Source organism: Octopus sinensis, linkage group LG3, assembly GCF_006345805.1.
Source record: "Octopus sinensis linkage group LG3, ASM634580v1, whole genome shotgun sequence".
Lineage (NCBI taxonomy): Eukaryota > Metazoa > Mollusca > Cephalopoda > Octopoda > Octopodidae > Octopus > Octopus sinensis.
Genome location: NC_042999.1, coordinates 11,734,043 through 11,795,366, shown reverse-complemented (window position 1 = coordinate 11,795,366; position 61,324 = coordinate 11,734,043). Strand labels below are relative to the sequence as shown.

General features: G+C 37.9%; 1 protein-coding gene and 1 long non-coding RNA gene across 4 annotated transcripts; one reads left to right on the top strand and one right to left on the bottom strand.

Annotated features, from left to right (window-relative positions):
• Nucleotides 1-6,933: 6,933 nt before the first annotated feature.
• Nucleotides 6,934-20,849, bottom strand: LOC115209633. 3 transcript variants are annotated; one of them, XM_036500852.1, is made up of 4 exons: nt 20,402-20,526; nt 19,579-19,584; nt 13,414-13,505; nt 6,934-8,293 (listed from the first exon to the last, which is right to left on the bottom strand). In XM_036500852.1, the coding sequence occupies exons 3-4, from the start codon at nt 13,472-13,474 to the stop codon at nt 7,032-7,034; spliced, it is 1,323 nt and encodes a 440-aa protein (XP_036356745.1). In that variant the 5' UTR covers nt 13,475-13,505; nt 19,579-19,584; nt 20,402-20,526; the 3' UTR covers nt 6,934-7,031. The 3 variants fall into 3 exon arrangements, with proteins under 3 accessions (XP_036356745.1, XP_029633949.1, XP_029633948.1); XM_029778089.2 differs by lacking the exon at nt 19,579-19,584 and having other exon boundaries at nt 13,414-13,507; nt 20,402-20,520; XM_029778088.2 differs by lacking the exons at nt 13,414-13,505; nt 19,579-19,584 and having other exon boundaries at nt 20,402-20,849.
• A 9,422-nt stretch (nt 20,850-30,271) lies between these two features.
• Nucleotides 30,272-46,920, top strand: LOC118762399. Its single transcript, XR_004998141.1, has 3 exons — nt 30,272-30,285; nt 40,428-40,433; nt 46,643-46,920. It is a non-coding gene; the product is annotated as an uncharacterized LOC118762399 (long non-coding RNA).
• The last annotated feature ends 14,404 nt before the right edge of the window (nt 46,921-61,324 follow it).

The following is a 61,324-nucleotide window of genomic DNA, read 5'->3' as shown; positions in this document are numbered from 1 at the left end:
GTCAGCGAAGCATGATCTTCAAATGCTGGGCTTGACGAAGGCAATGAAGGTGACCGAGATCTTTTGCAATATGTCATGCTTGAGAAGACAAAGTGAAATTGTAGTTGCAGCTGATGCGGTCACATAAAAAGCACCTTTTATGCCCTTGGAGTAGTTGGTGTAAGGAAGGGCATCAAGCTGCAGAAACCAAACCAAATCAGACTGGAACGTGGTGCAGCTCCCCAGTTTATTAATTCCATTCAAACCATCAAACCCATGCCAGCATGGAAAGCAAACACTAAATGATGATGATGATTATGATGATATATATATATATATATATATATATATTCTTTTAGTCTTTTACTTGTTTCAGTTATTTGACTGTGGCCATGCTGGAGCACCACCTTTAGTCGAACAGATCAACTCCAGGACTTATTCCTTGTAAGCCTAGTACTTATTCTATTGGTCTCTTTTGCCAAACCACTAAGTTACAGGGATGCAAACACACCAACATTGGTCATCATGCAATGGGGGGGGGGGAAAACACAGACACACAAATACATACATATATATACAGTGAGAATTTACAAAAAAACAAAAGACAAAAACGGGTGCATAAACAACAGACAGATATATTAGTTCAACACTTGGGAAGTGAGAAAGTCTTTTACGTTTCGAGCCTATGCTCTTCGACAGAAAGGAACACAGAAATAAACAGAGAGAGAAAATAGAAAAAGGTTTAGTGGCTATCGATCTATCATGGCGAATGCCAGACAGAGGGGTCACACATATATATATATATAGTTGAAATTTACAGAAAAACAAAAGACGAATACTGGTGTGTGAACGACAAGCAGGTGTATTTGTTTGACACTCGGGAAAGTGAAAAAGTCTTTTACGTTTCGAGCCTACACTCTTCAACAGAAAGAAATAAGAGAAAATAAACAGAAAGAGAATAAAGAAACTTGTGGATGTAGCAGCCAAGCATGGCGACTGGTTGGGAAAAAAGATTTGACAGGAGAGGTTGAAAGAAGGGGAGATTATAAATACATGTATACATATATACAAAAACTGAAAAAAGCCTGTTGTGTACATACATATATATATATACACACACTATGAGTGTATATGGTTATGTACGTATGTTTAGCTCAAAACGACTCTGAAATGGTGTATCCTCAAGAAAAATGAATTTAATTTTCAAATTCTGCATCCCACAGACAATGTCATCTATAAATGGCAATAAAAAATATAAATTTTCTACAGAAATCGCCGCCCATTCTCAGTCATCATCAGTGTGTATCTCTTTGTATATATTTGCCAAACTCTTTGACACTCACTTTCTGTATGTACAGACTCTCATGCAATGTTTCCATTTTGTTTTAAACCTGGTCTCCTAATGTTTACTTTCATTATATCACAGCCACCATGTACAAAAAATGATGAAACATTTTTCTAAAACTTTTTCTGGAGTAAATGAATCTCAAACACAAATTCATTGTGAAAAAGCACATATTTGGCTGTTATTTCTAGCAGCTCTAGTCACACACAAAAGCTTCCTGTTGACTCATTGGTGCTATCTTTACACTGAAAATGAGATTCTCTAATCCTGCCGATTCCACTATCTCTAGCAGACTTGGAAGATTCACCAGAGAGGTTTCATTTTACCTACACTGCACTGTCTTCGATGCATCACTGCAAATTAAAATAAAGACTCTCCTTTATAATACAGATAATCTACTGTTTTTCATGGCTATCTCTACTGACCCTAAGGTGCATATTTACAGCTTGATGGACTGAGCTAGTAAAAGCTATAAACCTCTTCTGCAGCATCAGAGATGAAATATGAATCACTGATCATTTGTTTAGTAACTTAATATATATCATCATCATTTCTCGTCTGTTTTCCATGCTGGCATGGGTTGGACAGTTTGACAGGAGGTGGCAAGCCAGAGAATTGTACCAGGTTTCAATTGTTTGTTTTGGCAGGGTTTCTACAGCTTGATGCCCTCCCTAATCTAATGCCAACCACTTTACAGAGTGCTTTTTACATGGCACAGGCACAGGAGCCTTTTACGTGGTGCCATGACTAAGATATCAATTGTGAAGTTCAGTCGACAGGAATAAAATATCTTAAAATTAGGAAAAGCCTTAAAGTAGAAAATGAGAAATAGATATAAGAGGGATATCGTTGAAGTGATATAGTTAATGTTAAATAGAAACAGAATGATATCAAAGAGGAAAATATCACCTTATAATTTATTAAATAGTGTTGATGTTGTGCTTGTAGTTGTTTTTCCTTGAGGAAACAGCTTTTGGAAGTAAAATGCTTAAAGGCAATGGTGGGGGGGTGAGGTAAGGAAAGATAAACTGTTGTTTTACCGAAGAAGCATTAATTAGAAAATGTTTCGGTAAAAACATTAAGACTCAATCTGATAACTTTGTTCAAATGTTTTATTGAAATTCTTAGATTTTCACTTTCAGCTTTTGTTGTTGTTATCCAACATGAAAATACCATCACTTAGGACTCGATAATTCTCCTTGCAAAAACATGTGTCTAAACAAGGCAAAGGAAGACTTCGTAAGCTCGAGTTTTTATAGCCATTTCCCAATTTTACATTGAATGAATGTCTGCCTATAATTTTAAAGATTAGACAAGATATCAAGTGACCATTGTCCAACAAATGGATTGTGATTTCATGATTGAATTCTTTGACAATTTATTCCTTTATATTGTGTAATTAAAAGGAGGGATTTTAAATTAGACAAATTGGATCAGAACAGTTGTTATATTTGATGGAACAGTGGTGTGATCATGAGAGACATATACCTTGATGTTAGGGTGCATTATGGGTAGGAAGCCATCTTACATGTTTGTTCAGAGTTGTGGAATACATAAAAGACAAAAGAAATACACTCTGGAGGAGGATGTGACCCACATCCTTCTGGTAAAAACATGGAATGAAATTAGAATGGCTTTGAGTGAGTGCAGTTTTACCATGATTGGAATATGTCTGGCTGAGACATGTTATGAAATGGTTTCTAGCTAGCAACAATGTTGACAGGTGGAACTGTTGAAGGCTAACAGTGCTGTCTATGTTCATATGGGAGCCTGGGAGTATGGCAGTGGTTGCAGTGCGGGTGTCAAGTGCTATGGCCATCATCAGGCACAGAGTTTTTGAGAAGCAAAAATATCAATGGAGAACCAGCCTGGAAATCCTGAAAGACCAGAGGAGAACGATCAGAGGACACGTATGAGGTGCAGTACCATCAAAGGAAGATTAACCGAGAAGATAGCTTTTGTGTGTGGCAGATGCACAGGGGCAATAGACACCATTGATGCTCAGAAAACAGATTCCATTACACTCCTGGGGGAGAAACTAGAAGTAGTTGATAGTTTCCGCTACCTGGGTGACCAAGTTAGTAGTGGAGGTGGATGCTCAGAGAGTGTCACCACTAGAATAAGAATAGCTTGGGAAAAGTTCAGAAAGCTCCTACCCCTACTGGCGACAAAGGGTCTCTCGCTCAGAGTGAAAGGTAGATTGTACGATGCATGTGTGTGAACTGCCATGCTTCACGGTAGTGAAACATGGGCTGTGACTGCAAAGGACATGCGTAGGCTTGAAAGAAATGAAGCTAGCATGATCCGCTGGATGTGTAATGTCAGTATGCATACACGGCAGAGTGTAAGTGCCCTGAGAGAAATATTGAGCATAAGAAGCATCGGATGTGGCATGCAAGAGAGGCGTTTGCGCTGTTATGGTCATGTACTACGGATGGATGAGGAGAGATGTGTGAAGAAGTGCCACTCCCAAACAGTTGAAGGAATCCGGTGTAGAGGAAGACTCAGGAAGACATGGGATGAGGTGGTCAAGCATGACCTTCGAACGTTGGATCTCACAAAAGCAATGACAGAAGACCGAGATCTCTGGAGTTACGCTGTGACTGTAAAGACCCAACAAATAATGTGAGTTCATGGCTGTTTCCTGCACCAGCTTCACATAGAAGCCCCAGCCCTTCCAAAGTGCTTTGGATCGCAAGATGACCTGCTGTGCTTACCTTGGATCATAGGGTGATCTGCTGTGCTTGAGGAGACCTATTGAGTCAAGTACATCAGCATCAAAATAAAAATCAAATGGAAATTGTAGTTGTGATACCTGTGCCGGTGGCACGTAAAAAGCACCATCCAAACGTGGCCGATGCCAGCGCCACCTTGATTGGCTTCCGTGCTGATGGCATGTAAAAAGCACCAACCGTACATGGCCAATGCCAGCACCGCCTTGACTGGCTTCCGTGCCGAAAAGCACCAACTGATCATGACCGTTGCCAGCCTCCCCTGGCACGTAAAAAGCACCCTCTACATTCATGGAGTGGTTGGCATTAGGAAGGGCATCCAGCTGTAGAAACACTGCCAGATCAGACTGGAGCCTGGTGCAGCCTCCTGGCTTTCCAGACCCCAGTCGAGCCATCCAACCCATGCTAGCATGGAAAGCGGATGTTAAACGATGATGATGATGATGATGATCAATAAGCTAAGATATCCAAAGAGGCAAGAGAGAAGCTGAGCATGAAGTTCATAGAGTGGAATATCTTGTGAAAAAAGCCACTGATCCTTGCTTTGCTAGGATAGATCAAGCTCAGTTCAGAAACGGTTTAACTTGGCTCAATTGCAAAATAAAACACTGGTTCTGCATTCCTGTGTCAAGCCTTCTTCCATCTCTGTTGGACCTGGTGAAGCAGAAAATAGCATTGCAGTCAAGTCGAAAGAAATATGAGAGTATATGCTCTCAACAACCACCCATCTTAATGGTCAGAGGTCACTGAGACTATGGTGAACAAACACCAAGCACCATGATGCTTGGTGTTGCAGATGTGACTCAGGAGGCTGTAGGCAGAAACAGACACCATCTTATTCCTACAGACACATCCTGGGAGTGTCCTGGCCACAACAATACATACAGACACACGTTCCTCTCTCAGAAACCACAAATACTTCATCTAGAACAGACTTTCCGAAAGACTTATTGCTACACCCACCAGACTGGGATTAGTATGGCTACAAAAAAAAAGGGGCTTGAAATTTTTTAAAAAACACTGGTGGATGGCTGTGGTGGGAGATGGGTGTGGTGGTGGATGGCTGTGGTGGGAGATGGGTGTGGTGGTGGATGGCTGTGGTGGGAGATGTTACTGTTTAAAGAATCTAGAAATTCATTTTTGGTTCAGTGTTTGCAGAAAATTGTTTTGACAAAAAGAATTGCTTTGTGACAATTAGTCTCAAAGAAAAGATTTATGGTTTTAGCTTTGGTAAATCGTTGACTCAAAGTAAACAAAGAAACAATGTTGTATTTTATATTTTTGTTTAGCAGAAATAAGAAATGATACACGCAACAGGCTTGTAGTTTCTGTTGACCAAATTCACTCATTCTGATTGGCCTGGGGCTATAGTAAGAGGGCACTCTTCCAAAGTGCTAAGCAGGGGCATTGAAGCCAAAACCATGCAGCTGGGAAACAAACTTCTTAATCACACATCCACGCCTGCACTTGTAGTGGACATTAAACCAAAAATGATGATGATGATGATGATGATGATTTCTTCTGGAAGGTATAATGTAAATTAACAAAAGTCACATTAATTATCTAATGCTCCTGCTGCCAACAGCACTGACCTCTGCTTCCCATAAATACTTCCTTAAATTATTTTTCATTAAGACAGTTAAGCATAACTGCTAGAGATAGAAAATGTCTGCATTTAATTTAAAATAGATACCAGTAATATACTGGACTGATTTATTCAGTTCTATTTATCTACTCACTCACCCTGTTTATTCATCTTCCTGCAAATTAACCATCTGCCCAGACACGTCTTCAACACCACCCTTCTTCCTGTCCTGCTGAAGTAGCCATGTATCTCCTCTTCACTAAAACCCTTAAGTTAAAACTTTCCCTCAAAATTTCATGTTGATTAACGTTCCAAACACCAGCTGAATAATGACTGAAGTATTTTACTCAAGTTTTCATTATTTTCAAAATTAATTGAAACAAAATCACAGAAATATGGTAGTGAAAGATTAAACCTCTCATCAGTTGGTACAAAGCACCTCACTTGATGCCGCAACACCCATCCCCCCCCCAGAAAACAGACACTGAATGGTGATGATGATGATCATGATGATCTACAAACGTGACTGTGGCTACGAAAGTCATCGACTGACCAGGTCATTCAGCTGCAACCAGTGCAGCCTTCAAGTTATTCAACTGTAACATAACATCAGTGTACAGTTCACAGCTTATTCATCCATAACATGATTTGAATTTCGCATAGAAACTACTCAACCGTATCGTATTATTTCAGAATATTAACCAACCCATTCAAGCTTACCATATTATTCCAAGTGTAATTCTCAAGCCATTCAACAACAACAACAACAACAACACCATCTAAAATCTTAAGTATTATAAAAAGGCCATTGAACTGTGATGTATTATTTTAGCGCAATACAAACCTCAGCCAAGCATTTCAGTTCAATAATGTATATGGATACCAAAGGAGAGAGAAAGAGAAAAAAAAGAGAAATGTAGAGAATTAGTAAATGTGATAAGCAATTGTTAATTTGCTTAATAAGGAAAACATCATCATCATCATCGTCATCATGTTTTAACATCCACTTTTCCATGTTTTCATGGGTCAGACAGAATTTGCTGAGGCAGCTCTTCTGCAGCTGGATGCTCTTCCCATCACCAATCCTTACCTGTTTCCAAGCAACATAATATTTCTCCCTCTTGGCCCCAACACGTTATTCATAGAAAACTGAAAACAAAAACCATTGTTTACAACCATTACATGTGATTGGAAAACGTGTGAAACAAATTAAAATTTGAGAAATTTTAATCAATATAATTTTAATTAATATAATTTTAATTAATATAATTTTAATTAATATAATTTATATAACAGTTTTTTGTTTACAGATATAATAGTGAAACTCTTGGGTCGATGACCGGAAGGTTTTGATAAAGTGACTGAAATTGACCCCAACCAGTCATATTGCTTATTGTTTGGAAACGTGTCCAATAAGCGCCGAGAGGAGGGATTGGTTCATTTCTTCCTGCTTCAGATATTCTCTGTGATGTTGTTTTAATGTTGATATCAATTCTTTGTGTTCTCGCCGCCGTTCTTCATTCATTTGTTTTAACATATCCAGGGTATTGTTTGGTGTAAAGCTAGAGCGACGAAGACACTTCCGTCTTTGAGAATAATAATCCTGATTATTATTGGCTGCTGAAGAATTTGATAGAGTCAAGTTGTTATCATGGAACCGTTTACGAACCTGGGAAGAATTTGTGGATACATTTGGTACACTGGACAATTGGGATTGAGCAGGGGTTTTGAGAACATGCAAAGAATTGTTCGAGTTCTCTCTTACTTCTTGTTGATGTCTCATGTTACAAGTCTGTGGTTCTTGAGACGGAAGGCGAATATATTCATTATTTAATGGTTGAGGTGAATATTGCAGAATAATTGATGAGAGACTAGGCACCGGTTCTTCATTTACAAATGAAGACACTAATGGTAAAGACGAAGTTGGGGTAAAGTTTGTAATCTGTTGATTGGAATGAGATTGAGAAGTGGAAATGTTGGGTTGTTGATTTGATGCTGTTAATGGAGAAGGGGACATCAAGGAACATGCGGGGGGCTGCAACTCAACCGAATCTAAAACTTCCTGCTTAATTGAGGTTTGCACCAAATGTTCTGAAGAAGCATTTTGATTGTCCGAAACACAAATATTTGTTGGTAAATCACAGAAATATCCATTATTTGAATTGTTGACTGATGTGGTTACAGTATTAGTTGATGGAATGGCAGAAAGACCGTTCTGTAAATCTCTGGACACAGTTTGAGGTTGAGAAACAGAGTTGGACATATGATTGAGATAAGAAATAAAATTATTTTGTTTATCTTTCGGGTCATAAGGGTAGATTGCTGCCAATTCTTTAAAGTAGGGACATGTTTTGTGTATGTTACTGAAATAATTATGGTCAACTGTGTCTCTGTAGTTTTTAGTGATGTTCTTCCATTTCTGTTCACACTGACCACTGGTCACATTGAAACCTTTCGCCTGGAATTCATCTGCAATCATTGCCCAGACATCTTTCTTCTTGATTCCTGGTTTATTGAAAATTGGTTCTTTCTCAGAATGAAGTCGAATAAGCATCAACACATCTTCTCGTTCCCAATGGAACACTCCGGTAACATTGCGTTTTTCCTTCCCGGAAATGGCTGCCGTATTATAAGAATCGGTTGAATCAATTTCTGAAGAAAGAGAAAAGAAAATTTATTGACTGGAAAAACTAGACATTGCATACTGTTGAAAACTCTATTGGGGATGAGTGTCTGTCTTTAGAGACAGATATGGGTACGTAAATGATAAAGTAGTCTTGTGTGTGTGTGTATGTGTGACAAAACAAACGTTGGGGTCAGGGTATCGAATGAGATGAAACATATGAATAAACAAACAATTAAAATATATACAATTAAATGAGAATGAGTGAATAACAAAAAATGAAGCGGAGGACACGGTTGACCCCCACAAACCACAGACTCACACTGAAGACTTTGCTTTCTCCTTTTTTTACATTCTCGATTAAACAGGTTCTTTCCCTCGCAACATACTTGCTATAGACTTCCATCTTTTACGAAACACACTTTGCGACAGGCATTTCTTCTCCAGCCTTATTTTCCGTTTCATGTGGAAAACGAAAAAGTCAATTAGCTCGAGACTGGTGATAAATTCCTTTTACTCTTGTCTTCCACACTACTTCTTTCACCATAGCAACTACCGAAAGAAAACAGGCTCGCTCCTCCCTATTCAGGAAGGTCGGTGGAACTATCTTAATTACAGATTCGCTCGACAGTTGTACTCTTCTCGAATGCGACAGCAGGTGTTCGACATAAGCCCAGAGTTCAGTCACCTTGGGGCATTGCACAATCGCGTGCAGGACAGTTCCACTGTCCCTCTCGCATCTTGCACAAACCGGCGAAGGTGCACACCCATGTCTAAAGAGCTTATCTTGAACCGGTAAAGCTCCTCTGTAACATTGCCATGCCAGGGACTTTTGGTAATTATCCATAGGCCCTGGACCGAATGTTCTTTGGAACAGGCTGGCCAGTTGATTTTCGTCGAATCCTAGGGTTTCTCCCAGGAGGTCGTCACACTTAAACTCTACTAACCTTCTATAGAAGAATGAGGTAGTACCCCCATCATTGGCATTGCCCAACTAGGAGAGAAGCACAAGTGCCTGATGGCACTCTACATGCCACACGCCCAACCTCGGTCTACACTTGATCCATGGGTTCAGTATGGTAAACGATGTGAACTGTGGAAATAACAGCTTGACGAATGGAGACCACACCTGCTCACCGTCCAGGTAAAGCCAGAGGTGCCTAAGCCTGAGCGCATGTCTGTGCATTTTTAGCCACGGCCTCCCTAGCCCACCCTTCAGTGGCTTTTGGCAGCAAATAGAGCACCTTACAAGAGGTCTGCTGCCCCTCCACAAAAAGCGAAAGAGCATGCGTTCCATCTTGTTCAGCCATGAATCGGGGCAAGGCACAACGGTCAGGCAGTAAGTGATTACAGAGGCGATAAACACCTCTGCAACCTCTGCCCTCCCCTTCAAGGACAGCTTCCGCTCAGACCAGGTCTGAGTTAGGAGAGCCACGTTTCTCACCACCTCGCTCCAATTCTTCTCTATCTGGAGATATGGACCTAACCAAATTCCAAGCATTTTCACCGGCCCTTCCGTCCAACGTCCTATGACGCTGTCGGAAGACATCGACTTGCCCCTCCAAGTGCTGAGTTGCAAGCCAACCAATTTATCCCGGTTGACTTTCGCTCCTGCCACCGCTTCGTAGTCCCTTAAGGCCTCACCCACCCACTGTAGGTGCTCGACTCGGGATACGATGACGGTGATGTTGTCTACATACGCCGAAGCTGATTTTACGCACCCTAGATCTTGCGGAGTGCCCCTCATAGTTTCCAACCTCCTCAGCAATGGCTCAAGGGCCAAAACGTAGAGAAGCGGGAAGAGAGGACACCCTTGACATACTGAACATTCAATGCTGAACGGCTCCGAAAAGAAACCATTCACCCGAACTACCGATTCGATGTTGCTGTATAAAGTGTTGATCCATCCGTGGAAGGTCGGGCCGAAGCCAGCCACCGTGAGGACCGCCACCAGATACTGATGGTCCACCCTATCGAACGCTTTCGAGAGAGAAAGAGAAAGAGAGAGAGAGAGAGAGAGAGGAGAGAGAGAGGACGCGAAGAGAGAGAGAGAGAGAGAGAGAGAGAGAGAGAGAGAGAGAGAGAGAGAGAGACAAGAAGAGAGAGGAGAGGAGAGAGAGAGAGAGCGAGAGAGAGAGAGGAGAGAGGAGAGAGAGAGAGAGAGAGAGAGCGAGAGAGAAGAGAGAGAGAGAGAGAAGAGAGACGAGAGAAGAGAGAGAGAGAGAGAGAGAAGAAGAGAGAGAAGAGAAGAGAAGAGAGAGAGAAGAGGAGAGAGAGAGAGAGAAGAGAAGAGAGAAAGAGAAGAGAAGAGAGGAGAGAGAGGAAGAGAGAGAGAAGAAAGGAGAGAGAGAGCAGAGAGAAAGAAAGAGAGAGAGAGAGAGAAAGAGAAAGAGAGAGAGTGAGAGAGGAGAGAGAGTGAGAGAGAGAGAGAGAAAGAGAGAGAGAGAAAGAGAGAGAGAGAGAAAGAGAGCGAGAGAGAGTGGGGTTTGTCCATAAATGAATCCCCAACATCATAATTTCATGTCTCTCTTCAATGAATTGGAACAGTTCAACAATGGCCACTGGTTTCATCCAAATCTTCAACATAATGTCCATCCATGCGAGTTGTGAAAGAATCTTTAGAGAAGCAAACACCATGAATGGGAAAGAAGAAACTGTTGGTAGCCAAAGTAGCTTCAGACTGCCTTACAAAGAATCTCTGGCACACACACACACACACACGTTTTCCCCTTTCGCTATAACACAATGACAAATGCATATCAGGTCAACTGCAACAGAAGCTTCGTAACATGGGTAGAATCCGACATTCAGGGCACAAATAAGAGAAACGACACTTTTTGGTAAACAACAACACATTAGAAAACGAAGCAGTCAAAACTAAAAGCATGGAATGTAAATGCAATAAATAGATGCATGCCATCACCAGTCTCATTAAGCAGCAAATCCAGACTCACAGCTACATAAGTTGAATATACTCCAAAGCATCACAATTAGAAGAGACTTCAATCGCCACATCAATGCAGAGAAGAGGAGACAGACACAAGAGCATCACAACTGAACTCCTTTTACATCCTAAACATTTTACACCAACATAATTATTGGGTCATTCCATAAATAATGCATTTCTTTTATAATACTTTTATTTTTCAAAATTAAGAAAAACAAACTTCTTTTTTAATCTAAAATATACTCTCCTTCATTTCCTACAATGCTCTTCCACCTATCTGGTAGACTTGCAAGGCCCCTCTTCCAAAATTCCCTTGTCTGTGATGAAAAATACTCTTCCTGTACTGTTCTGACCTCGTCTACAGAATTCATACTTTTTCCGTCCAAATGATTTTGAAGACTGCGGAATAAATGATAATCAGATGGGTCAATATCCGGCAAATATTGTGGGTGGGGCATTGTTTCCCATTCAAACTGTTGCAGCCTTTGGAATCTCTTCCTTGCCGTATGTGGCCGAGCATTATCCTGGTGGAAGAATACCTTTCGTCTTAAAACCAAATATGGTCGTTTTTCTTCTAGCACTGACTTGAATGACTGGTTGAATGACCAAATCCAAGCTTCTCTGCTAGTTCCTCAATAGTTAAATGGGATTTTGTTCCACCACGGTTTGCAGGATGTCCTTGTTGAGTTCTACAGATCTTCTAGGATGAGGCTCGTCTTCTAGACTGTAGTTTCTGGCTAGGAATTTCTGGAACCACCAGAGACACTGGCTTATGCTTATTGTCTGATCCCTGTAATCATCATCATTGTTATCATTTAACGTCTGCTTTCCATGCTGGCATGGGTTGGACGGTTTGACTGAGAACTGGCAAGCCAGGAGGCTGCACCAGACTCCAATCTGATTTGACAAGGTTTCTACAGTTTCTACGCTCTTCCTATTGCCAACCACTCTGAGAGTGTAGTGGGTACTTTTTGCATGCCACCAGCATGGGAGCCAGTCAGGCAGCACTGGCATTGGCCATGCTCAAATGGTGCTTTTTACATGGCACCGGCATGGGTACCATGCATTAATATTCCTCGCACTTTCTGTTGCATTGTTGCCTTTAATTGAACTCATAAAGCAAAATATGCTCCTTTGTCACTTCCATTATAGCTTTGAAAAAATAACTGTTAAAATCAAACTCTTCAAAACTTGCACTAAGAATAAGGACAAGGTAAAATTCCTACCTGCTTTTATAGCAAGTTGATGCAGGTAGTTTATCCTGTCCCCACTCCAACTTTTAGTTCATACAATTGAAAAACCTGCATTATTTATGGGATGAGCCAATAGAATAATTCCTCACAAAAACCATGCCTGGTCAATATAAGCAACATCACCAACATCCAAACAATATCCCCATATATTCAGATCATTCTGTCTGAGTCTTCAGTTTCTCAACAACAAATTGCTTAGAAGAAAAAAGTGCATCAGGCGTCAGGACAAGTATAATCACAGCCTGATGTCCTTGATACTTCATAACTTTCTGAAAAATACCTTTTTTTAACGAAATTTTTCAGAGATACATTTCCAGGTATGTGGATTATGGCTGTGTCGTTCATTTCCCATCCACTTCTCCATGCTTGCGTGGGTCAGACAGAATTTGTCAAGGCACATTCTGAATGGCCGGCTACCTTTCCTGTCACCAACTCTCACCTACAACCTTAGTAAAAAAGAAAGGCACATAGGATGATGTAGTCCAAGAAACACATCACCATCATCCTTTAATGTCTGTTTCCCATGTACAAAGATGGGATGGTCATGGATGGAATGCAGTCATGAAACCTGCTAAAAATAGCTAAATTTCCCTGAAATTGCATCCTGCTGTCTCAAAAATGGATACATAAGATGATGTAGTCTGTGATACACTATGTCTTAAAAGTGATGGGAAGGTCACATCTGAATTGCAGGCACTTGACCTGCTAGAAACAGCAGCTACATCTCTCTCGTATACCTACCATCTTAAAAAAAGGTCACATTAGATAAAGTAGTCCAAGGTGCACTAGACGTGAAAAATAACGGGTCGGTTATGACTGACTTGAAGCTAAACAACAACAACAACGACAACAACAACAACAATAACAACAACAACAAACTACAAACAAGAGAAAAATTTCAACAAAATATAATCACAAGAGGAAGAATATTCTACTCAAAGAAATGTACCTTGTTTCTCCGCATCTGTAATGGAGATGTTGCAGATATTATCTTGAATATCAATGTACATGGTCTGTTTGGGTGTTAGTTAGCAGCTGACTGACTTTAAAGACATCAAGAACTGATTAGATTCCACAAAGAGAACACATATTCATTAAGGATGAACGAATGGGAAAGAAAAAGACAAAAACAAAAAACAGAAATTGTATCATTCACCTTTTTTTTAGGCCAATCCACCTGAGACCACCCCTACTGCTATGGTGCAAATTTCATGTTTAAAAGTGATTTAAATTAAGAGCCTTCCAACAAAATTTCATATTAACTTATTCATGCCAACTTAATGACATTTGACGAAGGTCTTCGTTATTTTCAAGATCAATTGAAACGAAAGCAATGTCTTTGAAAAGAAATATGGTAAATAAAGTGACCCAAGTTAAAGCCTTCCGTCAAAATTTCATCTTGGTTTCTGTTCCAAACTTAAAAATGACAAAGTTATTTCACTAAATTCCTTATTATTTTGAAAATCAATTGAAAGAAAGGCAGAATATTTCAACAGAAATATGAGAACAAAATGGTTGATGCCAGAGCTCTAAACAGCAGCTAAACTTCCCTTGTATCACATCCTATCATCTTTAGAAGACAAAAATGAAGCATGGTTCTAGATGTAGTCATCATCATCATCAACATCATTGTCATTTAACGCCTGTTTTCCAAGCTGTTATGGGTCGTCAGATGGTTTGACAGGAGCAGGCAAGCCGGTTCAGCTGCACCAGACTCCAATTGTCTGTTTTGGCAGGGTTTCTTTAGCTGGATGCCCTTCCCAATACCAGCCACTTTACAGAGTGTATCGAGTGGGTTTTATGTGGCACCAGCACAGAGACTTTTTACAGGGTATCAGTAAAGGTGCTGGAAAAAAAGATAGGAGGGTCACAGCTTGAATGCAGTCACTTGACCTGACAGAAATAGCAGCTAAATCTTGCTGCTGACTTCTCCCACTCTCCAAGGTACATCATCCAATTTTAGTGGACACAACAGGAATTTTGTATTTAAGCTCAATTCTGCTCTCTTCTCTTCAGCCATTTCCCTGGAAGCTTTTAACTAACAAAAATATGGAAATTATTGTAGAATCTATTCATGAACTGTTGCAAATTCAAAAGTTGGAATGGTTAAGCTGAAGTCAAAAGACAACGGGAATATGAGCAAATGCTCAGGTAATATGTTAATTTAATATGTTAATTTAATAACAGCTGATGTAAATGGTTGGGTGATTGCATTCTCCAGTGACAATTTACATTGTATAGATAGAGGGGGAGAAGGTAAAGGGTTAGGGTAAAGAGAAACTGAACATATGTGCACATATTAGGCTTTGTGGCAAGCAATGAGTAAGTGAATGCCTCCCCTACCTATCCCACCCTCACCCACACACACATACAAATTGAAAGAGGAATCATAGGGGAGGAGGTGAAAGTTTAGAGAGGCTGGGTTTCAATGGAGTAGATGTCTGATTGTGTTGTTAAAATTTTTAAAATACCACATTTATTGCAAATAAGTTAGGCTAGATGAGATGCAGCTTGGTTTTCTGCCAGGAAGAAGCATCACTGATGCCATATTTCTGGTAAGGCAGCTGCAGGAGAAATATCTAGCCAAAAATAAATTTCTGTACTTGGCTTTTGTTGACTTGGAGAAAGCCTTTGACAGGGTCTCCTGATCCCTTATCTGGTAGTCAATGCAGAAACTGGAGATAGATGAGTGGTTGGTAACAGCTGTACAAGCCCTGTACATGGATGCTATCAGAAAGGGGAGGGTTGGCAACGAGTATAGAGAAGAATTCCGGGTAGAAGTAGGGGTTCACCAAGGATCAGTCCTCAGCCCCCTTTTATTCATCATAGTCCTCTAGGCAATAACAGAGGAATTCAAGACAGGCTGCCCCTGGGAGCTCCTCTATGTGGAAGATGTACAGAAAGCAGATTCCATCATATGCCAGGGGAAAAAACTAAAAGTAGTTGATAGCTTCCACTACCTAGGTGACCAAGTCTGTAGTGGGGGTGGATGCTCTGAGAGTGTAGTAGCTAGATTAAGAATAGCCTGGGCAAAGTTCAGAGAAGTCCTACCTCTGCTGGCAACTAAGGGCTTCTCGCTCAGGATGAAAGGTAAACTGTATGATGCTTGTGTGCGAACAGCCATGCTACACGGCAGTGAACCATGGGCCTTGACTGCTGAGGAGATGCGTAGACTTGAAAGAAATGAAGCTAGTGTGTTCCGCTGGATGTGTAATGTCAGTGTGCATAAACGACAGAGTGTGAGCACCCTGAGAAAAAAGTTGCCAGTACCGCCTGACTGGCCATCGTGCTGGTGGCATGTAAAAGCACCCACAACCACTCTCGGAGTGGTTGGTGTTAGGAAAGGCATCCAGCTGTAGAAACTCTGCCAGATCAGATTGGAGCCTGGTGCAGCCATCTGGTTCGCCAGTCCTCAGTCAAATCATCTAACCCATGCTAGCATGGAAAGCGGATGCTAAATGATATATCATCATCATCATCATTTAACATCCGCTTTCCATGCTAGCATGGGTTGGACGATTTGACTGAGGACTGGCGAACCAGATGGCTGCACCAGGCTCCAATATATATATATATATATAAAACACTTTATTGAAATAAAAAAGTATCCCCGCAATTAAACATATACAAAGTGTATTTATAGCAACTCACACACACACACACATACGCACACATATATACATACAATTCACCATACACTTAAACAACCACATACCTCACACACACATTTTACCCAAACATGCCCATAAACACTTTCAAACATTCACATACACACATACATACATACAATTAACCCTTACACTAAAAGTGCAAGCAATTTTGGACGAATGAGTTTATTTTTTGGTATCTTGTGTCTCTAAAGTGTAGAATGAATGCTTTTTGAAAGAGCATTTTTATGTAGATTTTCTTAAACTTCAGGGAGACCACCTTCATGAAATGTCACAGTATAGGATGTGGTTTCCTTGAGTGCAGGGGCCAATTGGGAGCTGGCATGGTTCCAACAGAGTTGATTGAGACAAAGTTTCCATAGCGAGATGCCCTTCTACTTGCCAATATATATACATCGGCTTCTTTCAGTTTCCATCAACCAGATGCATTCACAAGGCTTTGGTCAGTCTAGGGCTACAGAAGAGGATATTTGCCCAAGTGCGACTGAATCTGAAGCCATGCGGTTGGGAAGGGAATGTAGCCATGCCTACACCATCAAATATGAAGGGGTTAATTAAAAAACTTACAATTAATTGTCTGATTTTTTAAGCGATGAAATTTGCAGAGAACCCAATTAATTAGGAATAGAATTAGACAAGATGAAATGCAGTTTGGCTTTGTCCCAAGGGAAGCACCACAGATGCTGTTTTCATAATCGGGCAATTTCAAGAGAAGCATTTAGATAAGAACAAGCCATTCTGTTGTGGTGGGCAGGTCTTCTCAACGACAACAATGTTAATCTAGAGAAAGTCTCTGACAGAGTCCTTTGCTCTGTGATGGGGTAGTCTCTGTGGAAGCTGGGGACGGATGGCTTGTACAGAAAGCAGTACAGGCCATGTACAGGGGTGCTGTTGATAAGGCAAGAGTTGGTCATGAGTACTGTGATGAATTTAGTGTGCAGGTAGGTGTGCACCAAGGGTCAGTCCTCAGCTCCCTCCTCTTCACCATTGTTCTCTAGGCCATTACAGAGGAATTCAAGATTGAAAGCCCGTGGGGACCATTATATGCTGATGATCTGGCCCTCACAACAGAATCTGTAACAGAAAAGAAAATAAATTCCAGGTGTGGAAGCAGAACCTGGAATCAAAGGGTCTTAAAGTAAATGTAGTAAAAACCAAGGTCCTACTAAGCAAGAAATCAGATAGGACCCTTCACCCTTCTGGTAAATGGCCCTACTCAATATGTAGGAAGGGTGTAGGTAGAAATTCCATTTAGTACACCCAGTGCAAGCTACGGAGACAAAGGGAGTGCAGTGGAATAAGGAAGGTTAACAGAGAAAGTAGTGTTTGTATGTAGAAGATGCATGGGAACCATAAAGACCACAGACACATAGGAAACTGGTCTCTTTAAATGTGCCAGTGGATCTCTGGAAGTTGTAGATGAATTTTGTAACTTAGGTGACCTAATTAGCAGTGGAGGAGGTTGTAGAAAAAGTGTAATTGCTAGATTAAAAATAGGATGGAGAAAATTCAGAAAGCTTTTGCCTCTGTTGACAACCAAACATCTCTCTCTCCGATTTAAGGGAAGATTGTATGATGCATGTGTATGATGCTGCATGGTAGTGAGACGTGGGCCCTAAATACAGAGGACATGCAAAGTCTGGAGAGGAATGAAGCTGGTATGTATGTGTGCTGTCAGTGTGCATTTGAGACAGAGTATTGGTGAATAGAGAGAGAAGGTGGGCCTAAGCAGAATTAGATGTCATATGCAAGAGAGGAGACTGCGCTGGTTTGGTCATGTGATGTGGATGGATGAGGACAGTTGCACAAAGCAGTGCTGTCCACTTAAAGTGGAGGGAAGCTGTGGAAGAGGGAGACCCAGGAAGAAGTGAGATGAAGTTTTGAAGGCCGATCTCAAAACGCTGAACTTTACGAAGGAGATGAAAGAGAACCGAAATACGTGGCAACACATTGTTGTAGTTGAGAAGACGTGCCCACCACAACAGAATGGAGAGCTTAAAACCAAGGTGCTACGTAAAACGCATTGGTGCTGGTGCCACATAAAAAGCACCAAGTACACTCTTTGGAGTGGCATTAGGAAGGGCATCCAGCTATAGAAACCAAGTCAAAACAATCAATGGAACCTTGTGCAGCCCTCCAGCCTTGCCAGATGCTATCAAGTCGTTCAACCCATGCCAGTATGGAAAACAGATGTTAAATGTTGATGATGATGATGATGACAAAATGGAATTTAGTTTTTGCCTTGATGATGTCCATTAAAAAAATTTCTCAATTACCATTATTCTGAGTGCCCATATCAACTGATGGTGTGATTCCATGTTCTAAATCTTTTCCCCAAAAAGCTATAATCATGCACATAAATTGAAATAAACCAAGCTATTTAAAAAAAAAAAACTCCACCCCACCCACTCCTGTAACTTTGTTCCTCCACAACTTTTTGATAAAATTAAGTAAAAATAAAATGTCGGAGGAGTTTTGTTGATTTTAATATCTCTAATTTCCGTAATTTTAGCAGTTTTCACTTTAAAAAAAATTGTATGAAACATCAACTATTTCTGGAAATGTATTTTAACCCTTTGGTGTTTAAGCCAGCCATAGCCGACCCAAATATGCTACATGTTTTACATTCAAACTGGCCATATCTAGCCTCTCACACCAACCTACATTGACATTCCATGAATAAACTATCACACCATTGAAACTTCAAAGCTGTAAGATAATGTATGATTAATTTTAAATAATCTGAGTGAAAAAGGTATTACACTTAACAGATTAATCTGAACACTAAAGGGTTGAAGAGCTATGGGAAAAAAAGTCTGAAGGGTGGAGAGAAAATGAGTGGAAAAATGTAATGTTATCAACATAATTGTAATCACCTTTTCAAGAATTATGAGGAAGCAAAGTCGGAGATGAAGGGGAGGAGAATAATCTGAAACTGCTTATTAAAAATTAAAGTAATCAACACAATCACATGTGGATCACATCAAAGGGTAAAACTTCATTAGAAACTAAACGTTTTCCAGAAAATTGTGAGGAAATAAAGTCGATGGGGGGGGGGACTAACTGTAATTATGTCCTTTTATAAAAATAAATAATTATTTTCTGTCACTCCCTTTGTGAATTAAATCATTTCTATTGTATTAAAAGATTCTAAATTTCTTCTTCTTCCGTCTGTTTTATTTGTTGTTTGGAAAAAAAAACTTTAGCCTTGAAAGCGAAACTTCCACGTGTCCACGAAATTCAAATATTATTTTCGTAAAAAGAGAAAAGGAAAAAAAAACAAATTTGTAACTTAAAAAAAAAGAGAGAAATATAATAAAATTATAAAATAAAAATTAATTGTAACATGATTAATGATTTTTATAATGCAAATAATAAGTTTGTTTATCTAAATACGAAACGATGGCGAACAATCTAAACCTTATAGAATAGGATTGAGAGAAAGTAGAAAACTGAATGTCAGAGTAAACTGGTTTGAACTGAAGAGTGTTCGGAATAACATGGAATCAACCTGCAGAATTCCAGAATACATTCTGTTATAAGAATAGTAAGACAACGAATGAGAAAATAAAATACAGATTGTAAAATGAACGTTCAAAGAATTGAAGAATTAGTTTTAGAATTAGAACGTAATAATGTGAGAAACGGTTTTATTAGTTTATAAAACCGATAATGGGAGATTTACTAATGCGAAGCTATTTTACAATTAAAAACATAATGATTAAGGTTAATTATTCTTTCTGATGCAAAGTAAAATACCAAGTTTATAGAACTTTTTTGTGTATATTTTCATTTTATTCGCTTGTTTTGCAATCGTTAATTTTTCTCTCTCTCCAAATAAAATTTAAATTTTGTCCTTGTGGTTACATTTTGTAGCCCAAGTCTACAGTATCCACCGATTAGGAATGAGGCAATGTTTTTCGTAGAATATAGAAGGGGGAATGGTTTGTAGAACTTATGTTGAACTGCGCGTGGTATATCTAAACTTGTAGAATAGAAATATCTACAGTGACACTGTAGACCTGATGAAGGACAATATGTGAAATATTGATTTCTAAAATAGAGAGATGGTTTCAATTTTACAGCTTTGAAGGCATTTTGTAATATCTTTGCGAGAACTTTATCAAGATATAGGCAAATTGTTACAAGTATTCGACTAACGCGTGTAGACTTAATGCATGTTTGAGTTAATGAAAAGAAAAAAATCAGGAAGTAGTTTAAATAATCAAAGATGAGTCGATCGTACTTTGTTATAAAAATATCACTTACCATGAATTTTATCCACTCTTTCTTTATCTACAAAAGTTGTTAAAGATCGTCCGTCTTTTAAATAAAATCCCTTGTTAGACTTTAGGTTTGATGGATGCATTAGTTAATACGATGTGACTAGACAGGTCCAAACTATGATCAGAGGTACAAAAATATAGAAATTTCTGATTATAAAATGAAAGAAGGAATCATAGCGAAATAACACAGTTTCTTCTTTTTTTCACTTCATTTATCAATTTGATCGTTTCTAAGACTCAAATAGATATTTTTGCCATATGGAATGAGATTTTGATATTTTAAAACCCACTGAATTTGGTTTTATGGTGTTGATATTGATTTCGTTTCGGCAGTTATTGTATAGTTTCTGCTGACGGTTTCTACACAGTTTGGCATATCGTGTCGAACCGGTTTTAATTTTTGTTTGTCCCATTGTATGACTAATGTGTGCTTCTGGGTCAACTGCTTAACGTTATTAGATATTAAAACGGCTGCTCTTGTTAGTTACGTTTTTTAATAATAATGTTTTTTATTGCTGTTCTTATCTTCTTAACATTTATTTTTTGTTTACTTTTAATAGTTATTTTTCAACCAAATACCCAGCCGTAATATAATTTACGCAACATTGATATTTGTTGTGATATAATTGTTTTGCTTTTTTTTTCAATTGTTTATATTAGAAAAACAGTTGATACTTCTTACTGGTAATATCATTTCTGTTCGAGTACAACTGGAGATATTTTTACTATACTCTTAAAAGAATTTAGAGGTAAAAATCAGGGTCTTATTTGCAGCGAATAGGGCACATCGAAAGATTCACTCTTCAGAAATGTTACATTGTAAATAATATCAATTTAAGTTGCTGATTCAAATTTATTGATACTTTATCAGATTTTCTCTCTACCTAGCCTCCAGTAAAACTAGGTTAACTTGACCTTTTAAACACCCCCCCTCTCTCTCTTTAATAGCCTGATTTACGATACTAACAACCATATTGTCTACTGCTTCTGTTTCAACCTCAGATCTAAGATGTCCATATCTATCTCTTTATGCTTATACATCTACTAAAGCTACGCTGAATTATCTTTCAGTTTCTCTTAAGTAAGGAATCTGCTCCTCTTTACTGTTCTCACTTTATTCTTTATTGCAAACGTTTGTTTTTAAATGAGAGAGTTCATTTCCCAATTGAGTATTCGGTGAAAATGAGTCACCAGAAATGTAACACAAGAGATAAGAAATTCTGATGATGTTCCTTACTGGAACAGTTTGTGAAGTAATACTGTTGCCCTCTGTAAAGACTTCATCAAAAGGGTTGTTAAGTGAAGATATACACAAGGGATTGTTTCCTTTGCTTTGAAAATTCCCGCATTATCATCATTTACAGAATTTTCTCCCCCCCCCCTCTCTTCTAAAAAGTACGACAGGGTAGGGAGTTATTGAGATGAGATGTAGACTTTCAGGGACAACAGACTGAAATTATTTAAAGATCATTGTTTGGTTTCTACCACAAATATTATTCTGGAGTCTCAGTGGGGTTGTTTATCTTCTGTTCTTCAATGGCACTTCACAATGTTCCGTAGTTCACGTGTGAAGACAATGACCTCTAAAATTTGAATTTGCAAATAGTTTAATAACCCAAATCATTTATATTTACAAATGCACATCCAATGAATTAATGGAACATCAGAACAGCCTGCTCATGAAATTAACAGGCAAGTGGCTGAGTACTCCTCAGACATGTCTACCATTAATGTAGTTCTCGGAGAGATTCAGCATGACACAGAATGTGACAAGGCCGATCCTTTGAATTACAGGTATGACTCATTTTGGCCAGGTGAGTGGACAGAAGCAAGGTGAAATAATGTGTCTTGCTCAAGGACACACACGTCACCAGGAATTGAACTCCTGACTTTATGATGTGAGCTGATTACCCTAATCACTAATTACGAAGCCACACACCTTCACACAGCATACAATTAGTGTGTGTTATGCAACACTGCAAGTTAAAGTTGGTGCCTTTTGTTGACCACAACATAAGCATGTTATATAAAAAAGTGAAGTGGGACGGAAAGCCAATTCATTGTAAACGTTGACATAGATTCCTCTCGACAGCTTTGTGACTCTCCAGCCTGAGATTGAAGTTGTCACTTTTTATAACAGTAAGCCGTCCTTCTAGAATCTTCAGCAAAATTGTTTGGTGGGAAAACTCTTCCACTCCCTCTCAAGTTTACCACTCTAATAAGTCAATTAGTGCTGATCGGTGAAACCACAGACGCACACCTTTTATGACAACACTCATCTTTTTATGGAGAAACATGTTTCTAGACTGGGAAAATCTAACAGTTTGACACAAATCCAAACAACATATTCTGTCCTTTCAGTTATTTAGGTAGTCAAACCACAGTCCTTGTGGCAGGACAACCCTTTTGATACGAACACACCATCCTTAGTTCTGTAATACAAACTTCTGGTTTTAAAGTGACCTAAATTAAAATTTTCCCTCAAAATTCTATGTTAATTCATATTCCTAACGCCAGCTTAATAATTTCAAATTCATTTTGCTAAACTCTTCATTATTTTCAAAACTAAGTGAAACAAATGTAGCTTATTCTAACAGGAATGTGGTTCATAAAATTATGAAATGTATTAATTTGGTTTCGTCACTTTTTCTGTCAAGCATCAAAATAAACCATGGTTGTATTAAATTTGAGACACTCTCCAGTTTGATGTTTGCCAACTTGATATGAAAGAACTTCAACCAAGTGAATGGAGTTCCTTTAATAAGTCTATCATGATTTAATAGCTTATAGAAGTGGTGTGTCAATTGGTGATGAAATAAAACAAATATTTAATGTCTGTGCAGAATGGCTATAAAACAATTTAAATTGCTCTCAATATCACAGCAATAGGTTTAGAGAACGAGTAAATCTAGTTTATTCGGGTGGCCAGGGATCAATCTCCCATTGCTGTCATCATCATCATCACCATTAATAACATTACAGTTGTCGTCATCATAAGTGGAGTGGAAGAAATGGTAGAGTGTTGAACTGAATAAATGTATTATGGTTATTCAGTTGCATCCGTTTGCCTTCTGAGTTTCAAATCTAACCAGTTCCTCAGCTGAAGTGCTTACCATGGGTTTTGCTTGATTCCCTGAATCAAGCAACAGGGACTCAACAATTACAACTGGGAGTGGGCTCTTGGTGGGGTTTGCAAGAGATAAAGATCTTCATATTTGAGCAGCTGCTGTAAGACGCTTTCACTGAACATCTAACTGCAGAAGAAGTACCTAGCTAAAGATAAACCCCTCTACATAGCTTTTGTGGACTTGGAGAAAGCCTTTGACAGCGTCCCCTGATCCCTTATCTGGTGGGAGAAACTAGAAGTAGTTGATAGTTTCCGCTACAGGATGACCAAGTTAGTAGTGGAGGTGGATGCTCAGAGAGTGTCACCACCAGAATACAAATAGCCTGGGCAAAGTTTAGAAAGCTCCTACCCCTACTGGCGACAAAGGGGCTCTCACTCAGAGTGAAAGGTAGATTGTATGATGCATGTGTGCGAACTGCTATGCTTCACGGTAGTGAAACATGGGCCGTGACTGCAGAGGACATGCGTAGACTTGAAAGAAATGAAGCTAGCATGATCCGCTGAATGTGTAATATCAGTGTGCGCGCATGACAGAGTGTAAGCACCCTGAGAGAAATGCTGGATATAAGAAGCATCAGATGTGGTGTGCAAGAGCGACGCTTGCGATGGTATGGTCATGTGCTGCGGATGGATGAGGAAAGATGTGTGAAGAAGTGCCGCTCCCAAACAGTTGAAGGTATCAGGGGGAGAGGTAGACCCAGGAAGACATGGGATGAGGTAGTCAAGCATGACCTCAGAGCGTTGGGCCTCACAGAGGCAATGGCGAAGGACCGAGATCTCTGGAGATGTGCTGTGACTGCAAAGACCTAGGCTGCTTCCTGCACCAGTTCCGCATAGCCCCTGCCCATTCAAAGTACCTTGGATTCCAGAACATCCCGCTGTGCTTGAGGAGACCTATTGAGTCAAGTACATGAACATCGAAATAAATATCAATGGAAATAGTAGTTGTGATACCTGTGCTGGTGGCACATAAAAAGCACCATCAGAACGTGGCCGATGCCAGCACCGCCATGACTGGCTTCCGTGCCGGTGGCACGTTAAAAGCACCAATCGATCATGGCTGATGCCAGACCCCCCCTGGCACCTGTGCAGGTGGCACGTAAAAAGCACCCACTACACTCGCGGAGTGGTTGGCGTTAGGAAGGGCATCCAGCTGTAGAAACACTCCCAGATCAGACTGGAGCCTGGTGCAGCCCCTGGCTTCCCAGACCCCAGTTGAACCGTCTAACCTGTGCTAGCATGGAAAACGGATGTTAAACGATGATGATGATGATATATATGTATCTATGTATGTATGTATGTGTGTGTATGTATATCATGCATATGTATACATTTCCATATATCTATGTGTATGTATCTATGTATGTGTGTGTATATATATCAGTATCATGTATGTGCTTATATTTACTTATGTTTATATACATTCATTACATTCGATTCTCGTTGTGCCTTATGGCACTTGAGGTGACAGCGAGATCATTCCACTTTCTAACACTGAAAGCATCCTTGACAGCTTGTTTCATTGTTAACCATCTGCTTTGAAGATCTTTTGTTATTGCTCTCCACTACGTTTCCTTTCGTCAGCTACCATCTTCTTTTGCCCCGTGGAACCCATTGCAAACCGATCCCTATATTTATACTTAAGTAAGCATCAACATCATGTATATATGTGTGTATTTAGATTCTTTTGTATAAATATATTGATATCATGTATGTATTTCCATGCTTGTATATCTGCATATACTTATGGCTTTCTACTAACATCACATTCATATGTACATTCACATATGTTTCTATGGTTTTATCTATATCATGTACATGTGTATATTTACATCTGTGTTTGTCTCCATAGCAACATCGTCTCCATTTGTATTTACATATGTTTATATGTTTATGTCTTTATAGAACATCTGTTAAACTGTGAAAACCCTATAAACTATCCTTTCACTAGGAAAGGGCTTTACAAAACATTTAGGGTGCTTGGAGAAAACACATCACAAGTAGTTTCTGACGAAAGGAAAGTTAAAGAAAGGATCCCAGAATGCAAAGCTGTAAGTACTAGCTAGAAGTAGATAATCTAATATAGCATTTAGAGTCCCCTAGGGGACCAATAAAAGGATAAGAGATGGTTTAGCAACTTATATATTAAGTTACAAATTATTGCAAGATCTTTAATAAAAATTGTACACTGCCAGTTTGTTTATTGGAATACATGTGTGTGTGTGAGAGAGAGAGAGGGGGAGAGAGAGAGAGAGCATGTATAACTATATATATTCACTTTCTTACTCAGTCGACACATTCATAATATATAAACATCATTAACTTTCTAAAATTTTCGTTGCGTCTTGCAACCTTTTCAATAGTTTTGACTATTGAATAGTCAAAACTATTGAAAAGGTTGCAAAATGTAATGAAAATTTTAGGAAAATAAAAATAAGAAATAAGTGGAAATTTTACCAGTGAGTGTGTTAAATTATAAGGCACAAAATGAAAATGACTCCCCAGACACAACAGAATATGCTTCAACACACAAACTCATATAAAGAATCTTGCAAACCAAATCCAAAAACAAAATATATATACTGGAAAGTTCATGCCGATTTTTAAAGGAAAGAAAAAGGTCAATAAATACTTGCCATTTTTAATCAGCCAAATATGAACCATTTTGTTGCACAATGCGTCTCCATCTTTCCTTTAACTTGAAAATACCCTCTTCCCAGAATTGAGGTGGTTTCATGGCAAAGAATTCATCAAGGTATCTTTTTACGTCATCCAAGGAATTGAAATTTTTACCATTAAGATGATTCTGCAGAGAACTAAATAAGTGGAAATCCAAAGGAGCAATATCTGGTGAATATGGAGGGTGGGGTAGCACATCCCAGCCGAGCTGCAGCAATTTTTATCTGGTTCCCAAAGCATCAAGTGCTGAAAATGAACTTTCTTATCTTCCATTTTAAAGGGTTACAGAATTAACACAGGTTATAGAAACATAAATCTTCTTCCATGAAAAGATAGCTTAAACTGTGCTCTAAATGGAGGTGCAGTCAAATCCTATTTTATGGACTCAACCATGTTCTAAAATAAGTCGAAAGGTAAGCTACTATAAATCAGCACGAACTTTCCGGACAACCCAATATATATATATGTATATATATATATATATATAGAACATATATGTATGTGTATTTAATACATATACATATATAAATGTGTGAATGCATTTTTAGAGGTGCAGATGTGGCTGTGTGGTAAGAAAGGCGGTGAGCTGGTAGAATTGTTGACACGCAAAGCAAAGTGCTTAGCGGTATTTCGTCTACCGTTACATTCTGAGTTCAAATTCCGTCATGGTCAACTATGTCTTCCATCCTTTCGGGGTCGATAAATTAAGTACCAGTTATGCACTGGTGTCGATGTAATCAACTCAACCTCTTTGTCTGTCCTTGTTTGTCCTCTCTATGTTTAGCCCCTTGTGGACAATAAAGAAATAAGAAGTTTGCCTCCCAACTACATGGTTCTGGGTTCAGTCCCATTGCATAGCACCTTGGACAAGTGTCTTCTACTATAGCTTTGAGCTGATCAATGCCTTGTGAGTGTATCTGGTAGACGGAAACTGTAGGAAGCCTGCCATATATATAGATCTGTGTTTGTCCCCCACATGTCATTTGGCAACTGGTGTTAGTGTGTCTGTGTGTCCTGTAACTTAGCAGTTTGGCAAAGAAATCAAGGAACCACAAGACATCTTACCCAACTCTTTTACACATCCACTCATCCACTTCCCTTGCATTAATCCTTTTTAATGATCCCAGAAGGAAGAAAGGCAGAGTTTACCTTGGCAGGATTGGAACTCACAACGCAGAAAACTGGAACAAATACCACACATCATTTTATCCAACACTCAAAAGACTTCACAAATTCACTATTTTGATGGTTTTTTTCAAAAAAGAAATAAAATCATATTCTTTGCTATTTTCTTGAAGAGGTTTTGTATTACCAGGGATTAGCAAAATATCAGACAAAAAAAATGAGTTGACAGTTTTGAGAAGTAATTCCAATTCATGTCTTAGACCCCATATGTTTCTCTCACTTTATTTATTTATTTGTAAACTGTTCCCATCTATAATTAATCTGGAACTTTTATCCTGGCTGTGTGTTCCTCCCAGCCATAAATTTTCTAAACCAAACTTCATCCATATTCATTTCATCCTGTGTTTAGAAAAACCAAGAATTTAATATAAATTATTTCAGTTTCTGAATCTCTGATGTTCAAAACATATAAATCTAAATATGTGGGTTTTTTTTAAAGGGTTATAATAAAGAATGGGTTTTAAATACATAAATAAATGCCAGTATTTACTCCTCTGAATAAATTCTAAAAACAAGAACGTACAAGATGATTTTTGATGAAATCGCTCTGGTAAACTCTGTAAAACTATTTTTAAACATCACCATAAAAATTAACAACCATTAAATGTTTGTTACAATTGAGGATTAATTTTGTTTTTCTTAGATTTATAATGCAATGCTTTGTGCAGTTTTCTATAAAAAAAAATCAACAAGATCAAATGTTCAGACACCTCTACAGTTACTTTTGTTCTCTTCTCAATACTATGGTGTAATATTTTATGTGGTAATACACACACACACATTTATATATACACACACACATAGTCTTATATATGTAATTTGTTATTTTAACTGCTTCTTCAGTAAACAGTTTTTTTTTTAAACTCAGAAGGATAGAGGAAACTAGAGCTACTCATAGTTTCTCTCATGTTAAGTAGTTGATATGTATGTATGTATCTATGTTTGTATTGTATGTATGTATGTGAAGGCACATGGCTCAGTAGTTAGTGTCAAGCTTATGATCATGAGGCTGTGAGTTCAATTCCTGGACCAGGCTGCATGTTGTGTTCTTGAGTAAGACACCTTACTTCACATTACTCCACTTCACTCAGCTGTAGAAATGAGTTGTGACACCATTGGTGCCGAGCTGTATCGGCCCCTTTGCCCATCCCTTGGATAACATCGATGGCATGGAGAGGAGAGGCTGGTATGCATGGCCGACAGCTGGTCTTCCATAAAAACAACAACCCTAGGTTGTGCATTCACCGGTGAGGCCACTTTCCACCCAGATTTGTACCCAGGAGGGGAATGTCTTAGGTGCACCCATGGTTATTCATGACTGTTGGAGTTGAGTTGCATTGTATATATGTACGTTTATATGTATGTATGTACATATGTATGTACGTATGTATAATAATAATAATAATAATAATAATTGTGTACAGTGCTCAGGTGCACTACAACTCATCTAAAGTGTATATATAATCAGGTGTAGTTTCGACGGATTTCGGGAAGCATGAGGGCCTTAAAGGATGCAGTGTCATGGCAGTCAACAACTGATGCAGGCAGTTTATTCCATGCTTCAGCAACCCTGAGCGTGAAAAAATGTTTCCGAAAGTCATGGGAGCTGTGCTGTTTTCTGACTTTGTAGGCATGTCCACGTGTGTTAGACACATGGAGATCAAAAAGGTGTTCAGTGTTGTTGTTGGTGAGGTGGTTGATAACCTTGTGGGTGTTTACCAAGTCCGTCGCCCGACGCCGGAGCTTCAGTGAATCCATGCCCAGGGAAACAAGACGCTCAGAATATGGTAGGTGTCTGATGGAGGGTATGCGTTTGGTTGCACGTCTCTGGACAGATTCCAGGAGGTCAATGTTCTGAGCAAGATAGGGATTCCAAACTGATGATGCGAATTCCAAGTGCGGTCGTACCATAGCTGTATACAGTTTTAAATAGATGGCTGGAGAGCGGCTAACAAAAGTCTTGCTGAGTGATGCCAAGACACCCTCGGCCTTCTTGACAATTTTAGAGATATGCTTTGTATGTATGTACTGTTTGTATGTATGCATGTATGTATGTTTGTATACATTATATGTATACACAAACACTCACATACATGCATATATATATATATATATATATATATATATATTAGGTTTGGAGATGATGTACAGGTATTATATATTAGAAGAAATGAGGTACTCAGAAATCTGGATGGTTTTATATTTACAGATATTTATTAGTATGTTAGATGTTTTTATAAATCCTATATCATATATTAACGCTTTCATCCACTCTAGTAGAGTCTTCAAATTGAACTGACTTTTGCAGGAATTTTGATTCTTTTTATAGTATTACTACACACTACACACTCAATAATACTATAAAAAGAGAGAAAATTCTTGCAAAAGTTCAATTTGACGACTCCACTAGAATGGAAAAAAGAGCTAATATATGATATATGATTTATAAAAAACATGTTACATACTAATAAATATCTGTAAATATAAAACCAAACAGATTTCTGAGTAACTCATTTCTTCTAATATATATATACATATAAATTAGAATAAAACCACCTTATTATTATTATTATTATTATTATTATTATTATTATTATATATATATATACACATACACACATATATATATATATATATTAAACATGCACAGTGACAAAGATCCCAGCAATGCCATTACTCCTCAGGATCAGTTACTGCAACAGCCTGGACTTCAGAGCCTGAGGGACCTACACAAAATGGATGTAGGTGTTTTCAAATCAAAACTTGAGAGTCTCAGATGAACTTACCTCACGGAAGGAGACGCAAATGAGGGTAACGACATCAAACCCCCTTATTCACCAAATGCCACATATCAGAGGAGGCTCTCAATAATAACAGTGTAGCAAAAAGGGCAGTACCCCAGCATGGCCACAGCTTTCAGCTGAAACTGATAAAATATAAATATATATATAAATATATATATTTGGTTAGAAGTATACAGTGACTATATCAGATTGACACTCAATGAAAACTTTTGATGGAAAAACAGTAGTAGAAATGGCATTTTGATGATAGCTTTTTGCTGGAGAGAAGAAAAATCCAGAGAGGAGGAAAAGGAGGAAGGAGCATATTGTCCAGAGAAATGCATGTGTGTCATTGCAAAGCCAAAGTAATAATAATATGTATATATATATATATATATGAAAGAAAGTTTGAAAATGCAATTTTAAAAGATGTTTATTTACTTTACCGGTTTCACTCTTTTAGAAAAAGATTGTCAAAAGTAACATGTAAAAGCTTGGTTGTGTTAGGTACTGGTTGTCACAAAATATTACAAAACATATAAACTGTTTTTAACATGTTCTTATTATTATCAAAGAATGTATATATGTATTGTAATATTTTGTGACAACCAATACCTAACACAACCAAGCTTTTACATGTTACTTTTGACAATCTGTTTCTAAAAGAGTGAAACCGGTCAAGTAAATAAACATCTTTTAAAATTGCATTTTCAAACCTTCTTTCATATATAATTCCACTCGTGCGGTACCTTACAACTCCACTTTGTTATATATATAAATATATTTATAAATACGTGTGCGTGTGCGTGTGTGTGTGTGTGTGTGTGTGTAGGAAAAATAAGAAAATGGAGATAAATCAATTAATAAGTATATTTATTAACTGCAAAAACAAACATAGTCTCTAACAGCTGTTTCGATCCTTTTTATAAAACAGAATCTTGTCAGAGGCAGAAAAAAAGATTTACCAATTTATTATTCGGTGTTAAGTATACAGAATATTACAGCAAACTGAGTATTGTTATATGGATAAGTTTGGTATAAACCTCTTAAAGGGGGCATAGGGTGTTTAGTTAGGGGGAAAGTGAATATATATTAATATACTCTGGATAATAGTTAGAAGATGTAGTGATTTATGATAAATAGTAATTTCCCATGTATATAAGTATCATATTAATATTGGGGTAAATATATTTAGAGTTTATTATTATAGAGATTAGTAATAAGTAGAAGTTATTAATAGTCAAACTATTTATTGAATAGATTCAGTAGCTATTCACTTAAATTTATGGGTGTGCAAATGTATATGTAAAAATCAAAAAGGAATAGAATTATAGATATATACATATATATGTAAAAGTCTACATATAAACATAAGAAGGCTGGAACACTTGCACATAGACATACACATTATCTAATCTTGGCAGAATTGTTAGCACGCTGCCAGGCGAAATGCTTAGCAGTATTTCATCTTTTGCAACATTATGAGTTCAAACTCCGCTTAGGTCAACTTTGCCTTTCATCCTTTTGGGGTCGATTAAATAAATACCAGTTATGCACTGGGGTTGATGTAATCAACTTAAACCCTTTGTCTGTCCTTGTTTGTCCCCTCTATGTTTCACCCCCAGTGGGCAATAAAGAAATAAATCATCTAATCTTGTGTACATTCTTGTACATATTCACATGTATATACATATATTTATATATATATAATAAATATATGTAAATATCTATGTAGTAATTACATGCACAAAAAAATTATATAGCTATACAATTGTATAATTAATATATCATTTATTATATATTAATATATTATATACATATGTATGTGTATCATCATCATTGTTTAACATCCGTTTTCCATGTTGGCATGGGTTGGATGGTTTGACTGAGGTCTGAAAAGCCAGCAGCTGCACCAGGCTCCAGTCTGATCTGGCAATGTTTTTACAGCTGGATGCCCTTCCTAACGCCAACCACTCCGAGAGTGTAGTGGGTGCTTTTTACGTGCCACTGGCACAGGGACCAGTCAGGCGGTACTGGCATCGGTCATAGTAAGTTGGTGCTTTTAACATGCCGCCAGCTCACACATGGTGAAGCATGATCTTCGAAAGTTGAGCCTCATGGAAGTGATGACAAGTGACTCAGAGTCCTGGTGATATGCCGTGTGTGAGAAGACTTGTCAGACCAAGTGAAATCATTGTCGCTGCCAGTGGCACATAAAAGCACTCATTACATTCTTGGAGTGATTGGCATTAGGTAGGGCATCCAGCTGTAGAAACCTTGCCAAATCAGACTGGAACCTGGTGCAGCTCTCTCCAGCTCATCAGCTCCAGTCTAACCATCTAACCCATGCCAGCATGGAAAGCAGATGTTAAATGATGATGATGATGATGGTGGTGGTGGTGGTGGTGGTGGTGGTGATTATACAATACATATATAAATATATGCATAAATGTATATATATATGTGTGTGTGTGTGTGTAGTGATGTAACTTATAAAATATGATACATATTTGTTGATCTGTTCCTAATAAGTCTTTAATTAGATTTAGCTTGAGCGTTGCAGCCATGCTGGGACACCATCATTAATAGAGGATTTATAAAGTATACAACTCATAAAATCTACAAGTTTCTGAAATAAAAGAAAAAATAATAATCTGTCTGAAATGTCTATAGGAAGTAAAATGTTCATAAAAACATTATTTTTGTTTAAGGTTATCTTTTAGCAACGGAGAACTTCTTACCGATTCTAAAGAAAACAATGAAAGCAAAAAGTATAACAAAATCCACCAAAATTTAAGAATCTACACAGAACATATTTGAAATGTTATTCGATCAAATTTCATTGCAAAACCGTTTACTGATTTCTTTCGCTGGTTTTATCTTCAGTTTTTTTTCTCCTGTCTTTCGCAATCTGACTCCCCATCACCCCCCCTTATCTTTCTCACTTTTCCTTTTATTCATTCTTAGTTCTCTTTTTTGTTGTTTTCTCTTCAACATTGAACTCTAAGGTTTGTGTTTTTATTTGTCTAATTCCTTAATCCTTTTGAACCCACCCACCCCAGACACTGCCCCCCTCCTGCTATTGTGACACAAATTTCCTGTCTTAAACCAATCTAAAGTAAATCCTTCATCAAAATTTCAAGTTATCTTATGTTCCAAACACCAGTTTAATAGTCACAAAAGTTATTTTACTAAATTCTCCATTATTTTCAAAATGAATTGAAACAAAGGCGGGGCAGGTTAACAGGAATATCAAAAAGGCTTCAAGGGATCTAAACAAAAACCTTCCTTGGAAATTTCACGTTAATTTATGTTCCAACACCAGTTAAATACTGGTAAAGTTATTTTACTAAATTCATTATTATTATTTTAAAAAGTCAGTGAATTTCAAGAGAAATTTCAGAACGTAAGGATTAAGGATTAAGTTGAACTTCTGTCAAGTTTTATTGCGTTCAAAAATTCACCAGAAAAAAATGGAAAAAATCTCTTCTGTGTGTCAAAACTTCTAATTTATACTTAAAATGAAGGTGAAATGAAAACATACCATAACTTTTAATGAGTCGTTAGATCAACACCAACGATTTAATTTTCTTGTAATGTGTCAAAGACAAATGAGTCTTCTGGAACTCATGTCCATTCAGAAGAGAAATCTGGAACTGCAGCAGAAGAAATAAGTGAAGCTGTTCCCTGTTGAGTGAATGAAGCATTATTCTCAAGTATTTATTCAGACATAAGATGAATACGGTATAAGTGTAAGATTCTGTGAATTTCTTTGTTTAATCCATTCATTGTCTTCATTCTGTTGAAATACACTGATTCTGCTTCAATCGATTTTGAAAATAAGGAAAATAAAAAAAAAATTGTCTTTATTAAGATGGTGTTTGGAAATTAACATGAAATTTTGATGACTGGTTTTAATAAAGAATCCTTTAACACTTTACAATATTTCTGTTGAAATAAACAGTTTTTGTTTCAGTTAATTTTGAAAATAACAAAGAATTTAGTAAAATAACTTTGTCATTATTTAGCTGGTGCCTGGAACATAAAATTAATATGAAATTTTGATGGATACTTTTAATTGAAATCCTCTAAAACATGAAGTTTGTATCACAGAACAGTTTTAAATGAAGAGGGTTGAATTGATTTCACAAAGAAATGACATTTTCAATTGTTTTTAGATGAGGCATAATGACTGGTATTACACTTTTTTGAAAATATCTGGTAAGAAACTCGTCCATCAGAGTTCTGTCAAAAAAAAAAAGCTTTTACCTGCAAAATAAAATTTACTTCCAATGCCATATCAAAGGAAAAAATAAGGAACAATCTTTATGAAACTAAAAATCATTTAATGCTAAACAAATATCTTTTTTTTCTTTTTGAGAGATATACAATCCACAACCTTTTATAATATATAATAATAGAGATTAGCGTACGGGAGTGCATCAACAGTGAAAGAAGAAACATGACAGAATATTTGGTAAACAGCAAACAAGACTTGCTGCTGCTGATGCAGAAGGATTTACCAAAAATGGACTTGAGAGTGCTCATGAATTCCAATCACGAGAGAGAAGAAACTCTACTCCACATGGAATTACATGGTCAGTTCCACCATGAAACTAACAACTTAGAAGACCAGGAAGCATCATGGAGGTGACTCAGCAAGGGTGACCTAAAAAAGAATACTGGAAGCCTAAGCGCTGCCTAGGATCAGGCATTGAATACCAACTCAGTGAAAAGGGTTATATACCACACAGGTACAATGAACCTCAGCAGAATGTGTGGGAAGAGGGTGGAAAGCCTGAGTCACATTGTTAGTGCTTGTGAAAGTCTTGTGCAGAAAGAGTAGAAGCATAGACATGACAAGGTAGCCCAAAACCTCCACTGGCTACCATGCTGGAGGTATGGATACGAGGTAATGGGGGTTTGGTACCAACATACACTGGAAAAGGCAATGGACAAAAAGGGGAAGGCAAAAATCCTCTGGGACTTTGACCTCCAGACAGACAAGGTGTTAGAGCCCCGAAGGCCAGATATAGTAACCTTTAGGAAGGACAGGCAAGAGTGCCTAATAATTGATGTGGCAGTGCCAGGAGATCAACATATTATCATGAAAGAAAGAGAAAAGATTGATAAATATGGAGACCTGAGAATACCAAGATGTGGAAGCTATGAGAGTCAAACATAAAGGTTGTCCCTATTGTCATTGGAGCTTTGGGTTCAATACCAACCAACCTGAAGAAACATCTGGAAACTTTAGAAATACCCTACAATCTAGGTGTATTGCAAAAGTCAGCATTACTTGGAACTGCATGTATATTGCGTTAACTACTGTCAGTCTGAGGTCTTTGTTGTGACTCGACAGACAGTACAAACCCCCTGGTAGACACAATATCTTCAATCAACAACCTCACAATATTGGATACTGTGCTATGGCTTAAATAATAATAATAATAATAATAATAATAATAATAATTGGAAAACTTAGGTGGGATTGGCTGAAGAAAGGAGCACTGAAAAAAGAGAGTGAGAGCACCATATTGGCAGCACAAGACCAAGCTTTGGCCACAAATTGGAGGGTCAACCTTAGGAACAAGCAAGTGTCTCTACTGTGCTGCATCTGTAACAGAGTGGATGAGACTATTGGCCATATCGTGAATGAATGCGCTAGACTTGCTCTAAACCATCATAAGTTGTGGCAACACAATGAGGTAGCAAAAGTGTTACATCAGAGAATATGCAAAAAAGCAGGATCTAGAGAGAAGCAAGACATGGTAAGAGCACAAACTGCAGAGGGTGGTGGGGTCAGAGATCTGCAAAACCCTGTGAGGTTTCCCAAACCAAACAGAGCTGGTCCTAGAGTATAACAAAATAGACGTAGTGCTGGTGGACAAGGTGCACTACATGTGCTATATAGCTGATGCTGCATGCCCCTTTGACCCACGAATAGCCAAGAAGGAAGGTGAAAAGACAGATAGATACAATCTTCTTAAGTACAAAATAGCCTGGCTATGGAAAAGGAAGACGGTAAAGATAGTGCCAATTATTGTTGGATCCTTGGAGACAGTATTAGAAGGCATCAAGGGGAATATAAAAGAAATTGGAATAGAGTGCCCTGTGGAACTGTTACAAAAGGTTTGCCTCCTTGGCACAGCCAGAATAACCAGAAAAGTATAAAATGGTTGAAAAGAACAGATGACATGGCATTGTAGGCTGCCGGCAGCAAACCAGGTGTGCATGCAAAACTCCAGGAGTTCCAATAAAACCTGAGTTTTAAAAAAAATAAGCAAATAATGGCTTCAAATTTCGGCACAAGGCCAGTAATATTGGCCAGTTGCATCAACCCCAGGATGCAACCAGTACTCATTTTATTGACCCCAGAAGGATGAAAGGCAAAGTCGACCATGGCAAAATTTGAAATTTACACAAAGACAGACGAAATGCCATAAAGCATGTTAACAATTCTGCCAGTTCATTACACCACCACCACCAACAACAACAATAATGATAATGATGATGATGATGATGATGATGATGATGATGATGATCCTGATGATAATGAATACAAGAGGTTTAATTGATTACATTGACCCCAATACTCAACAGTGGCTTTAGTTTATTGACCCCAGAGAGATAAAAAGAAATCAAGCCGACCTCAGTGAGATTTGAACTTGGAATAGAAAGGGTAAGAATAATACCACAAAGTAATTTTGTCTAACACTCTAACAACTTTGCCAACTCACTGAGAGAAAGTTTATAAAATAAGTCATAAATCACTGTCAGAACAAAAAAAAGATAATAATGATGATAATAATAATATAATAATAATAATAATAATAATAATAATAATGATAATAATAATAATAATAATGATAATAATAATAATAATAATGATAATAATGATAATAATAATAATAATAATAATGATAATAATAATAATAATAATGATAATAATAATAATAATAATGATATTGTGTTCTCTGATATAAGAGTTGTGTGTGTGTGTGTGTGTGTGTGTTTGCATATCATCCACAGTAACCCCAGCCCATCATCATCATAGTTCCACTTTAACAATCGCTGCCACCAACACCATCATCCCTGCTTCAGGACTATCTTCTAGCACCATGATGAAACCAAAGATGAAGGCATCTGCCATAAAAGAATAGAATTTTCCCACCTCAGCCACCCCATGCATCCCCCACCTCCCATAACAAATATATTTATGATGGGTGCTACATCATAAGAACTACTACTACTGCTGCTACTACTACTACTATTGAGAGGAGCTAATTCACATCCAACACAATAGAGTTTGGCATTGATGGTGTTAGGTTGGGTGGTTTGAATAAATAAATATTTATTGCCATTGGTGGCGGTGGTGGTGGTGGTGGTGGTGGTACCATTATCATCATCATCATCCTTGGCATTATTGTTAATTTTATGTGTGTGTTTGTGTGTATACATATATATATATATATATATATATATATACATATACATATACATATACGTGTATGTATGTATGTATATCTATGTGTGACTCTACCCTGAATATCATATCTGGTAAATGTTGCCTTCAGATTTGTCAGACATTAAAAACCCTATTGTTTTCTTCCTACATATAAGTTCAAGCATTGCAACGTGAATGAGAAGGTTCTCCCACACAACCACATGAGGGAGGGTTTCAATCCCACCATACGTCTCCTTGGCCAACTGTCTCTGCCATTTTCTCAGTTTGACAAATACTTTCTGGGCTGAATTTTGAAGACAGAAATTATGCTGAATAACATACAGATATAAAACAATCACCTCCAATGTCCCACAAGCGCATCTCCCAACACATTTCTCTTATTATCTCTCTTACTGTTGCTCTCCTTCTCTTAATCTCTAACTCTCCTTTCTTTTCCACCTGGATTATCCATATACCTACCCTACAGCAGGACACCTACACCTGTCCCCTCAACTGGCACAAAGCCACGCCCACTCACTACTTCTCCCCACTCCTAGCTGAGAGGTTTTTGTGTTGTAAGGTACTCGGTGAACCTGCTAGCACTGGTAGCATGTAAAAAGTACTGATGCTAGTGCCACATAAAAAGCACCCTTACCGGGGCCTTACTGGTGTTAGGAAAGGCATCCAGCCAGAGAAACCAAGCCGAAAAAAATAAATAAAATTGGAGCCCAGTGTGTAGCTCTCCAGCTTGCCAATTCCTGTCAAACCACCCAACCAATGCCAGCTTGGAAAATGGATGTTAAATGATGATGATGAGGATGATGATGTCATCATTTTGATGCCCACTTTTCCATGCTTGCAGAGATCAAACAGACTTTATTGAGGCAAATTGTCTACAGCAAGATACTCTTCCTGTTAAAAAAGCATCAATAATGATGGATTCTGTCTTGGCATGTGGTTGGCAAGGAGTACATGCCACTGATGATTCCCAAGGACGCTGAAATGCACATCTGACATTCTCACTGCAACTAAAGAATGATTTTTCCTCTGCTATTCATATATTTGTGTACATCCATAAGAAATATTGTCCCTGAATGATAGCTGCATTTCATTTATTTTGTTATGATGTATTTGCATTAAGTATGACATACAGTTGGGTATATATATATATATATATATATATATCATCATCATCATCGTTTAACGTCCGCTTTCCATGCTAGCATGGGTTGGACAATTTTGACTGAGAGCTGGTGAGCCAGATGGCTGCACCAGGCTCCAATCTGATCTGGCAGAGTTTCTACAGCTGGATGCCCTTCCTAACGCCAACCACTCCGAGAGTGTAGTGGGTGCTTTTTACGTGCCACCGGCATGGGGGCCAGTCAGGCAGTACTGGTAATGACTTTACTCGAATCTTTTTACACATGCCACCGGCACAGGTGCCAGTGAAGCGACGTTGGTAATGATCACGCTCAAATGGTGCCCTTTTACGTGCCATGGGTACGGAAGCCAGTTGGCTGCTCTGGTAATGATCACACTTGGATGGTGCTATTGGCACCCTACTAGCACAGGCATAAGTGCCAGTAAGGTGATGTTGGTAACAATCATACTTGAATAGCCGCTCTGTCAACGATCACACTTGTATGGTGCTCTTTGCATCCCGCTAGCACGGATGGCAGTCATTGAATTGACTTTGATTTTGATTTTGATTTCACTTGCCTCAACAGGTCATTGCAAGCAGTGTTTAGTGACTAAAGAAGGAAAAGGTACGCATAAGTGGGCTGGTTACGCTCCTGGCATAGGCCACAGGTTATAGTCTCCTTTGGCTTGCTAGGTCTTTTCAAGCACAGCATATTTCCAAAAGTCTCAGTCGCTAGTCATTTCCTTGGTGAGGCCTAATGTTCGAAGTTTGTGCTTCACCACCTCATCCCAGGTCTTCCTGGGTCTGCCTCTTCCACAGGTTCCCTCAACCACTAGGGTGTGGCACTTTTTCACACAGCTATCCTCATCTATTCTTGCCACATGACCATACCAGCGCAAACGTCTCTCTTGCACACCACAACTGATGCTTCTTAGGTCCAACTTTTCTCTCAAGGTACTTATACTCTGTCGAGCATGCACACTGACATTACACATCCATCGGAGCATACTGGCTTCATTTCTTGCGAGCTTACGCATATCCTCAGCAGTCACAGCCCATGTTTCACTGCCATGTAGCATGGCTGTTCGTACACATGCGTCATACAGTCTGCCTTTTACTCTGAGCGAGAGGCCTTTTGTCACCAGCAGAGATAAGAGCTCTCTGAATTTTGCTCAGGCTATTCTTACTCTAGCAGTTACACTTTCAGCACATCCGCCCCCGCTACTGACTTGGTCACCTAGGTAACGGAAGCTGTCAACTACTTCTAGTTTATATGTAGATAGATAGTTAGATAGATAGATAGATAGATAGATAGATAGATAGATAGATAGATAGATAGATAGATACATAGATACATACATACATACATACATACATACATACATACATACATATATATATTATGTAAAATAAAGAAAATTTAAACAGAAGGATTACTCAATACTTTTTAACAGAATACATGTTCATTAAATTTTTACAAGGAAAAGGTTGACAGTGACTTTGAAGTGATGTCTGATAAAGGTAAATGAACCTTAACTTATATATATATATATATATATATATAATCACTAACTGGTTTGACACTGTTACAACTTCTAGTTCCTGTTGTCACTATTCATTCTGAAGATAATTTTTGCCCATTGGGAGAGACATGTTGCTGCTAGAACTTGAGATTAAATCTCTGAAGAAAGAATTAATCTTGAGATAAATAAACCCAAAGGGAAACTAAATCCTTTCTTTGATAGCATAAGCCAGTAGACAATTCAAAAGTTTGTTATATTTATTTAAACATCAGAGGAGGAAATCATTTTAACAGTGGAATTTGAAGTAGATAAAGCTATAATTAACAGTATGGAAAAAGTTTGGTTAAAAATCCCCTTGTTTTAGAATAAACAAGGTGATGCTTCTGATAGAGGTTATTTCAGGACATCCTATTTCTCTCCGCTTAAAATAAAAGATTTTCTGTTGACATAAAGAAATGAAACACATTTTGTATCATTGAACAAGTCATTTGGGCTCCATTGAAAGAACCCTGTTTATGCGATGTGTGAAGGGGATGTGATTATGGTGGGACACATCGTCCTCTTGGGTCCTGATTAAGAATTGGAAACTATAGATGTAAAGAAGAGATAGAGCAAAATGGCTCAACCAGGAATTGAACCTGTTCACAGATACACATGATCTCAGCACAACTCTCCAGTATTCCTGCCTGATTAATTGAACTGAATATTTATTAAAGGGTTACACAAGAAACCAAGCTGTGGACATGAGGCAGTTTAGCTTCACTGGACAATTTGCAAGACTGATCCCAGACTCAGCTATTCTAATTGTTGTCTTCCTTAAATAACCAGGAGAAAAATATCTGCTTTTTGTCAGGGGAGAATTTCGTCCTTTTTGGGAGAATTTTATTTCCTTTTATAATCCCTTCCTGACAACCAGCAAAAGTATTTTGTTTGTTGACAAAGCACCATTTGTTGACTAATATGCTGTTATCCTCATCCTCACCATCATTTAATGTCTAATATTTTCATGCTTGGCTTGCATGGGTCAGACAGAATTTGTTGAGGCAGATCTTCTCTGGCCAGGTGCTCCTCCTGCTGCCAACCCTCACCTGTTTTCAAGCAAAGAAATATTTCCCTGTGGCCAGACATGTTTCCCACTGAAGACTGGAAAGGAACAACCTCACTTGTATGATGGTGATGCTTGTTTACAGCCATCAGCTGATGTCAAGTCAAGGCTACACACACGCCACACATGCTACACATACACACATGCACACAGACACAGACACATACACACATACATACAGAAACACACACACATATACACACACATGCGATGAGCTTCTTTTAATTTCTATTTAAAAAATCCACTCACAAGGTTTTGATTGGCCTGGGATTAGAGTAGAAGACACTTGCCCTAGGTGCCACGCAGTGGGACTGAACCTGAGACCAAATGGTTGGGAAGCAAGCTTCTCAACCACACAACCAAGTCGGGTCTATACAACATATCAATACCTTATCTTTGATATGTAGAACCAAGATGGTTGAATAAAGGCTGTGCTGGACGATTTGTTAATATTTCCTTGTAATTACAGGTGAAACCCTGCATTTCCGTGGATTGTTTGGTTATTTAAAGGATCGGAAGAATAAGTTGAGATCATCTCACAAAGCTCAACATCAAATCAGTCTTCCCAATTATCTCATCACATTTTTACCATTCCCATCTGGTCTTGGACATTTGACTCCAAACTTTGATGTGAGGGTTGTGAGGGTTTGTGTCTGTCACAAAGTATTCCATGTTAAACTTCATCGTTTTGCAAGAATCCATCACCAGGTGGATATCATTCTTCACTAAACTAGATTCCTACCATCTTAAACAAATGCAACATATATTAATTTCCTATTTATTACTATAAAAAATCTTGTGTTGCTATAGCAACAGAAACATTTATGTCCAACCCTCTATTTTCACATCTGTTTCTTTCTGACAATAAAATATTTTTAGTATATCAATGGCAACACTGGAGGCAGAAACAGCTGTTAGATGGGATCCAGTCTATTTGTATTGAATTGATAAGTAATAATTGATGAAAGTGAATTTTTGTTCATCAATATTTCTCCATTTTTTGTTTGCTTTAAATTTTGATTCTTGATAAACTCATGTTTATCCATGTCTTTATCTATAATTTAGGAACATAATATGTTTGCATATGTATACTCTTGGTTGGACATAGGTAATATAATGGATACTTCAATCTCTTAGACGGTTATTTTAACCTCTAACTCAGCTAACCTATCATCATCATCATCATCATTATTTTATTGCCTTTGCACAGCTTCTAACATTGGAGATGTACTGCAGTGTCAGCTGTTCACTACCAGTGAATTAAGATAACACCTCTTATTTTTCGAGCACCTTCCAGAGTATTCAAGCAGTTCCAAGCAGTGCTGTTTTCTGCAAGTGCTCTACCCTTATTGCAGCCCCTATTTGTTCCACATACCTCTTGATATTTTTACTCACTGTTCCCAGTTCTACCTTTTTCATTGACCACAACTGCTTAACTTTCCAAGCTAACCTCTCATATCTCTATACTTTTCTTTCTTCCTTATTGCATACCTTGCTGTCAGCTGGGCATGCTTATATCTATTATCCAGCATAGTTTGTTTTCTTTCTCAATTAAGACTATGTCTGGCTTCCTATTCCATCATCATCATCATCATCATCATTTCGCTAGTGCATGCCAATTTAGTGTTGGCAGGTATTTTATCTTGAGATTTGGTGACAACAAATCTCTTCAAATCTCATGTATCTTTCTTTGCGGGGGATTCTTGCAGAATATATGATGGTGCTTTTCTGCAGCAGGTCAACAATGCAAGTTTCAATTCCAATTTCCTTCAGTCTTTTAGGCAGCATTTTGGCTGCTGTGCCAAGTGCACCATTTCTTGCATGAGTAATTGCTGTCTTCTTCTTCTACAGTCTTCTCAGCTCTCTGGCCAGATCTTGGTATTTCTCAATTTTTTCAATGTCTTTGGTATTGGCTCTGCTATCATCAGCAATTCCAAATCTATCATCTTACACTGTATTGTTGTTGTCGTTGTCATTGTTGCCGCCGCTGCCAGCATCATCGTCATCATTATTATTAAGGTTGTGAGATGGCAGAATCGTTAGCACATTTGACAAAATGCTTAGCTGCATTTCTTCAGTTCCTTACATTCTGAGTTCAAATTCCACTGAGGTCAACTTTGTCCTTTGTCCTTCCAGGATCGATAAAATAAGCCCCAGTTGAAGAAAAGGGTGGATGTAATCAACTTACTCTCCTTCTGAAATTGCAGCCCCTGCACCAAAATTGGAAACCACCACCGCCACCATCATCATCATCATCATAAACATATTCATTGCAGATCTCCAAGAACGAAAAATCTGTGATGTGAGAAATTCTAACATTTCTTTTGTCTTCAACTGTTTTCATAATCATAAAAATTTTGTCTTTGATTAATTAAAAGATTAAATGCCACTAAAATTGTTGATATTTTATGGTAAATTCTCCTTGGTCCATTTTGTGAGAAACTAGCTTCTTTGACTTGTTTAACTTTCTTTTTATCTTATTTTATTTATTTATTTATTTCATTTGATTTGCCTCAATTGATGAGGTTTGTCTTAAAACACACAATCTATAATTTTATTTCTCTCAATCAAAGATTCCTGTTTCTGCCTTTTGAGGAAAATTAAGCATCAAAACTCCAAAACCTCAGAGAAATGTCAGCAACTTCAAACCAAGCATTTCTTCAAACTGGGGCAATTTATAAAATTGTTGCGAAAATTATAGGCTTCTTGCAGTCACTGCGTAAAAATTGCCCAAATGTAAGAAATGACAAAAAGGGAAAAATAACAACGAAAATGAGAGAAAATGCAAAGATGAAAGCAGATTCTGGATTAGTGGCCACCATCTTTAATGTAGAAGTGGTGGTGTTGTCCTCCTCCTCCTCCTCCTCCTCCTCATCATCATCATCATCATCATCAGCAGCAGCAGCAGCAGCAGTAGAAGTATCAGTAATATTTTCTGTTTGGTTATTGCTGTTGTTGTTTAGCTTCATTGAACTTCCGTCTCCCACAGACATTCTTGCTGTGACAATCCAGTCTTTTACAACAGACATAAGTGTATCTAGGATTACATTATCCAATGTGTTCTTCATTTAAGACAAGAATGTATGATTTGACAAAGATGTCAATACCATTTCTATCAAGTAGAATAAACACACATGAAAATATAAATATCATTAAAATAATATTAATATCCAGCAAGAATAAAGCACCATATTGGTAGAATTCACTGATTTAGGTTCTGATTATAACTGGGGTTATCAGCCGAGTAAGCAGGCAGAGATGTAATGGATATTTCAAGATTTGGTCATCCACGGTAGACTCAACCAATCAGATTCATGCTCAAGAACGAGATCTGAACAGTTTGAAACTGCAGAAGTGAGTTATCCTTTATTCCTCTAACGGTCTCTGTAGAAGTAAGACAGAATTTTCCTATATTCATCGCACACACACAATCTCTGCCTGTAAATATTCAGTGAATCTCTACATAGTGCTGTAAACTTACTGGCTGCTATTTCTAGCAATGATTGTACTTCATGTACACCTTCTATATATATATATATATATATATATATAGTACAAAGTAAGATAGCTCTTCCACAAAAAGAAACCTGTTCTCTTCTGGCCGCTCTTCTCATACTCTACATTCCATCGTACAAAAACTGCCTCCCGCTCTACTTGCCAGCCAACTGAAGACTCCTCATTTGTGCTGGTGCCATGGAAATAGCAGCCAAAACATTCTGCAAAGTGGTTGGCATTAGGGAAGGCATTCACAACCAGCCATAGAAACCATGCCAAACCCAATGGTGGACCTTGGTGCTGTCCTTGGACCCATCTGATCCTGTCGAAATGTTTGACCCATGCCAGCATTGATGATGATGATGATGATGGTGTGGTGCCGTGGAGCGTGGAGGTAGTGAAATATATATATATATGTATGTATGTATGCATATATGTATATATATATACATATATCTCTATATATATATAGATATACGCATACATACATACATATATATATATATATTATATATATATATATATATATACTAGCATTATGACCCGTCGTTGCCGGGTCATAGTGCTAGTGCATGTATATATGTGTATATATATGTGTACATATTACGTGTACTTCTATATATATATATACATCTACACATAAAATACAAAATACAAAGTTATATCTTGATATCGCTAGTGATAACAATACTCAAAATATATAACAGACTGGAATTGTAGGCCCGTCTCTTATAATTTCGATCAATTGGATCTTGTCCTCCCTCTTGTATAGAAGTGTGGCTACAATCCAGCCTACCTCTACATCAGGGGGGATATTTTAAATTTTTATCCGGGACGTCCTACGTCCCAGATACAAAGGTAAAAATAAAATATTTCCACTTTGCAAGGTTCGAGTCGAGTACTCCCTTGCACGCTCCGTTGACTCAAACCTTGCTTCTATTGTGGCGAATTTACCGCCTCAGAGAAGATATGATATTGCTATGGGCTCGCCCTAGGCAAGAAGTTGAACATTTTTTTTGCCCATGAAAGTACATGGACCCTGAGTAAGGCATGTGTAAAATTTGAATGAAATTAGTTGTGTAGTTCTCAAGTTTTAGGGAATCGTAGTGGAGAAGATATGATATTGCTGTGGGCTTGTCCTAGGCAAAAAGTTTAAAATTATTTTTGCCGATGACACTCCCCGGACCCTAAGTAAGGCATGTGTAAAATTTGAATGAAATTGGTTGTGTAGTTCTCAAGTTTTAGGGAAACACACAGACAGACACACATTCTCAGTTTTATATATATATACACATAAATATATATACATACATATATATACATATATATACATACATACATACATATATACATACATACATACATACATACATACATACATATATATATATATATATATATATATATATATATATATATATATATATATGTACAGGGGTTGGGCAAAATAATGGAAACACCTAGCATCATAATTTTGAAATATCTGTAAAACCGTCAAAAGCTTGTTTATTTTGATGTTTTTTCATTTATTATTAGTGTTGCTTAATATGTTTTGCTAAAAAAGCGGGTGTTTTTTTCAGATATCATCAGAAAAAGGTAATTAAAATTCATTAAAATGACAGATCTTTCGGACTTTCAAAGAGGTTGAATTGTTGGTGCTCGTATGGCAGGCGCTAGCATAAGGAAAACAGCCAAAATGTTTGGTGTATCAAGAAGTACTGTCTTGAACGTAATGAAAGCTTTTGAGAAAGAGGGAAAAACCTCCTCATTGAAACAAAACTCTGGAAGAAAACCAAAACTTTCAGATAGGGACCGTTGGACTCTTCTGCGAATTGTTAGAAAGGATCACAAAAGTACAGGTCCCAGAATTACTGCAGAATTTAACGACCACCTTGAGAACCAAGTTTCCATAAAAACTGTTTGCTGGAAGCTGCACAAAGCCGGATTTCATGGGAGGGCTGCAATCAGAAAACCACTACTTTCAAAAACAAACGTTGCAATGCGTTTAGAGTGGAGTTAAAACCTACAGAATTGGTCATAGAGCATCCTTCACCTTATTTCCGACCACCGGTCAAGTATATGTGTGGAGACAGCCAAAAGAAGCATTTAACCCAGACTGCCTTCTTCCAACTGTTAAACATGGAGGAGGATCTGTGATGATCTGGAGGGCTATATCTTGGAAGTCCGCCAGCCCAATGGCTTCCCTTCATGGCAGAATTAATAGTCAAGACTATTTAAGCATTTTATCTGATCAATTTCATCCTATGGCTGCGGAACTGCTTCCGGACAGAAATGCAATCTTTCAGGATGATAATGCACCGATTCACACAGCTAAATTTGTCACTGAATGGCACGAAGAACATTCTAATGAAGATGAACATCTTATCTGGCCACCACAGTCCCCAGATCTCAATATTATTGAACATTTATGGTGCATTTTAGAAAAACAAGTAAGGAGTCAATATCCTCCACTATCATCACTACAAGAACTGGAGACTGTTTTAGCTGAAAATGGACTAAAAATTCCTTTGGGAACAATTCAAACTTTGTACGAGTCCATACCTTGTAAAAATCAAGCTGTAATTACTGCCAAAGGCGGTCCTACCATATGTTAGAATTAATTTGCTTGAAATTTTAAGATGTTTCCATTATTTTGCCCAACCCCTGTGTATATATATATATATATATAGAGAGAGAGAGAGAAAGAGAGATACACACAAGCACACACACACACACATATATATGTGTGTGTGTGTGTGTGTATATCTCTCTCTCTGGAGAAGATGTTCTCCTGGGGCTACAAGCTACAGTAACATCCACCCTTAGTGGTTAGCCATATTGAGATGGCAAATATACTTCACACATATATATATATATAATCAAAATAAGCAACAAGGATATCCAAGGTAGCGTAGTACAATCGTTTCATGCTACTTCATTTTATTAAATACTGTAAGTATTACATCAGTTTTAAAATGTCGAGCAATCTTCAGCCACATACAGAATTTTTCAATTGAAAAATTCTGTATGTGGCTGAAGATTGCCCGACATTTTAAAACTGATGTAATACTTACAGTATTTAATAAAATGAAGTAGCATGAAACGATTGTACTACGCTACCTTGGATATCCTTGTTGCTTATTTTGATTATAATCACCCCATTTGATTTATATGGATAATACCATACCAAATTCTTACCATACAAAATTAAGTACCATATTCATTTGAATCTAAATTTTGCTGAACTTATATATATATATATAATATATATATATATATATATATATATATATATATATATATATATATATATACATATATATATATATATATATATACATATATATATACATATATATATATATATTTATACATACATACATACATACATACATACATACATACATACATACATATTCTCACATACATCACATAGACACCTATACATATACATACATACATTTGACGTGTATATATCGTGTGAAGAAATTTGAAATTCTCGGAGTGGCTCCTCGGTTTAGCGTAAGAGATTATAAAACATACGCCACTTTGCAAGGGAAGGTGAGGGAAGCGAAATGAGGAAAAAAGAACATGTCTTCAATAAAATAGGTGGGAGAGAATTTAGGAAACAGACTGGGAAGAGTTTGGTTGGCGGGGGGGGGGGGGGATTCGACGTGAACTTGGTAACCAAACGTTGTTTTGACAATTCAGATAAACATCTTTCATTCATACACACACACACACACACACACACACACACACATGTACACACACACGCATACACGCAAAGATAAATAACTACATTCATCCTCACACACACACAAGGGTAACATGTAGACAAGCACATGCACACACAATGATAGGGATGGAGAAAAAGAAGGAGAAAAGCAAAGAAATTGGAGAGTGAAGAAATTGGCAACAGAGAGAGAGAGAGAGAGAGAGAGAGAGAGAGAGAGTGTGTGTGTGTGTGTGTGTGTTTAGGCGTATTCGTGTATTCGGATGTGTGTGTGTGTGTATACTCATACATAGATGCATGTGTGTGGGGGGGGGGTACGAAGGAAGGAGGGAGGGGAAGAGCGTGAAATAAGAGAAAAACCTTAGGACGATGGAAAAAATAGATTTCAGAAAAAATTAGTAAATAAATAATAAACACAATAAATAAACAAATAAGTAGATAAATAAACAACAAGATAAGTTAATAAATAAATAAGAAAAGTCGAGATAAAAGTCGAGATTTTTCTGTCAGACACTCAGCTCGTTCATAGATTGTTGGAGATAAGTTTCCACAGGTTTTTACCTCATTCTATAACAGAATGAAGATTGGTTACGTTTTCTTATTATCTACCTCGACCACACCTATGTCATTATCTTCTGCAAACGGTTCTCTGCTTCTCAACAACATTAAAATGACATCTTCCCCCCAACAACTTCTACCCTTTCCCCGCTACCATCGCCATTTCTCTAGATTTCTCTCTCTTTCGTCCAACAGACATCCTTCTGTATTTCTAGTCGAATGGAGGAGATATATGCCTACATCCAGAGCATCTCGTAAGAAATCTTACTAGGCGTCACAAGGTTATTTTCGGGCCTCGGATGGCAATCGGGTGGAGGCCTCCCCGTCCGGCGTCACCAGACTCCATGCAGTGACGTAAAGTGTTGCCACCCGTGGCAACCCATAAGTTTGTTTTCTCCCACCCCTTTCTAGGGTCCCACCATTATACAGATTTATATAGGAGACCCAAAAAGTGTCACCCTCATAAAAATGTCACCGGGTGTGGAAAGCCCCAATTGCTACGTCTCGGCCACGTCACTGATTCCATGACCGACAGACTAATTGAAACCCCGCCATTCTCCTCTCCATCGCCCTACCTGTAATCATTTCACGGCACTTTCTCTTTTCTTCTGGGAATATGTCTTAGAAAACCAAGTTGGATCTTTCATAACTAAAATCTAGTTGAACCTAATTTCTCTTGTTACAGCCATCTAGAAGTTTTTAATTATTTTACTTTACTCTACTCAATCGCCTCCACCACCACCACCACCTCCACCACCACCACTACCATCACCACCACCACCACCACCACCACCACCACCATCGTCCCCACCACCACCACCACCATCGTCATCATTGTTCACTCTCCACTTTCCCATATTTGCATGGAGTTCATTATTTACATTGTTTACATTTTACAGATATTTATCCTCATCTTGTTTGTTGTTAACACAACGTTTCGTCTGATATACTCTCCAGCCTTCATCAGGTGTCTTTTTTCCCCAAGATCAGCCAAAACGTGTTAACAACTAACAAGATGAGGACAAAAATCCGTCATTTGTAAATAATGTAAATAATTCCTCATCTCTTAAAAATAGAACTGTTCCATGGAGTTTACTGAGACAAATTTTCCATGGCTGAATGTCCTTCCTGTTGCCAATCTTCACTTGTTTCCGAGCAAGGTAATATTTTCCCATGGCCAGATATGTTCTTGTAGAGCTTGAGTGACCAGAGACAGTCATTTACAAGTTGCATTCTGATGCCAAGACAAGCAGACACAGACATACATTGACTCACACACACACACACATACATACATATATACATAGACGGACGGACATACACACACACACACACATATACATACATGAACGGACATACAGAGGCGCGTACACACACACATACATACATACAAACTACATTGACTGATTTGCAGACACAAGAAAATATTCTCTTTTAAGACAGTAGAGTGTGAGTTAAGGGAGAATTAACTGCTACTTCTAGCAGTTCGAGTGACCACATAGAGACTCCGCCAGAGCCAAGTTTATTTCTGCACGTGTCAAGTTCTCCAAGAACCAGAAAATAGTTTAGTGAATGACTGAGATTGTTTTTATATATAGTTCCAGAGATGAATCTGATATGTTTATATATTATTTTAAAGAGTAATTATAAAATTATTAATATCTAATATTACTACGTTAATAGCATTTAATTTAGTTAATTTTAATCAACTTCATAAACTTTACTAAATTTAGTAAAGTCGGGTGTCATTCAGGAAATCGCATTGCCTCGTTGTATGACCCTTGGCCTCTTGAAATATAAGGTTTATGTGTAAAAAAAGAATAAAAAGGACAAGAATAAAAAAACAATATTGAATTAAAAGAGAATATTTAATAGATGCAAATTCTTTTCTTTTACTTGTTTCAGTCCTTTGACTGCGGCCATGCTGGGGCAACGCCTTTTAATCGAACAAATCGACCCCAGAACTTATTCTTTGTAAGCCTAATACTTGTTCTATCGGTGTCTTTTGCCGAACCGCTAAGTTACGGGGACGTAAACACACCAGCATCGGTTGTCAATCGATGATGGGGGTACACAGACACACATATATATACATATTATATTAAGGGCATTACTACACATAAATGCCTCACGCTATGAGGGACTCTTAAAGTCAGAACTACCGTAATAAATACCCAGTGTACCGACAGCGAGGGAATGCAACTTGGGAAAAGCCGTCCCTTAAAAAACAAATTCAACCGCAAATCATGATTTCATTGTAATCGCACATAATCCAGACGACACCCTTTTACATCCATGTAAGGGGCGGGTTTTAAATGTATTTGAAGGGAATAATTATAAATTGTTTCCTTATATAGTTTTCCCACTGACTACTTAATAATTTCTTATCTACATTTTATCCTCAATTCAATTTAAAATTTAACAGGATTATATTCAGTGCTGAATTATACCGAAGAGACACTTGGACCGAGATGGAATTTGAAAAGCCCACCTCTTGCACGGGATCCATCAAAGTAAGTACCATTATTTAAAACACATTTTTGCCAACGAATTTACACGTTTGTTTATTCTGGTAACATTAAAATCTGGGGTTCTGGAGTTGACAAACTCTTTGACTACACTTTCAGCATCGGTTTGTTCTTTGAACTCCTTCTCTCGCGGGAAACCACCAAAGTGCTTGAAAAAGTGGTATTCGGTAGGAAGAATGGTCTGCCGAACAAGCTGGGTGGGGAAGAACTTCGGGGCCAAAAGTTCCCTCAATTTGTGGAGCGTCATTAGTGAAACGTGTAATTCGAGTATTGTTATGACGAATGATTGACCCTCTTCTGGGATTGACCAGTCTGGGATGGAGGAGAGGCAGTTTTTCGTTCATTTTGGAAATTCCATAACGATATGTTTCTGTAGTAATGGTTTTCCGGGTTTTTTAAGAAGTTATAAGGGATGAGTCCAAGTGTACACCACCAGTCAACATAAGCTTCTTTTTGAAGAGTTCGGTGCTTCATTTTGGTCCAACCACTGCAAAGACCGTTTTTTATTATTTTACAGAATCCACTTTTCATCACAAATTGCAATATGGTCAAGAAATGGATGGGTCTGGTTACAAAGAAGAAGCGACCAACAAATTTTCCGATTTTCACTCAAATCGTGTGGAGCTTTTTTGATTTCCCAATTGCATACAAATGGTTGCAGACAATTTTCTGGATAACTTGAAGTTCTTTTGCCAGTCCTCGAGTGGTTTTACGTGGATCTTTCTCAATGACAGATGGGGGTCCACTATGCTTACGATCTTCAAAGCTCTGGTCTCCACTGCAAAATTATTTAAACAATTTTCGGGCTGACCACTCACTGGTCATTTCCCAACCAAAACGTTTCGTTGGCATCGCGAGCAGTTTCAGCTGCTTTACTTCCTTCTTTGAAGTTGAATAGCGAAATTGCTCGAATATCGCGCTTTGACAGTTCCATTTCCGGTACAAATTCTTCATGGTTCAAAACGTTACTTTTTACTCAACCTGATTGATTGATAGATGGACGGACGGACGGACAGATAGGCAGGCAGACAGACAGACAGATAGTCTTTATGTGTTTTCCTTCAAAAGATATCCTTAACTTATGAATGGAAATATTTGGAATTAAATATTTCATTCTTCAAGCATATTACCATCAGGAAATAGATGCCTAGTTTATATATATATTATTGTGTGCTTGCTTCTATGTATAATATGTGTGTGTGTGTGTATGTATATATATATATATGTACACACACACACACACATACATATATATTCTTTGCTTCTTTAGTTTTCTATTTTTCTTGGTGACAATCGAGTGTTAAGTCATAGCCATAAGGAATCCATTTGAGACATTTCTTTCTCTCTCACTTCAATGACAGTCAAAGCTAATCAAAGAAATTCCATTTGGTTCATGACATTCTTATTTTTGGTAAGTCTTCTCAGCGTTTTATTTTCTGTACCGAATACAAGACCAAAAATAACAACATCCCACAAGTACAATGTTGTAAACTCTAAGTACAAGTACAAATATATATATATATATATGTGTGTGTGTGTGTGATTTTGTGTGTGTATGCAGAGAGAGAGAGAGAGAGAGAGAGAGAGAGAGAGAGAGAGAGAGAGAGAGAGAGAGAGAGAGAGAGAGAGTTTATGGCTCAAGACACACTAGTGTTACAACAACAAAATTCTGAGGCTATAAAATATCTAAGAACAGTGTAAAAAAATATATCATAAAATGAAATTAAATGCTTGGGTTGTTTGTTCTTTTCCTTTTTTTTTCTTTTTTTTTTTTGTTTTGGTTGGGTTCTTTTATTTCAGGACTTAAAAATGCTTTTTCCAAAGAACACATCAGAGGAAACTACTTTTGGACATCTATTTATTTTGAGTAATAATAATAATCATCATCATCATCGTTTAACATCCACTTTCCATGCTGACATGGGTTGGACGATTTGACTGAGGACTGGCGAGCCAGATGGCTGCACCAGGCTCCAATCTGATCTGGCAGAGTTTCTACAGATGGATGCCCTTCCTAACACCAACCACACCAAGAGTGGGTGCTTTTACGTGCCACCAGCACGAGGGCCTGTCAGGCAATATATATATGTGTGTGTGCTCATACCATGTCTTGCCTCTCCCTAGCCCCCACTTTTCTAAGTTTCCAATGTAGCACTTTCGCTACCTGATTGTGTTGCCACAACTTGTGGTGGTTTGGGGCGAGTCTAGCGCAATGTGCAGATGCATCACATTATTATCATTATCATTATTGAGTGAGCGAGCAGAGCATGTCATCAAAGTGATGCCAGGGTAAAATATACGAAGCCCAGTATACCCATCATGACTACCCGTCTGATAAGGGTACACCAGGCACATGCATCACAACCATATGTGCGAGACATGGTGATCTCATATCATAATAAATAGCGTATGACCCTGCAGGTGAGGCCCAGTTAAAATTTTCTTCAGGTTGAGTAGCCCATTCCACTCAAAAGGTCCCTGAATAAGGTTTGCTTAAGGATGTTGAACAAAACACCTATGTTTCCAAAGGTAAATTATCTAAATCCCGAAGAATTCCTTTCAACACATGGCTATGATGCTCCCCCACTACTTGTGCTTGTGATCAGAGATGCACATATCGTCAGCCGCTAAGGGACATGCTCAACTGATTAAGGTCAAGCAACTGACAAGCAAATCTGTGGTATTGAGCAGGATATTTGCTATAACTCATCTTTTATACCAAGACAAAACAATGTACATGATAACACTTTCAGTCATTTAAGATCAGAAGCCATGAGAGCCACTACCTGGTATGGCATATTATTATTGTCGTCGTCGTTGTCTTCGTCATCATCATTATTATTATCATTATTCGACATTTGATAGTTTCATGATCTGCGACTGAATTTATGTTTTAAGGGACATAAAAGCACCCTCGACACTCTCAGAGTGGTTGGCATTAGGGAGGACATCCAGCTGTAGAAACTCTACCAGATCAGATTGGAGCCATCTGGCTTGCCAGTCCTCAGTCAAACCGTCCAACCCATGCCAGCATGGAAAGCGGATGTTAAACGATGATGATGATGATAATGATGGTGATGATTCATCTGAAATGCAAGATCTTTTTCTACCTTGATAACGGATGCTCAATTTATCCAATGTTTTTACGTGCTACCTGCTTAGGAGCCAGTCCGGCAGCACTGGCAACAACCTTGCTTGAATGTTGTTTTTCACGTGCCACCGGCACATGTGCCAGTAAGGTGGCGCTGGCAAGATCACACTTGAATGGTGCTTTTTACGTGCCACCGGCATGGGAGCCAGTCAGTGGCCCTGGCAACGGTCACGCTCAGATGGTGCTTTTAACGTTCCACTGGCACAAGTGCCAATCAGGTGGTGCTGTCATCGGCCACGTCAGCGATTTTATATATGTATATGTATGTATGAACAATTTTGTTAGTAGATAATATAGTCTAAGATCATAGTTTCCATGCAAATATATTCACAGTTAAATGGAGTTTGCATAAAGGATACCGATTCTATTTTAACTGGAGAGAGTTTAAGTTCTGTTGAGAGAAATGGTTTGTCTACCTGTACACTGCGAGTGACAGCCTCTGCGCACTGAAGTAGTGTGTGTGTGTGTGTGTGTATGTTTGTCTGTTTGTACATGTGTATATGTATGTACATACCTGTATGTGTGTAGTCACATGTATGTGTATATATGTGTGTATATATGTGTATATGTGTGTCCATATAGGTTTGTTCATATGTATATATATGTATGTAAATGTGTGTGTATGGGCTTATATGTATGCTTATGTGCATACGTGTATGTATGCACATAATACACACCCACATACACATGTATGTGAGTGTATGTGCATACATGTGTGTGTACATGTATATATTTGTATATGCATGTATATGTGTGTTTGTATCTGTCTTCACATGTATGTTTATGTGTGTGTGTTTGTGTGCACATAAATATGATCTGTGTGTGCATGTGTATGTATGCATGTGAGCACACGTGTATTATGACTGTGTATGACAGCATGTATACATTAACATGTATATACGTGTGTGCACGTGTGCAATTGTTTTGGATTTAAACCCCACCTGGGCCCATTTTAATCAATTCATTTACTTTATCCCCCATCATTTCCTCAAATATGTGGCCTTAAGTCAATATAGAAAATTGTTATAATTAATAAATTAGTTGTGTTGCACTGATGAAGACTGCCTTTGTCTGGATTGAGCTTGCATCTCATTAACATAACATAAATTATGTTAATTCACTCTCAGTCTCCATAATTGTTATTCAAAATAAGGAATAATATCAGGTTCGGTAAGAGACAAAGAATTGTTAATATTTTGTTTAAAAACATTTGGAACCATACAGAAGGGAATTTTACAAATGTTGTTGTTGCTGCTGTTGTTGTTGTTGTTGTTCAGTAGTCTTATTTTTATCACGTGCTTTCACTTCACTACCGAGCGCAGCTCTGTGTGCCTTGGGTATGTGCTGTGATTTGTTGTGATGCTCTGATGGTTACTGTATTGAAAGTGTTTTGCGTAGGATGTCTGCAGTGCCTAGTAGTGCAATTTTCTGTATGTTATATGTGTTTGTAAGTCCTGGTGTTTTTGTTATGTATTTGTCTGAATATTTTTTTATCATACCTAATGTGCCTACTATGATAGGAATTGTTTCTAATTTTAGATTCCACATTCGAGTTACCTCTATTTCCATTATTATTATTATTATTATTATTATTATTATTATTATTATTATTATTATTATTATTATTATTGCTGCTGCTGCTGCTGCACAAGACCAGGCTCTTGCTACCAATTCAGTGAAGTATAACATCTATAAAACTTCTGAGACCCAGAAATGCAGAATCTGTGGAAAGAGTGTGGAAAATGTGACCCACTTGGTAAGTGGATGTGAGAGCCTTGCACAAAAAGAATACAAGCATCGTCACGATAAAATGTGTGTATATCTTCATTGGCTTTTATGCCGTAAATACTAATATAAAGTAAAAGAGAACTGGTATGAGCATGTACCAAGTAAAGTTATACAGGAGGATGGAAAAGTAAAGATACTCTGGGACTATGCTTTTCAGGCGGATCTTACCATCGAACAGGCTTGGCTGAATATTGTCATATTGAATAAGAGAGAGAAATACCGTCAGATCATTGATGTGGTCATACCAAATGACATGAATGTTGTGAGTTGTGGAAATGGCAAGACTGTATGGAGTGCGAGAGGGTAATGTAAGAGTGATACCAGTGGGGATCAGAGCATTGGGCTGAATCCCATTGAAACTTCAAGACTTCAACTGGAAATCCCATGCAAGATTGATGTCTTGCAAAAAGCAGCTTTATTGAGCACAGCGCACGTCTTAAGGAACGTATTATCTGTCTGAGGTACTTGTTGTGACTTGACAGACGACTAAAGACTCCGGTGCATTTTTACCTACACTATGTTACAAAAGAATAATAATAATAATAATAATAATAATAATAAATGGCCTGATGCACTACCAGGCAGTGGTTCTCATGGCTTCTCATCTTAACTGATTGCAAGTGTTATCATGTACATTGTTCTATCTTGATATAAAAAGATGGACTACAGCAAATATCCTGCTCAATACCAATAGATTTGCTTGTCAGTTGTTTGACCTTAACCAGTTGAGCATGTCCCTTAGTGGCTGACAATATGTGCATCTTTGATCATGTGCAGAAGTAGTGGGGGAGCATCATAGTCAGGTGTTGAGGGGGATTCTTTAGAGTTTGGATAATTCACTTTGGAAACATGGATGTTTCGTTCATCATCCTTAAACAACCCTTATTCAGGGACCTTTTGAGTGGAATGGGCTACTCAACCTGAAGAAAATTCTAACTGGGCCCCACCTGTAGGGTGATGCGCTGTTTATATTGATATGAGATCACCATGTTGTACACATTTGGTTGTCATGCATGTGTCTGGTGTACCCTCATCAGACAGGTAGTCATGATGGGCATAAAGGGCTTCGTATAATTGTACCCCAGTGTCACTTTGATGGCATGCACTGCTCTCTCACTCAGTAATAATAATAATAATAACCATCATCATCATCATCGTTTGACGTCCGTTTTCCATGCTAGCATGGATTGGACGATTCGACCGGGGTCTGGGAAGCCAGGAGGCTGCACCAGGCTCCAGTCTGATCTGGCAGTGTTTCTACAGCTTGATGCCCTTCCTAATGCCAACCACTCCGAGAGTGTAGTGGGTGCTTTTTACGTGCCACCTTTCTACTAAAAGCTCAAGGCCTGAAATTTGTGGGGAGGGGTTAAGTTCTCAGCTGGTACTTAATCACCCCCCCCACCCAAGGATGAAAGCAAAGTCAACCTTGGTGGAATTTGAACTCAGAACATAGCGGCAGAGGAAATACTGCTCAGCATTTCACCCGGTGTGCTAACGATCCTGCTAGCTCACTGCTTTAATAATAATAATAATAATAATGATGATGAAGCCAGACATAGAGTTAATTAAGAAAGAAAGAAAGCAAATGATGCTGGATCATAGATGTAGCATGCCCAGCTGACAACAAGATATGCGATAAGGAAGAAAGAAAAGTCGAGAGATATGACAGGTTAGCTTGGGAGGTTAAGCAGTTATGGTCGATGAAAAGGTGGTAGTAGTAGTTGAGGTGTCCTTGTCTTGTCTTGCAAGTTACTTGGTGACTCTGATGGTACTAGTACCACAAAAAAGCACCCATGGGTAGTCCACTCTGTAAAGTGGTTGGCATTAGGATGGGCATCAACCATAAACACTCTGCCAAAACAGACAATAGATTTTTGTGTAACAGTCACAGAAATGTTTCTTCACTATGTCCCCAATATTGACCACAATTAGTGGGTGGAAGCATACGTGAATGCATTTGAAAAACAAACAAAAGTATTCCATCAAATTTTCACTGTAAATTATTGAAGTTTGTGTTACAAAGTAACACAATGAAGTTTGGAGAAAAATTTTACCAGCAGACGAGGAGGAGTTGCCCCATGGGTAAACCCATTGCAGTTAATTTCACCAAAGTCTTCATGATGAAATTCGAGACATTCAAATCCTTGCATGGTCATGAACCAGTACTCTGGTTATGGTTCACTGATGATGTCTTTTTTTGTCTGGGAAGGCTCACAGGAGAGTTTGATTAAATTCTTGTAGTTCTGTGACTATTACATGTAAAACTTTGAGGCCAATATAAAATTTTCTCCTAGTTTTTCAAAAACTACTGTTGGCCTTTTGGACACAAAAGTTAAGTTTTCAGGAGGCAGAATAGTGATAGTTATTTTGCAAACTCATGTCATCCCACATTTGCTTCTGCCACCACTCTGATCATCCACATCATATAATTTGGTCAAATCTGAAATCCTAATTATTGAGGATAAAACAGATTTTTACTGTTATAGGGTATTACTGGAAACATGCAAATGCTTTTGTATGCCATTATGTCAAAGGGGATTACAGTGAATCACAATTAAAGGAAATCACAAATGACATAGTGTCAAACTTCCATGCATAATTTTTGCAATCAAAGTAAATTTTTGTGATAGAATTCCTTTAGTGATTATCTGGCACCAAAATTTCGTTGGCATTTCAAAAGTGTTGCATGAAAGTTACCAGCATATTTCAGAAAAATATCTCCATTTCAAACAAGTTTTCCCTTATCCAACTATTGTAGCCTTTAGATGCAATAAAAGTATAAGAGAACTATTAATCACTACCTCTAACTTCAAGAAATCTATCATTGGAGTTTCTAAATGCTGCACTTTAAAAAACAGCCACAAGAGAGATAAGCCTAGTTCATTGTGCAACAACATGAGTCAAGATTATTTGCCAACATAACATGGCAGTCCTAGTTTAGGAGGGATGTTGCTGTAATTTAGCCCCAGGAGACATCGTCTCCAGCTGGCTATACGACACGATCTGTGTCCTTATATTTTCAAACAAGGGAATCTACCACCCCCACTCAGGTCAAAACAATATCTGTGTATTGCGATTTCCAGGTTATTTCCCTTCACCAGCACAGAATAACTGTTCAGCTAGAAGTAGCACTGCCAAATTCCCATTCGAAATATTTGTCCTAAACCACGACTGCCATGTTATGTTGGCAAACAATCTTTACATAACAGAAGTGTTATAAGTTATGCAAATGATGACCCATTTGGTATACACAGAAGAATGCACCCAACACAACTTGATTTATGTTGGTTGTACAACAGAACAATTAAACGAAAGATTCAGTGGACACAAGTATGACGTGAGGCACAATGGCAGTAGTTGGACAGAACTTGCCAAACATTTACATCAAGCAGCTGCAATTTTGAGGAACACCTGAAAGTGCAGATTCTCAGAAAATATTCTGACTCTGCTACACTTTCAGTCCTCAAAATGCACGAGGACAAATATATTTGTGAATTACTCACATCACACCCTGGAGGAATAAATAAAATAACAGGTGAATTTCATTACATTCACACAAAAACTATTCAATTAAGTGTTCTTTTCTATTTTTCTTTTCCCCTTTTACCAGTTGTGAAAGGGAAAATTGATGTCATTTTATCTAAAAAGGAACACAAAAAATTTCTTTGTTCATATTTTGAATTTCTGTGTTTCTGCAGTTTTTTTTCATTTTACATTTTGACCCTGAAGTAGACAAACAATCGGTTGAAATATTGTTCAATCCATTAAATCAAACAATCTCTATTACAAATCACATCACACTCTTTTTATTGTCTGTTAGTATTAGTATTGTTGTTGTTGTGGTTTGTGGAATATAAAGAAAATGCCTGAAATGAGAGGATTCCAACCAACTATAAGAATATAAATTCTTTTATTGATTTATACAATAACTACCAATCCTGCCTGTGTCTGGCAGTGTTCACAAACGACAAAGAAAATAAGGAAAAGGTACAAAAGATGAGAGTAAAAGGAGGCTAGGAGTGTCCTTGGAAACTTCCTGTCATTTCCGAGTCTTTGGTGCAAAAGAAGAAGAATTTGAATGAAAGTTCAGTGACTTTGAATTTACTTTTAGGAAACAAGGAGTCGTCACTGTTGGTGTTTGAGGACCCAAATGCCAGCTGACGATCCAATCAATTTGTATTTGATAGTTGAAAGAGTTAAAGACTTTTGTTTTAAATGTCACTGAAATATCTCTGATAGATGGCAGCACCAGCAGCAGACAGACGAACTGACATAAGATTTGGTTAGGATATAGATATAAAGAATCTCATTGTGTGGTCTTGAAGTGACATCATTTCCATGTCTCTTCCATATGACATAGGAGAAGATGAAGAAGAGGAGGAGGAGGAGATGATGATGTAGAGGGGAGGAGCAGGAGGAGGAGGAAATAAAATGATGGAATGGTATTTGCCACTTGAAATAAATATAAGTGGCACTCTAAATCAGAGTGTGTGGGTGTTTGGAGTTGTTGTTGTTTGTTTATCTGTGTGTGTGTATATGTGTGTGTGTTGTATATCTATATATGCCTAGATGGATAACATGCATAGATACAGGCCTGAATCACTACCAGAAAAGGCCCTTAGAGTTAATTTAGCAAAGACCAAGGTCCTAATTAGTAGGA

What these genes read in the sequence shown, in the direction of transcription:
- LOC115209633 (XM_029778088.2), bottom strand. Translation starts at nt 20,501, where the DNA reads ATGCATCCATCAAACCTAAAGTCTAACAAGGGATTTTATTTAAAAGAC. An exon ending in AAGAGTGGATAAAATTCATG is followed by an intron (nt 8,294 to 20,401) that starts GTAAGTGATATT and finishes CTCTTTCTTCAG; the next exon opens with AAATTGATTCAACCGATTCT.